Source organism: Danio rerio, chromosome 23 (assembly GCF_052040795.2).
Source record: "Danio rerio strain M-AB ecotype USA chromosome 23, GRCz13ab, whole genome shotgun sequence".
Taxonomy (NCBI): domain Eukaryota; kingdom Metazoa; phylum Chordata; class Actinopteri; order Cypriniformes; family Danionidae; genus Danio; species Danio rerio.
This window is the reverse complement of record NC_141043.1, coordinates 19,115,769-19,187,857: the sequence shown is the minus strand read 5'-3', so window position 1 is coordinate 19,187,857 and position 72,089 is coordinate 19,115,769. Positions and strand designations below refer to the sequence as shown.

The 72,089-nt window shown below is 42.7% G+C and overlaps 1 long non-coding RNA gene across 6 annotated transcripts; it reads left to right on the top strand.

Annotated features, from left to right (window-relative positions):
* The first annotated feature begins 16,110 nt into the window (after nucleotides 1-16,110).
* LOC137489108 (uncharacterized) lies at nucleotides 16,111-70,974 on the top strand. 6 transcript variants are annotated; one of them, XR_015523384.1, is made up of 8 exons: nucleotides 16,111-16,514; nucleotides 25,708-25,732; nucleotides 27,063-27,199; nucleotides 28,431-29,406; nucleotides 29,598-29,758; nucleotides 29,895-29,987; nucleotides 67,072-67,246; nucleotides 70,390-70,974. It is a non-coding gene; the product is annotated as an uncharacterized LOC137489108 (long non-coding RNA). The 6 variants fall into 6 exon arrangements; XR_015523382.1 differs by lacking the exon at nucleotides 67,072-67,246; XR_015523383.1 differs by lacking the exon at nucleotides 70,390-70,974 and having other exon boundaries at nucleotides 67,072-67,296.
* The last annotated feature ends 1,115 nt before the right edge of the window (nucleotides 70,975-72,089 follow it).

The following is a 72,089-nucleotide window of genomic DNA, read 5'->3' as shown; positions in this document are numbered from 1 at the left end:
TTATCCCCCAGCTCCGCGGCCGGATCGACTAGATGGGTGCTACGTAGAGGACCAGAAGGCGAAGCCTTCGAAGCCTCTCGTCCCCTTCTTCCCGGAAGTGCACAGTAGGCTCAAGCAGTCTTGGAGGGCACCTTTCTCTGCCCGTGCTGCGAGTGCCTCCGCCCTCACCGCCCTTGACGGCGGAGCTGCCAGGGGGTATGAGGCGATCCCGTCAGTGGAGCGCGCTATCGCGGTCAATCTTTGTCCGCGCTGCGCCTCTACGTGGCGGGGTTTGCCCCGCCTCCCGTCCAAAGCCTGTAGGTTGTCTGCCTCCCTCGGAGCCAGAGCTTATAAGGCTGCGGGCCAGGCTGCTTCTGCTTTGCACGCGATGGCCACCTACCAGCGCTACCAAGCGCAGGCGCTGGCCGAGCTGCACGAGGGCGGGTCCAACCCAAGCTTATTACATGAGCTGCGCACCGTGACCGACTATGCTCTTCGGACTACTAAGTCCGCCGCGTGTGCGCTGGGGAGGACGATGTCCACACTTGTGGTTCAGGAACACCACCTCTGGCTAAACCTGGCCGATATGCGCGACGTTGACAAAGTTCGCTTTCTTGACTCGCCCATATCCCAGGCTGGCCTGTTCGGCGACACCGTCGGTGAATTCACCCAGGAATTCAAGGCGGTGAAAGAGCAGTCGGATGCGATGGGCAATGTCATCTATCGGCGTGGCCGTAAGCCCGCTCCGCCCGCCGAGCCATCCACCTCCGCTGTTCCTCGCCGAGGGCGCCCGCCAACGAGTGCTGCCCCGCCCCCGCCTGCACCTCCGGCCAAGCGGGCGCGGCGTTCACCTCGAAAGCAGGCAGCCCCTCCTGCCCAGGGCGCCGTTAAGTCCGGTAAACGGACCGCGAAGCGTCCCTGAGACAGGCCATCCGGAGAAGAGGAAACTTGCTCTTTCCCCGCTGGAGGGCGGGGCCCCGATAACAACGGTACTTTTCAGTGCCACCAAAACATCAGTAAAAGAGCACTTTTTCCCTTCCCCGGATGTGACTGCACGAGTTCTGCCAGTCCGGGACGCGCTGCCTTCCGGCTCGCAGACTCTACGTGCTTCGCCAGTGGCTCACGAGCGCTGGGGGGACGGTCTCCCTTCCCTCAGCCCTCCAGCCCCCTCTCCAGAGTCAGGGTGCGGAGCCAGAGCGAATCGCTCTCCTCCAGCTCTTCCGCGGGACCCTCGTGCTTCCCGGATCAGCACACCCACTCCGCGCTGCCCCACCGCTGGTACGTCAGCGATTGTAGCGATGACTCCATTAGCGAGGGCTCTGCCTGCCTGGTTAGCGCGGGCCAGCCCCTCGCGGTGGCTCATACGCACAATCAGACTCGGTTACGCGATTCAGTTCGCGAAACGGCCCCCCAAGTTTACGGGCGTGTATTTCTCCAGGGTCAACCCCCTGTCCGCCCCTGTCTTGCGAGAGGAGATTGCTGCCCTCCTGGCGAAGGGTGCAATCGAGCCGGTTCCTCCAGCCGAGATGGAGAGTGGGTTTTACAGCCCATACTTCATCGTACCCAAAAAGAGCGGTGGGTCACGGCCAATCCTAGATCTGCGCGTTTTGAACCGCTGTCTGCACAGGCTGCCGTTCAGAATGCTCACGCAGAGGCGCATTCTCCAATGCGTTCGTCCTCGGGATTGGTTTGCAGCCATAGACCTGAAGGACGCGTATTTCCATGTCTCCATTCTTCCACGCCACCGCCAATTTCTGCGGTTTGCGTTCGAGGGTCGAGCGCGGCAGTACAAGGTCCTCCCCTTCGGGCTCTCTCTGTCTCCGCGGGTCTTCACCAAACTCGCGGAGGGTGCCCTAGCGCCCCTTCGGCTCGCGGGCATTCGCATACTCAATTATCTCGACGACTGGCTGATTTTAGCCCACTCGCGGGAGCAATTGATTGTGCACAGGGACAAGGTGCTTCGGCATCTCCGCCTACTGGGGCTTCAGGTCAACCGAGAAAAGAGCAAACTCGCCCCCGTGCAGAGGATTTCTTTTCTCGGGATGGAGCTGGACTCGATCACCATGGTAGCGCACCTCTCCGAGGAACGCGCTCGCCTGTTGCTGAACTGTCTGAGGGAGCTCAACAGCAAACTAGTGGTCCCACTGAAGTTCTTTCAGAGGCTCCTGGGGCATATGGCATCCGCAGCTGCCGTCACGCCGCTCGGGTTGCTCCATATGAGACCACTTCAGCACTGGCTTCACGATCGGGTCCCCAGACGCGCATGGCACGCGGGCACACACTGGGTCTCGGTTACTGCGCTGTGTCGCCGCGCCCTCAGCCCTTGGAACGACCCCTCGTTCCTACAGGCCGGTGTGCCTCTAGGACAGGCGTCCGGCCATGTTGTTGTTTCAACAGATGCTTCCAACACGGGTTGGGGGGCCGTGTGTCGCGGGCATGCAGCTGCGGGCCTCTGGAAGGGTGCCCAGCTGCATTGGCATATCAATCGCCTAGAGCTGTTGGCAGTGTTTCTCGCTCTCCACCGCTTTTTACCGGTGCTGGAGCGGCAACACGTGCTGGTCAGGACGGACAGTATGGCGGCGGCGGCGTATATCAACCGCATGGGGGGTATGCGCTCTCGCCGCATGTCTCAGCTCGCCCGCCGTCTGCTCCTCTGGAGTCACCCGCGGCTGAAATCGCTGCGCGCCATTCACGTCCCAGGCACGCTCAATCGTGCAGCCGATGCGCTCTCACGACAGCTGTTACGTCCTGGAGAATGGAGACTCCACCCCGAGTCTGTTCAGCTGATATGGGCGCGATTCGGGGAGGCCCAGATCAATCTGTTTGCTTCCCCCGAGAACGCTCACTGCCAGTTGTTTTTTTCCCTGACCGAGGGCTCTCTCGGCACGGATGCACTGGCCCACAGCTGGCCTCGGGGCATGCGCAAGTATGCGTTTCCCCCAGTGAGCCTGCTCGCGCAGTTTCTGTGCAAGGTCAGGGAGGACGAGGAACAGGTTCTGCTAGTTGCGCCCCTTTGGCCCAACCGGACCTGGATATCAAAGCTCTTACTCCTCGCGACGGCCCTCCCCTGGCGGATCCCTTTGAGAGAGGACCTACTCTCTCAGGGACAGGGCACCATCTGGCACCCTCGCCCCGATCTTTGGAACCTCCACGTGTGGTCCCTAGACGCGAGGAAGACTTAGGTAACCTACCGACTGCGGTGGTTAATACCATCACTCAGGCTAGAGCCCCCTCCACGAGGCGCGCCTACGCCCTGAAGTGGAGTCTATTCACTGAATGGTGCGTCTCTCGCAGAGAAGACCCCCGAAATTGCCAGATTAGTGTTGTGCTCTCTTTCCTTCAAGAGAAGTTGGACAGCAGGCTGTCGCCCTCCACTCTCAAGGTTTACGTGGCCACCATCTCCACTTATCATAGCGCGGTTGCTGGCGGCACCGTGGGAAAGCATAACCTGGTCATCCAGTTCCTTAGGGGTGCTAGGCGAATTAATCCATCTCGCCCCCCTCTCATGCCCTCTTGGGATCTCGCCCTCGTTCTCACGAGTCTGCGATCCGATCCCTTTGAGCCACTCGAATCAGTATCTCTAAGATTTCTGTCCCTGAAGACAGCTCTGCTGGTTGCGTTGGCCTCCATCAAGAGGGTCGGGGACCTGGAGGCATTTTCGGTCAGTGACTCGTGCCTGGAATTCGGGCCGGATTACTCTCACGTCATCCTGAGACCCCGCCCCGGTTATGTGCCCAAGGTTCCTACCACCCCCTTTAGAGATCAGGTAGTGAACCTGCAAGCGCTGCCCCCGGAGGAGGCAGACCCAGCCCTTTCTTTACTTTGTCCAGTTCGCGCTCTGCGCATTTATGTGGACCGTACTCAGAATTTTATATCATCTGAGCAGCTCTTTGTCTGTTATGGCGGTCGGCAGCAGGGAAGTGCCGTATCAAAACAAAGATTATCCCACTGGATTGTGGATGCCATTTCACTCGCTTATTCGAGTCGAGGTCAGCCGTGTCCCCCGGGAGTTCGTGCACACTCCACTCGGAGCGTTGCATCCTCTTGGGCGCGTGCACGCGGCGCCTCTCTAACAGACATCTGTAGAGCTGTGGGCTGGGCGACATCCAACACATTTGCAAGGTTTTACAATCTGCGAGTGGAGCCGGTTTCCTCAAGGGTATTAGGTAACCCTTTGGTGATTGAGGAGACAACTCGGTAGGGTGTTGAAACACGCTTGCTGCGCCATTCTCCCTAACACGGAGGTACGTGCGCCTTTTTTATCTGTCAGTAAAGTTCCCCGTCAGGTGAGCCCTGCAGATTCCTCCGTGGCCCCCAGCACTGACTCAGCGGAGGAGTCACTTGCTGGCCCACTACGTTGTAGGTCTGCCCGCTGGTCAGCCCGTGTTTTGGGTATAGGTGCTTGCTATGCGTGATCCCCACTAGGCGATCCCATATGCTTATTCCGCCACGGTTAAGTCCCCCCCCTGGGCGGACCCGTGTCTTCCCTCTCCGCTAACCACTCTTTTGCTATGCGTACTCCCCCTTTTTAGGGCTAGTCCATATGTAAATTCTGCCATGTATCCCCCCCTTGGGTAACGGATGGCCTCCTCAGCGTCCTCCCTATCGGGATTGCACGCTTCCCAACGTACTGTCGTATTTCCTAGAATTATCTAGATGCTCACGACTTCCCAAAAAATATATCTAAATCCGTAAAACTTCTGTTGAAGTAGGATAAATTAGGGCCAGGGACACGTTGGAGGACCGCGCCCCCCATGATGTGGGTGCGTCACGCTTGCTTGACTATCTCCTCATCGGGGGTGTTGGTAAGGTGCAGTCATTATGGCGCTTTCAATGGGCTCCCAATGCGTGGATTTTACAAATCAAATCCACTTATAGTGCTGAAGTTCCCCCCGAAGGGGAACGTTCGAGGTTACTAAAGTAACCCTTCGTTCCCCGAGGAGGGGAACGGAAGCACTATACTCCGTCGCCATAATGACTGTCCCTTAGCTGTTTGAAAGTCTCTTCAGCTTAAAAGGATGGCGTCTGCTGGCTTCAGGTGTGCTTATATGCTGAGAAAATTGCAGATGTCGCACACCTGCGCAAGCTTACGCTGCCAATTAATTTCATTCATTGGCCCGTTCAATACTCTCCAGACAAGCGGCTTCTGATCCGAATCCTCCCAATGCGTGGATTTTACAAATCAAATCCACTTATAGTGCTTCCGTTCCCCTCCTCGGGGAACGAAGGGTTACTTTAGTAACCTCGAACGTTCTGTTTGTTGAAAATAAGAAATACCATTTGCATATGCATGGGTTTATATTCAGCTGTTCCATCTTTTCCATTAACAAATGTGGTTGGATCGTATTGAAAGCGGAACTAAAATCCATAAAAAGTAGTCGAACATAAGCTTTAGGATTGTCTAAGTGCTTAAGAATCAAGTGCAAAATACTATTAACTGCATCTTCAGTACCTCTACCTTGCCTGTAGGCAAACTGTAAAGGATCTAAACTACTAGCAACTTCTGATTTTAACATGGACACAACACATTTCTCAAAAAATGTCATGATAACAGATGTTAATGCCACCGGTCTAAAATCATTGTACTCAGAGGGCCTCGCCAACTTAGGAACAGGAACAAGTATTGATTTTTTCCACAAACTAGGAACAATACCCGAGTCTAAGGATTTTTTAAATATGGGAACCCAAACTGGAGTCAGTTCATCAGCACAGCATTTAATAGTATATGGCAAAATACCATTCGGACCTGCAGATTTATTTGAGCCAATATGTTTAAAATAAAAATTTATTTATGCTTAGGATCAATCAGTGGCCTATCATAAGTAACACCTGTTTTCTGGGGTGTATTCACAATTCTGAAATCTTAAGAAAAAGTCATTCAACTCATTCACCTTCTGTGAGTCATCAAAAATAGAAATGGGGGGGGGGGGGGGGGTAAAAGACTGCATATTGGACATAGACTTCATAGAGTCCCACAGTTGTTTAGAATTAGATATGTGTAGCCTATTCTCCAGGCATTGTTTATGTTTTATCCTAGCGTCTCTTAATAATTTAACTCCTTCTGAGTAACTCTTAATCCTTGATGATCATGATTATGAAAGGCCAACTTCTTCCTCTTAATACAGTCTTTAATGTCCTTTGTAATATATGGTTTATTGTTGGCATAGATGACTATTTCCTTTTTTAGTATCACATTCTCAGTACAGAAATAATATAATCTGTTATTACCGTGGCAATTTCATCAATATCCTCGCTATAAAAAATATCCCAGTCAGTACAGCAAAAACAGCCTTTTAAGGCTTCAACGCTGTCCTCTGACCAAACGTTCACGTTCTTCACCACGGGTTCATGTCTCTTTAAAAGAGTCTTATACGTAGGAATTAAAAACACAGTATTGTGATCAGAGTTTGAAAGGGTGTGGTGGTTTTCTTGGTTTTTCTCTTACTAAATCAAACTCAGTCTGGAGGTTATGAATATCAGAAGAATATACTTTATTGTCGACAACAAAGGAGAACTTTCAGGAGACCCCCAGTAGCATCTCTGTCTGAAAAATTCTGCCTTCCTAATGTGCTGGCCTCTTTAAATACACTTTGACAACAACTATTTTCCTTTGTTCTCCATATATTACACAAGATCCCTCCTAGTTTAACCCCTAACCCCAAATTCCACCTCTGACATCTGTTTCCTGAGACACCTCAGGCTCTTTTACCACTCTCTTTTCATCCCTTCTTTTATGACCCCTAGTTGTTTCCTCAAGCCATTTCCCCTTTCCAATTGTTTTAATGGTATGCAAGTCTACAAGCAGATTATACACATATAACCTGAATATATAGATTAACTTCACACTCCAAAGAGCACAAAATCCACCTCAAGGGGAGGTCTTACCCTGGACGTGTATGCCTCTTTGATGTTCCCATAGCATTTGTCTAAAACATTTTTGTCTCTTGTATTGTCTTTAACATATTGATGAATATTCAATCATAATCTAAAGAACAGTCTCCAATTTACAATGTATAAAATCACCAAGCTCTAGCTTTGATGCGCAGTATATCTATCTTCTGATGCAATGATCTGAGGTTACTTAGAATGATTGTAGGTAACGGGGGGTCTGCTTCCATGTCGGCGAAAACGCAGACGGACACTGCCTCTGTGACCTCTTTACCGACGACATGTACTCGCAGTCACTCTGGTTCTCAAACAGTTGGGAAGGTTTGGTGGTGCATCATAGTCGGCTGACCGAAGCTGAAGCAAGTCCTCTCTTGTGTATACCATGATCAGGTCGCTATTCGCTGTTGTGTGCGTGTAGCCGGCAGAAAACACGTGCCCGATTATTAGCAGGCCAATAAAGAGTTTCACGAAAGTTGTCATACTGTTATTGCACCCAAAACTACTAAAGTACCAGTGTACCGCCAAAAAGTTTTGATTAAAATATACCAGTAAGTTTAAAAAGTAATTTCACAAAAACGTTAGCAGCAACAAGTGCCCCTGTCGCCAGCAGTGCAACATCACCGGAATTTACTAGATTTTAAACAATTTGTCAATTCACTGGCACTTATTTTGTTCCTTTATTTTTATAAGGCATTTGACACAACTGAGCACCAGTTTCTGTTACAGAGCTTACAGATGTTTGGTTTTGGAAATAAGTTTATTCAGACTGTTAAAATGTTCTGGTTGCCCAATTTCTCCATTTTTGTTCTCGACTGTCATGGAATTATTAGCAACTATTATAATTAAAAAATCCAAATTTAAATGGCATAACTATTTGATAAATAAAAATATCACAATTGGCGGATGATACAACTCTATTTTTGAAAGATATGTGTCAAATTAAAACAGCAATTGAACTTCATTTAAATCTTAAAAAATGTGGGATTCTTCCGGTGCATGATTCTGGTGAGCAAGTGTTGTTTAACATTGCAGTTAAAGATTGTGTTAAATATTTAGGGATTTTTATATCCAAAAACTTATTAGTGAGGCAGTAACTTAATTTTAAGAACAAAATTAGGTAGAATTTTATTAACAAAAGTAGAAGGCTTGTCCAGATTTATTTTCCCAGAACTATCTTTATTTATTCCTGTTTCGGTTGATAAAAAAAATAATAAATTATTAGTAATTTTTTTTGTTGGAAAAACAAACATCACCAGCTTAAAAATTCAGTATTGGCTGAGAAGAAATGCAATAGAGGTTTTGAGGTATTAGATTATATAGTTATGAACAATACATTCAAAATTAATTGGATGAAAAAATGTGCAGTTGACCCGGATTCATTATGTTTTTTTATACCACACAGTATCTTTAAGAAGGTGATGATCTCAATTTTCTTTTGACTTGCAATTTTTCACTATCAAAATTACCAGTAAATATATCTAAATTTCATGAGCAAGCACTTTTGGCTTGGAGACTTTGCTTTGTGCATAATTTTTCTCCTCACAGAATGAAAATTTGGAATAATGAATTGATTACTGTTAAAGGAAAGAGTTTATATTTGGAGAAATGGTTGGAACATGGGTTAGTTTATGTAAGGCAAGGCAAGGCAAGTTTATTTATAGCACATTTCATACACATAGGCAATTCAAAGTGCTTTACATAAACAAGAATAAAAGAAACAAGTATAAGAAAATAAAAACAAATAATAAAAATGATTAAAAAAACAACATAAAAACAGGTAAAATGTGATATAAAAGAATGAAAAAGAGAAAAACCTAATAGTGCGATCTGTCGGACGTAGCACAATGCTCATTCAGTAAAGGCACATATGAACAGATATGTTTTCAGTCTTGATTTGAATGTGCCTACTGTTGGAGCACATCTGACCATTTCTGGAAGCTGATTTCAGCAGCGAGGGGCAAAGTAGCTAAAGGCAGATTCCCCCTGCTTTGACTGAACTCTTGGAATTTCTTGTTTATATGATCCTAAAGATCCCATTTAGTAATTTATAGACAAGTAATAATACTTTAAAGTCTATTCTGAATGTAACTGGGAGCCAGTGTAAAGACCTGAGGACAGGTGTGATGTGCTCTGATTTTCTGGTTCTGGTCAAAATCCTGGCCGCAGCGTTCTGGATGAGCTGTAACTGTCTGCACTGTAAACCCGGATTTTGTGCTAATAAAACATTTTAAGTGATCTTTACTAATTCTTTATTGTTCTTTAAGAAATTGTGTCATTACTAAATCAAATGAGCTATTTGCACTAATTAGAAGAAAAAAATTGTGTACTAGACATGATAAGAAAAATAAATTCGTTTTTGTTTGAGGTGGAGGGGCCTTGATTGATTTAGGTGCTGACGTGACCAATACACTCAGTAAGTGCATTTTGAAGGCTGCGTTACCGCGGATTTTTTGAAAGCGACATGAAACGGTAAGTGTGCAAAAAAGCTTGTAATTAGTTCATATTCTGACAAAACTGATCATCGAAAATCCGGACCAGTGCTGAATTAAAAAAGTTAAAGATTATTGTGTCGGTTAGCTCTATTTTCCTTGTCAGTTCACAGAGTATTTTATCATATAGGCATATACATTTGCCTTTCTGTCTTATTTAGTCGCCATTTATAACGTTATCTAGTGTTTCTTCGTATGTTCGCTGTTAAAAGAATATTTTATGTAAAATATGTGTTATTTCACGATGTGTCGAGTCATATTAGCAAAATATAAAGACTAATCTGTTGGGTTGCGCTATTTTCCTCGTCAGTTTACAGTGCATATTATAATATAGGCTTACATTTGCCTTTCTGTCTAACGTTAGTCGCCGTTTATAACGTTATCTAGTGTTTCTCCATATGTTCGCTGTTTAAAGCATATTTTCTGTAAAACGTGTGTATTACATGATGTGTTGCGTCATATTAGCAAAATATAAAGATTAATCTGTCGATTCACGCTTTTTTCCCTGTCAGTTCAGTGCAATCATCTATATATAACGTTAGGCTTACATTTGCCTGTTTCTCTGTATGTTCGCTGTTTAAAGCATATTTCCTGTAAACTATGATGTGTCGAGTCATATTAGCAAAATAAAAAGACTAATCAGTCGGTTAGCTCTACTTTCCCCGCAGTTAACAGAGTATTTTACCATATAGGCTTACATTTGCCTAATTGTCTTATTTAGTCGCCGTTTATAACGTTATCTGGTGTTTCTCTGTATGTTCGTTGTTTAAAACATATTCCCTGTAAAACGTATGTTATTACACAATATATTGGGTCATATTAGCAAAATATAAAGATTAATCTGTCGATTCGCGCTTTTTTTTCCCCCTGTCAGTTCACTGTGCATATTGTCATATAACGTTAGGCTTACGTTTGCCTGTAGTATGTTCGCTGTTTAAAACATAATGTTATTCTCTGTAAAACGTATGATATTGTTACATGATGAGTCGGGTCATAATAGCAAAATATTAAGATAAATTTGTCGGTTAGCTTTAATTTCCCTGTCAGTTGACTAAGTATTTTATCATATAGGCTTACATTTGCCTTTCTGTCTAACTTTAGTCGCCGTTTATAACGTTCTCTAGTGTTTTTCTGTATGTTCGCCGTTTCACGAGTTCACACTTGCATTCGTTTAAGTATAAAGCATATTTGGCGTGCTGTCCGGGGGAAGGGCTCTGAGCTCGAGGAGACACCCCAACTCAAGTTATTCCCCTTATAAGGAAACAAAGAGGAGTTGGGATTCGAGCGAAGTATCTAGCCCGGCCCCAGAGCGCTCCCCAAAAAACGCTATTTGTTACAGGACAGCAGCCAGACAATGTGCAAGCCCCCCAAAATTTGCTGATCTTAAAAATTTGGAGGGGTGCTGTTGAGTTATAAGGTATGTGTTTCGGGAGGAAGCAGTTGCTTCCAGTTGCAGTTGTCTTCCGTGGGAGTGGTCAATGCATTAGCAATGTTGTGTGTTAAAGTATGCATCCCCGTAATAGCTGTCACTGTGCTGACAGTGGTGTATAATGAGGTATGAGTCTCTCATAGGCGTGGTCACTGCGCTTGCAGTGGTGCATAAGGTGTACGTCTCCCGTAGGAGCAGTCACTGCGCTTGCAGTGGTGAATAATTATAAGGTGTACGTCTCCTGTAGGAGCGGTCACTGCACTTGCAGTGGTGCATAATTATAAGGTGTACGTCTCCGTAGGAGCAGTCACTGCACTTGCATTGGTGCATCGTTATGAGGTGTACGTCTCCCGTAGGAGCGGTCACTGCGCTTGCAGTGGTGCATAATTATAAGGTGTACGTCTCCCGTAGGAGCAGTCACTGCACTTGCAGTGGTGCATAGTTATGAGGTGTACGTCTCCCGTAGGAGCGGTCACTGCGCTTGCAGTGGTGCATAATTATAAGGTGTACGTCTCCCGTAGGAGCAGTCACTGCACTTGCAGTGGTGCATAGTTATGAGGTGTACGTCTCCCGTAGGAGCGGTCACTGCGCTTGCAGTGGTGCATAATTATAAGGTGTACGTCTCCCGTAGGAGCGGTCACTGTACTAACAGTGGTGCATAATAGTAAGGTGTGTGTCTCCTGTATGAGGTATGAGTGGTCACTGCCCTAGAGGCAGTGTGTAATAAGGTGTATGTCTCCCGTAGGAGCAGTCACTGCGCTTGCAGTGGTGCATAATTATAAGATGTGCGTCTCCCGTAGGAGCAGTCACTGCATTTGCAGTGGTGCATAATTATGAGGTGTACGTCTCCCGTAGGAGCGGTCACTGTACTAACAGTGGTGCATGATAATAAGGTGTGTGTCTCCTGTATAGGGTATGAGTGGTCACTGCCCTAGAGGCAGTGTGTAATAAGGTGTACGTCTCCTGTAGGAGCAGTCACTGCGCTTGCGGTGGTGCATAATTATAAGGTGTACGTCTCCCGTAGGAGCAGTCACTGCACTTGCAGTGGTGCATAGTTATGAGGTGTACGTCTCCCGTAGGAGCGGTCACTGCGCTTGCAGTGGTGCATAATTATAAGGTGTACGTCTCCCGTAGGAGCGGTCACTGCGCTTGCAGTGGTGCATAATTATACGATGTGCGTCTCTCGTAGGAGCAGTCACTGCACTTGCAGTGGTGCATAATTATGAGGTGTACGTCTCCCGTAGGAGCGGTCACTGTACTAACAGTGGTGCATGATAATAAGGTGTGTGTCTCCTGTATGGGGTATGAGTGGTCACTGCCCTAGCGGCAGTGTGTAATAAGGTGTACGTCTCCCATAGGAGCAGTCACTGCGCTTGCAGTGGTGCATAATTATAAGGTGTGCGTCTCCCGTAGGAGTAGTCACTGCACTTGCACGTCTCCCATAGGAGCGGTCACTGCACTTGCGGTGATGCATAATTATAAGGTGTACGTCTCCCATAGGAGCGGTCACTGCATTAGCGGTGGTGCATAATAAGATATGCGTCTCCCGTAGGAGTGGTCACTGCACTAGCAGTAGTGTGTAATCAAGTGTGTGTCTCCCGTAGGAGCGATCACTGCACTTGCAGTGGTGCATAATAAAGTGTACGTCTCCAGTGGGAGCGGTCACTACACTTGTAGTGGTGCATAATAATAAGGTGGGCTTCCCCCGTGGGAGCGGTCGCTGGACTAGCAGTGATGCTTGATGAGGTGTACGTCTCTAGTGGGAGCTGTCACTGCACTTGCGGTGGCACATAATAGTAAGGTGTGCTTCTCCCATAGGAGCAATCACTGTGCTTGCAGTTTTTTCATAATAATAGGGTGTGTGTCTCCCGTATGAGAAATTACTGCCCTAGCAGCAGTGTGTAATCAGGTGTGCGTCTCTTGTAGGAGCGGTCACTGCACTTGCAGTGGTGCGTAATATTAATGTGTGCGTTCCCCTTAGGAGCGGTCACTGCGCTAGCAGTGGTGCATGATAAAAAGGTGTGTGTCTCCTGTATGAGAGGTCACTGCACTAGCAGTAGTATGTAATAAGGTGTGCGTCCCCAATGAGAGCGGTCGCTGTGCAGCAGCAACCTTATAATAGAACTCCTTGAACGGATTAATGACCAGGGTTAGGAAAGGTTTAGGGATTGAAATGGTAAAAAGGGGGCAACGATAGCACATTTCCACTGACTTCTCGGTTTAATTTCTGTGGAAAACTTAATTGATAGGATTAAAGGAACTTAAGGTAGTGCGAGGAGCATTGAGCAGTACCCGAAGTTTTGAATGGCGTTCCATGGTTTATACTGAGTGCAATTGCGACTTGAATCGCTGTGAAAATAGATGGGGTAAGCTAGTCATTGGATTCTGGATGATTTCTGAGCTGAAGTTGCTTATCAGCTTGGTGTTATTATTACTTCATAATTACTTATCAAATTTATTTAATTAAGCAATTTATTTTATAGACGCGTGTTGTCTATGTAAATGTTAATAACGTACTTAAGTTTATACATGTTAAGTACCTAGACGATGAATCTAAGGAATATAGTCTATACGTGGCCCAGGATCACAGGTGAGAGAAAAAGAGAAGAGGGGCTGCCGGCGTTAGTGACGTCAGCGGAGGCAGCCTCACGCTGGCACTTACGTCGGGGTCTGACAGAAAGTTGGGGATTAGAGCCGTTTGCGGAGGCGTGCTCACGCTACTGATGACCCTAGAATCACAGGTGGGAGGGAAAGAGAAGAGGGACTACCGGCGTAAGTGACGTCAGCGGAGGCAGCCTCACGCTGGCACTTACGTCGGGGCCCGACAGAAAGTTGGGGATTAGAGCCGTTTGCGGAGGCGTGCTCACGCTACTGATGACCCTAGAATCACAGGTGGGAGGAAAAGAGAAGAGGGGCTGCCGGCGTAAGTGACGTCAGCAGAGGCAGCCTCACGCTGGCACTTACGTCGGGGTCTGACAGAAAATTAGGGACTAGAGCCATTCGCGGAGGGGTGCTCACGCTACTGATGACCCTAGAATCACAGGTGGGAGGGAAAGAGAAGAGGGACTGCCGGCGTAAGCGACGTCATCGGAGGCAGCCTCACGCTGGCACTTACGTCGGGGCCCGACAGAAAGTTGGGGATTAGAGCCATTAGCGGAGGCGTGCTCACGCAACTGATGACCCTAGAATCACAGGTGGGAGGAAAAGAGAAGAGGGGCTGCCGGCGTAAGTGACGTCAGCGGAGGCGGCCTCGCGCTGGCACTTACGTCGGGGTCTGACAGAAAGTTGGGGATTAGAGCCGTTTGCGGAGGCGTGCTCACGCTACTGATGACCCTAGAATCACAGGTGGGAGGGAAAGAGAAGAGGGACTACCGGCGTAAGTGACGTCAGCGGAGGCAGCCTCACGCTGGCACTTACGTCGGGGCCCGACAGAAAGTTGGGGATTAGAGCCGTTTGCGGAGGCGTGCTCACGCTACTGATGACCCTAGAATCACAGGTGGGAGGAAAAGAGAAGAGGGGCTGCCGGCGTAAGTGACGTCAGCAGAGGCAGCCTCACGCTGGCACTTACGTCGGGGTCTGACAGAAAATTAGGGACTAGAGCCATTCGCGGAGGGGTGCTCACGCTACTGATGACCCTAGAATCACAGGTGGGAGGGAAAGAGAAGAGGGACTGCCGGCGTAAGCGACGTCATCGGAGGCAGCCTCACGCTGGCACTTACGTCGGGGCCCGACAGAAAGTTGGGGATTAGAGCCATTTGCGGAGGCGTGCTCACGCAACTGATGACCCTAGAATCACAGGTGGGAGGAAAAGAGAAGAGGGGCTGCCGGCGTAAGTGACGTCAGCGGAGGCGGCCTTGCGCTGGCACTTACGTCGGGGCCTGACAGAAAGTTGGGGACTAGGGCCGTTTGCGGAGGCATGCTCGCGCTACTGATGACCCTAGGATCACGGGTGGAAGGAAAAGAGAAGAGAGGAGAGCTACCAGCGCTAGTGACATCAGCGGAGGCGACCTCACGCTGGAACTTACGTCGGGGCCTGACAGAAAGTTGGGGACTAGGGCCGTTTGCGGAGGCATGCTCGCGCTACTGATGACCCTAGGATCACGGGTGGAAGGAAAAGAGAAGAGAGAAGGGGCTGCCGGCGTTGGTGACATCAGCGGAGGCAGCCTCACGCTGGAACTTGCATCAGGGCCTGAACAAACCTGGTTAATCTGCAAGCGGCATGAAGGAAGACTCCGCTTGTTAAGTGGTGACCTGTTGGTGACGTAAGTAATACTGTTTCCGGGTCCAAGCCGCCACTCATTTGAGTTGAGAAATTTATTCGTTTATGATCACTTTAAATTCTTATCACACAATAAAGTTAATTTTATACAATAAAGTTAATTTTATACAAAATCAGTGTACACAAGCATTGCTTGCTGCATAACAATTACCAAAACACAATAAGCAATTTATAAAAATTAATCACTTTCTGCCCGTCAGATATAAGGTGTGGACGTATGTATAGGGTATATGCTGAGCTACTGCTGTTCCCATGCTGATACACTTCCAGTGACCTGTTATTGTGAACTTTTTCCGTTTGTACGGTTCCTTATACAGCATCGATGTTGTAATGCCATTAAAATACATTCAGTTAAATAAACTTTAGCATTTATTTGGTTGCTCAAGCGTAAAATGAGACAGAAGCTGTTTACTCGCACGCGGTCGTCAGAATCGGCAGGCTAACGCATAAGCTCTATTAAACATACTGGGGAAAAATAAATGCTCATATTATAAAGATATGGCGATATCACTCAGCTAGTGGAGAGCGCTCATTTTTAAAGAAAATAGACCTTAAACGCACTGGCTTTGCATTGGCATTCAATTCGCCGGAAGTGCTTAGCCCAGGTTACTGGCAAATTAAGAGTCCTATTAGCATGCTTCGGCATATACCCCATTGTGATAGTGATTTCGAAAGTAATAAATTGCTTTGTAAACATTATAATTAACATTTCATGAGTCTCCCCATGCAGTAAGTTGAGAAATTATTTGTTTATGATCAATTTTAAACATATTACACGGTAAGTTAGTTTTATACAGAGTCATGTTGTACACAACCATTTTTGGGCTTGCTGCATAACAAATACCAAACATTTTTAACAATTTATAAAATTAACCACTTGTATGAGGCATAGACATATATATTGTGATCATGATTTTCAAAAGTAATAAATCGCTTTGTAAACGTTATAATTACCATTTCATGGGTTTCCCCATGCAGTTGAATAGAGCGCTTGGACCCGGAAGCCGCTTCGCGTGACGTCACACTCACGAGCGGACTGGCTTGTTATTCCTAAATTTGGCGCGCCGAGAGCAGGGATTGCGGGCGCTACTAAGTGGAAATGTTCCGTGCATGGGGGGTAGATGAGACCGTAGCGGAGACGTGCTCACGCTGTCATGGCGAATTGGCCGATGGTGGCGCTTCGCCTGTAGAACGGTGGCCTGACTCGCTTGATCTGGGCCGGTGGTTTCCAACTGGGGAGCGGCTCAGGTTTGTTGCCGGCGTCTGAAAGAGCGGCGGCATGGCGGGCCTAAGTTAAGACTGCTGACTCTGTTGATATGCTTGAGTGCTGATGCGCTGGACGTCAGCTTGGAGTTTGCAAGAGGAGCCGTGTCATCCTCATGGAAATTTGCTGTTTGGACGAGGCTACAGCGATTGGATGTGCCAATGCTAAAGTCGTGAGATGCTGCAGGTAAGACAGCTTTGGTATATATAGGCGTTGCTCAGAAACTGATTTGATGATGGGATAATTGTCAATGACGTATTCGATACTGAAACTTCTGCGCATGCTCCTCCCTAAATTTGTTTACAAACATCACTTAAAACATATTCCCTGTAAAATATGTGTTATTACACGATGTGTCGAGTCATATTAGCAAAATATTAAGACTAATCTGTCGGTTAGCGCTATTTTCTCGGTCAGTTCATTGTGTATGTTATCATATAGGCTTGCATTTGTCTTTTCTGTCAAATTTAAGGTCGTTTTTTAAAGCATGTTCCCTGTTAAACGTTTTATTACATGTGTCTGTTCATATTAGCATGTGTCCTCTGCATGCTCACGTGGTTGCGGGTAATGCTATTGTGGCGCGAAGGGGGGGATAAGGCTTTTTGTTGGTAGCCAGACCAATACAATAACTGACACACTGCGGCCGAATTAACACAACCTATTGCAATTAGAGCTCCACTACGCCACCCAGTACATTACCTGGGACACAAAACACAGGTTCGTATCTCTGACAATAAGGGAATGAGACGTGGATGTAGAAAAATAGAGTTCCTTTTATTACAATGCACTTCTCATTGGACTACAAATATTAAAATGACAGGCACATGTGCTTTAAAAAGGCACTAGAAGGCGGTTACAAAATACAAAAAAAAAAACAAATCCTCATCCAACCGCAGGAGCTGGGGCTTACTAAAGTTGGGCAGGCTAGGCACTGGGCCCGAGAATGACCCACAAATTCACACGTGCACACTCTTAGATTCCAAAAACACCACACAGTGAACTTCAATGCACACAAGTGAGCAAAAGACTAATTCATCAAAAGAGCCACGCCACACAGCAGCCTGACTGCCCGTACTAGACACCCCCAGCTCCTAGGGAGAGAAGAAAACCAAAATTAGGAAGGAAATAAAACATTTAAGGAAACACAATATTAAATGGGCTCACAGGGGTATCAAAAACAGACTACTTGAGCAGCTACCAGCCGCCCAGGGGCACGGAGGTGAAAGGCCCCCGCTAAAAAGAATCCCAAATAGTATGTAGTAAAAGTTAGAGCACAAGGTCACAATATTGGAACAGGACAACGCACCAGAATGCAGGTATAAAAGCAAAGCCAAGCAGTCAGTTAGACAACACTTGTTTTAGGTGTTCCCATTTTTGTAAATGTAGAAAAAAACAAACATTAAAACATATGCAAAACAACAAAAAAACACTGATACAAAAGCACCTAAAATAAATAAACGACAAAAAAAAGCAAAAAAAAAAAAAACAATTAACAGAAACAAAAGAAACAAAACAGAATCAAAACTGAATTAACAGAAACAAAACAGCAGCATCCAGCAGGTGTCAAGGGCAGGTGAAGACGCTCAATCCACAGTGCAATCGCTACACGAGATGCCAGTCATCCCTCCGGCAAAGCCAGGCGTCCGTACTAATAACTAACTAGAAAATATAACAGAAATCAGTTTCTACTCCTAGTAGTTTGATATGCACAGAATGTACGAGCGGTAGCGCCCTACTTACCGATTGGGAAGACAGCAGTCACGGGAACGTGCATAAGTGTCAACAGAATCACGAGGGAGAGTTCAGCTCTAGGAAACACGACTTCTCAAAGCTCACAACGCCCCACCGTAGCCACTCTATGGTGCAACAGCAACCGAACAGACACCAGCCTTCCAGAGCAAGAAAAACTGAATCAAACCCAACACAATTTAAAACGAAAGCAAAAATAAGGCTTAAACAGCCACTACATACCAAACGCACGGCAGTGACACACCCACCACAGGGAGTCAGCTGGACGATGACGCAACTTCCACTATTCTCCGACAGGCTTTTATACACCTCTTAACAACCCGCAGTTAGTAATGGGCGTACACCAAGGCTTCATGCAAAACATCTGCTACAATCTACCCCCCACTTTTGAATCACCGACCCGGTGATTACACCAGAAAAAGAGGAAACATGCCGAAGTCACTTCCAGGGCCTAAAGATAGCAGTAATGCAGTTGGACACTGAATTAGACGGCAGGGAAGCTCCTGCCGGGCGAGGAAGGCGGTGAAGATTGGAATGGCAACCAGTAGTGGTTCTACCAGTCCGGCGTGGCATCACCTCGGACACTTTTCCCGGCTCTATTGAAGAACCCAGTCCAGTTTCAAGGCACAGCTCACTACCTTCGGCCCCCACTGCAACCAAATGTGAGGACTCCCCAGAAAGGTTAGGAGTACCTCGTGTCAAGGTAGCCGAGGATCCCTGGTCAACACTTAATCTCTCTGCACCTTGTGCCTGCACCACCCTAACCAAATCAAGCTCTTCCTCTTCAACATCCCCAGGCGACAGTGGTAGTTCCACAACTGCATCAGTTGACACACCAGAAAAGTCTTTCTGTATTCGATTTTTAAGCAATGACCGATGAACCGTAATCGCCTTACTCAGGTCCTCCACTGGTGCAATAGTATACACTGCACCACCATCTCTTGGGGCTCGCACCACTTGATAAACTACCGGACTCCACATGTCCTGGATCTTATGGCGACCTTTATAACTACAGTGACGAAGGAATACCAGCTGGCCCTCTATGAGTGGGGCATCACGAACTTGCCTGTCATGGGTTAATTTCCGCCTATCAGCAGCCGCTTGTAACCGTTCACGTGCCCCCTGAAAAGCTACACTTAAACGGCTCTGATGCTCCTCGACCCAGTTATGAACACTGCCTGCCACGGGTTCCTGGACTCTCCCCAACATGAAATCCACTGGTAGCTGTGGTTTCTGCCCAAACATCAAAAAGTAGGGTGACTCCCCAGTCGCTTGATACGGGGTTGTGTTATAGCAAAAGACAACCTGCGGTAAACACGCTACCCAGTCCCTTTTCTTGGAAACTGGCAAGGCCCGTAACAGATTGTGCAATGTACGGTTGAAACGCTCACACTGGCCGTTTCCAGCTGGATGATATGGTGCTGTGCGAGACTTCTTCACACCGTACAGATCACAAAGCTGCCGGATCAACAGAGATTCAAAATTACGGCCCTGGTCCGAATGCAAGCGGCTTGGAATGCCAAACTTGAAGAACCATTCGTTGACCAGGGCCTGAGCTACAGTTTCCGCCTTTTGGTCTCTAGTGGGGATAGCCAAGGTATATTTGCTAAATACATCAGTTACCACAAGAACATTCTCAATGCCTGATCTTGACGGCTCCAATACAGTAAAATCCATTGCCACGATTTCATTTGGACGAGAGGCCAGAAGATGTCCCATAAAACTTTGAGCTAATGGCCTAGTGTCCTTAGCAGCCTGGCATCTCTCACACTCCAAGCACCAGCGAGACACATCAGCCGAAAGACCTGGCCAATAGCACCATTGTTGGACAAGCTCAGTTGTCCGTTCTATGCCCTGATGGCCATGTTGCTGGTGTAACTGCATGACCACTTCAGACTTCAAAACAGCTGGAAGAATTAACTGTAGGGTCTCTTCCCCCCCATCCGGACAATGCACCCGCCGATAGAGAACCCCATCCTTCTCCACCAAGCGGTCCCATTGACGGAGCAATGTCAAAGCTAGAGATGACATTTGTTGGCGCTCATCTCGCCCTGGGCGGATCTTCCGCCTCCAAAATGGCAGTACTTCCGCAATCACAGGATCCACTGCCTGGAGTGATCCCAAATCTGACAAAGAATAACCTGGCATAGTAGATATCATAGACTGTTGTACCTCAACTATTGGCGCCCCCTCCAAGGCTTGTCTTAAAGGTGCGGGCACTACCGTTCCTGGTACCAGGCCTCCCATCACTGGACTCTCAGAAGAATTCTGACGAGAAAGAGCATCTGCATTCAAGTTACTTTTTTCAGAGCGATAACGAATCTCAAAGTTGAATGCAGCTAACTGTGCAGCCCACCGCTGCTCAGCCGCCCCGAGTTTCGCACTCAACAGGTGACTAAGTGGATTGTTATCCGTAAAGACGACACACCGACTGCCCAACAAATACTCCCTAAACTTCTCCGTCATGGCCCACTTGAGCGCAACAAACTCCAACTTCATAGAACTGTAGTTAGACATATTGCGCTCCGTGGGCCTCAGACTACGACTCGCATACGCAATAGGGCGAACTCCCCCCTCCTGCTCTTGAGAGAGGTCTGCCCCCAAGCCCCCTGGCTGGCATCCACCTCCAGAATAAATGGCTTTGAAAAATCTGCATATGCGAGTACAGGGGCAGTGGTGAGTCGTACCTTTAACTCAGCAAAACTATTCTCACACTGATCACTCCAGGCATCCCCAAACCCTGCCCCAGAATGTTTTGACTTGCGCTTATCAGAAAACTCAGCTGTCAGTCGGTGCAGGGGGGCTGCAATCTTTGCAAACCCCTCTACGAACCGACGATAATAACTGGCAAAGCCGAGAAAAGAACGCAGGCCAGTGGCACTAGACGGACGAGGCCACTGAGCAACTGCCTGGGTCTTGTTCGGGTCGGTGGAGACACCCTTTGCTGAGATGACATGGCCTAGATAACCAACCTCTGGCCTCAAAAACGCACACTTGTCCAGTCTAGCCTTCAGCCCCTCCCTTTTTAGACGACCTAGAACAACCTCCAACCGCTCTAGATGCTGCTCTACAGAGGAAGAGAACACAATTATGTCATCTAAATATAGCAATAAGGACTGACATTGATCCCCGAACAAAGGTTGCATTAGCCGCTGGAACGTACTAGGAGCATTGCACAGTCCAAAGGGCATACGATTCCATTCAAATAACCCAAATGGAGTGCAAAAAGCAGTCTTATACCTGTCCTCTTCGGTGACCGGGACTTGGTTGTATCCACTGGCTAAATGCATTGTGGAAAACCAGCGGGCCCCCGACAGGAGATCCAATGACTCCTCAATACGGGGCAGGAGAAACGCATCCTTCCTCGTTTTGGCATTTAATTGACGGTAGTCTACACACAGGCGTAGACTGCCATCCTTTTTCTTCACCAGAACTATAGGAGAGGCATAGGGACTGCAACTCTCACGAATCACCTGTGTCTCTAGCAATTGGTTTATACGAGTTCGCACCACATCATATTCAGTGGGAGGTATGCGTCTGTACCGCTGCCGGACAGGGATGTCATCTAGTAGCGGGATATCATGTGAGATCATGTCAGTGCACCCTAAATCACTTTCGCATACAGCAAAGACAGTCTGATACTTCCCCAGCAAAGCCCTCACCTTATCCTGCTCTTCCCTGGAGAGAAATGATAAATCAACCGCATCTATCCCTTCGGGCACCCGAGGAGAATCTGCTTTGGCACTAATGGCACACGTGGTGCCAGTTAAGGGCCCAGTCCCCGCTAGAGACCTAGTTTCAATGACTCCTGGGGAGGGAGAAACAATGTACACACTAGTTAATGTACCAATCACCCTGCGAGGGAATAACAAGCCATCGGAGGTCTCAACATTTACAATAGGGACATGTACAGTACCTCTGATAACTTGAACCAGGGCAGGAGAAGCTAGTAGCCCTTCTGGAAGTCCAGTCTCCAACGGCTCAAACAGGGCCACACCGCTAGAAAATTTCTCAGAACAAGTAGCCACTACCATCTTAATCGTACCCCCTGGAACACGACTTACTTGAGGCCCACGCACCCGTACCTTTCCTATCCCCTCTGTCGGCATCTGTAATCTTGCCTGATGACAGTGTTGTAAAGCCTGGAACACCTTCCTTGAAGCACTTGACACTGGGGGAGAATCAAAAAGAGAAGATCCATATTGTCCAAAGAGCTCCTGGTAGCACCGGCCCAAAATGTTCATACCCACCACACCAGGGGCTTGGGCACTGATGCCACCAGGAGGATCCCGGACAACCAACACACCACATTTTGGAACTGCCTCACCACACAGTTCTACATCTAGTTCGATGTACCCTATATAAGGAATAGACAACCTATTAGCAGCCCTAAGCTGCAACCACTGACAGGATTTAAGCCATTCCTGGTCCCATGGCTCAAAACATTCACGGAAACAAGTTTCCGTGATGGTAGACACCATTGAGCCAGTGTCCACCAGGCACGGCACAGACACCCCACCCATAACTACCACCAAATGGGGACAAGACAGCATTAAGTTTGGTATAGAACCATCCCTACACAACACCGAGTCTACATCTCCCCCACCTGTGCTGCGACTCAACAACACGGCGGGAGCAAGTTTTCCGACACCTGACGTGGGTTTAACTGCCTATTCTCTGGAACTCTGGTGTCCGTTCGGTCTGGTGGAGGAGGGCGCGAAGGAACACGCTCCCCCTCACACTCCCTTGCAAAGTGACCACGTTTTTGACATCTCCTACATATTACAGAATCATTACGACCCAACCGAGGACCACGAGGGGGTTCATGCAGCAGAGCGAAACTCCTAGTAAGCTGGTTCAGCTGCTCTTGCTGCGATTTTAAAATCTCCCTCAAATCACTTATTTCAGTCTGTTGGGCATTGCCAGGTGAATGAGTACCACCCCTAACTCCATATTGGAACCCATAGGCTAATGGAACAGAATGACTGCGGCCCCTAACACCCCCAGGCATACCCTCCCTCTCCCACCTGATAGCCTCTTTACACACATCGAGCAGAGTACTAGAGGGTAGGCGACGCACAAGCTGCATTAACTATCAAGCACATGTTCAACAAATTGGTCTCGCAAAAGAACTTCAGCATTTGTCATTACGTGTGGTGACTGCTGTTTCACCTTCTCCAGAAGACTCAAGAGGGCCAGTGAAAACTCCAACAGGGACTCACCCTCCTGTTGTCTTCTGGAGAAGAAAGCCTCCTGTAACACAATATAAGATTGAGAACAACCATACAATTCTTTTAAAGCAGCGATAATTTGTTTTGGATCTTCACGTACCTGAGCCGACCGATAGCGTATTTCTTCCCGGGCTTCACCCTCCAAATGATCAAATATAAAGAAAGACTGATCAGCCACAGATAGGTGGCGAGCCCGCATACAAGCCTGGATTTCCTCTACCCACTCATTTATGCCAATCCCTGACTTACCATTAAATTTGGCACATTTTCTATCTCTTGGGACAAAAACAAATCGCTCTGCTGATGCAGCATCAGCATTACCAAGTTCAAATGGGGGCGCTGAGGGAACAGACACATTGGAGGGATCAACACTAGGGCCTGGGGAGCTAGCTTGGGGCTGTTCCTGCTGCAATCGTAAATTATCAGCTTTCAGCTGAGCTACTAGATCTCGCAACTCTTGTAGTTCATCTTCCATGATGAGAGAAAGATAAACTTTAAAGATGGAGAAAAAAATATATATAAAGACCCTTACCTATTGGGTTCAGCAACCACGCTTGAATACTGCTGTTTTACTTCTAAAACACAGACAAAAACACTGTACGAACACAAAAATCCACGTCTCACAGCCCAAAAAATGTCAGAAAATACCCTGCCGACTACGCCAAGTGTGGCGCGAAGGGGGGGATAAGGCATTTTGTTGGTAGCCAGACCAATACAATAATTGGCACACTGCGGCCGAGTTAACACAACCTATTGCAATTAGAGCTCGACTACGCCACCCAGTACATTACCTGGGACACAAAAAACAGGTTCGTATCTCTGACAATAAGGGAATGAGACGTGGATGTAGAAAAATAGAGTTCCTTTTATTACAATGCACTTCTCATTGGACTACAAATATTAAAATGACAGGCACATGTGCTTTAAAAAGGCACTAGAAGGCGGTTACAAAATACAAAAAAAAAAAAAAAATCCTCATCCAACCGCAGGAGCTGGGGCTTACTAAAGTCGGGCAGGCTAGGCACTGGGCCCAAGAATGACCCACAAATTCACACGTGCACACTCTTAGATTCCAAAAACACCACACAGTGAACTTCAATGCACACAAGTGAGCAAAAGACTAATTCATCAAAAGAGCCACGCCACACAGCAGCCTGACTGCCCGTACTAGACACCCCCAGCTCCTAGGGAGAGAAGAAAACCACAATTAGGAAGGAAATAAAACATTTAAGGAAACACAATATTAAATGGGCTCACAGGGGTATCAAAAACAGACTACTTGAGCAGCTATCAGCCGCCCAGGGGCACGGAGGTGAAAGGCCCCCGCTAAAAAGAATCCCAAATAGTATGTAGTAAAAGTTAGAGCACAAGGTCACAATATTGGAACAGGACAACGCACCAGAATGCAGGTATAGAAGCAAAGCCAAGCAGTCAGTTAGACAACACTTGTTTTAGGTGTTCCCATTTTTGTAAATGTAGAAAAAAACAAACATCAAAACATATGCAAAACAACAAAAAAAAACACTGATACAAAAGCACCGAAAATAAATAAACGACAAAACAAAAAGCAAAACAAAAAAAAAAAAACAATTAACAGAAACAAAAGAAACAAAACAGAATCAAAACTGAATTAACAGAAACAAAACAGCAGCATCCAGCAGGTGTCAAGGGCAGGTGAAGACGCTCAATCCACAGTGCAATCGCTACACGAGATGCCAGTCATCCCTCCGGCAAAGCCATGCGTCCGTACTAATAACTAACTCGAAAATATAACAGAAATCAGTTTCTACTCCTAGTAGTTTGATATGCACAGAATGTACGAGCGGTAGCGCCCTACTTACCGATTGGGAAGACAGCAGTCACGGGAACGCGCATAAGTGTCAACAGAATCACGAGGGAGAGTTCAGCTCTAGGAAATGCGACTTCTCAAAGCTCACAACGCCCCACAGTAGCCACTCTATGGTGCAACAGCAACCGAACAGACACCAGCCTTCCAGAGCAAGAAAAACTGAATCAAACCCAACACAATTTAAAACGAAAGCGAAAATAAGGCTTAAACAGCCACTACATACCAAACGCACGGCAGTGACACACCCACCACAGGGAGTCAGCTGGACGATGACGCAACTTCCACTATTCTCCGACAGGCTTTTATACACCTCTTAACAACCCGCAGTTAGTAATGGGCGTACACCAAGGCTTCATGCAAAACATCTGCTACACTATGATAACATTAAAAGTTTTACAGGAGTGAATTAGATTTTTTTGTGAGGGGCTAGTTTACATAAGTAACTTATACTGTTTTTAAGTCAATTTCACTGGCAAAATTTAATAACTTTCACAGTATACTTATAAGTGCAGTTTTTCTAAACTTTTTTCTTATTTGCTCTGTTTCACAGGTTCTTGTGAAGATGCAATAGAAATGTAAGTTTTGTGAATTTACATGTGACAAACGAGGTGCTATTAAAACATTATAGGTTAAAACAGAACTGTTCCATTCCCTGCACATTTCACTCTATTAATGCACTTAAAGTACATCTGTTAACATTCACTCAAAGTCCCATCGTACTCAACTGTGTGAAACTGCCCAGGTAACTTATCACTGCAAGTGATGTGATTTTTCTGTGCCCTGTACAGAAGGGGATTTGTTCACTCACTTGCGCAATGCACATTTAAAAGTGAACCACAAAGTGAAGTCCAGTGTCCATATAAAGATTGTGACTTTAATACTAATGTGTAAAACCACATTCAATGGACACAGAAGTAGAAACCACAGAACAGACAATTGGAGTATGTTCAGAACAGAATTACTCTATAGTGAAGTAAATAATTCTGGTAATGAAATTGACCTTGAACAAACGCCACCAAATAACCCCTCTGATTTAGAGGGCAGTGAGGATTCCACCTGTGAAGAGGTGTATGATTTGGAGACACAGTTGGAGCACAACCTTGCTGGTCTTTTTTTAAAGATGCAAACTGTGCTTCACATTCCAGAGCGTTCAATTCAAGAGACCATACAACAGCTTGTACAGATATGTGAACTGTCCCAGCCACTGCTCCATAATTCAGTAAAAGAAATTCTACACCAATACACAGATATTGATGATTCAACTGTTAGACAGTTAGTCAAGGCTGCTTTAGACAGCAATGTCTTAACAAGATTTTGTGGAAAGAATGGCACCTTATCAACCACTAAAAAGAGAGAAGCATATTCGGGCAAGAATATTACAGTGATTAGGCCAGTGGAGTATATTATTAATAAAGGGAAAAAAAATCTAACCGTGTATATGTTCCGATAAATGAAATGCTCCAGAAAATGTTGAACAGAGCAGACATTTTAGTCAAAGCTCTACCACTACAGAATCATGTGCCACATGAGTACAACTCATACATTGATGGTTCAATCTGTAAAGAAAACAACCTGCTTAAAGGATATAGTTCAAAATTGCTGTTGGACTCTATACAGATGATTTTAAAGTGTCCAATCCTTTGGGAACATCAAAAAAGAAACACAAAATGAGTGCAGTTTATTGGGTGCTTGCTAATCTGCCATCAAAATATAGATCCACTCTTCATTCTATTCAGCTTGCTCTCTTATATAAAGTTTCCTATGTACAGGAATATGGGTTTGCTCAAATTTTCCATCCTCTCCTCAAAGATTTGGTTTATTTAGAGCAATATGGGATCTATGTTAAGAAGCTGGGGGCTTGCATTAAAGGCACAGTGTCATACTTGGCTGCTCATTCTTTGGCAGGATTCTTTGAAAGCTTTACAGTGGACAAATTCTGCAGGTTCTGCTTAGCAGCGAGGAGTGACATCCAAGACAGTGAAGTTTCCTCAGGCACCTTTCAATTCAGGACTAAAGAAAGTAACAATCAGCACATAAAAGAGGTACTACAATATCCAAATTTAGGTAAACAGTACGGTGTGAAAGGTGAATGCGTCTTGACAAGCAGTCTAGAGTACTTTCATGTTGTTAACGGGTAGCCCCCCGACATTCTGCATGACCTTTTGGAAGGTATTGTTCCGGTGGAGTTATCACTTTGCATTTCACACCTGATTTCTAAGAAATATTTCAGCTTGGAAACACTAAACCGTGCTATAAAGACATTTCCATATGCCTTTAATGATGCTGCAGACCAGCCTCAGCCTATTGTCCATGGCTTCACTACCAAAGGGACCATAGGGGGAAATGGGCTCTAATCTGACTCCTCCCAATTCTCATTGGACACAAAATACCTGAAGGAGACAATGCACGGAACATTCTGTTGCTCCTCAAAGACATTGTTGAACTGGTGGTAGCAACAAAACACACTAAAGAGTCAATCCATTTTCTTGATTGCAAACTCTCAGAACACAGGAAACTACTGCAAAGTACATTTCCTGATTTTCGATTACGCCCAAAACACCACTTTGTTGAGCATTACCCTGAGATGATAAGGGCATTTGGTCCTCTCTCAGATGTCTGGACAATGCTCTTTGAGGGAAAGCATACATTTTTTAAACAAGTGTTTCGGAATGCGCACAATTTTAAAAATGTAGCACTTACACTGGCTGTTAAGCGTTAAAAAATGATGGCTTACTTTCTAAACTCTAGCTCATTTTTCAAGCCAGCAGTTGAAATGGACAGAGTTACTTCATCATTGATTACATCTTACCTGCCAAATATCCAACAAAATTTCTGCCATAGAGTTCCTCAGCTCAAGTCAGTTCTTGTTGCATCTTCAGTCTCTTTAGATGAAATAAGATATTGTACTGATATGATGGTCACTGTTGGCTTATGTTCAGGCCTCCCAAAATTCAAGCAGATCAAAAAAATTGTGGCAATCAACTCTAAGATCCTCTTTATTTGTAAAGAGATGACTGCATGAGCTCTGTAACAGCACTAACCCCTCTCTGTCTGTTATGCAACCAAATGAGCTTAATGATGTTTTCCCTCTTCCAGCATACAGATTTGGAGACAATACTGACACTTAGGCGCTATATGCATTTGCAGTATTTTTTTGCCTAAATGGTCACATTACACCTGTTTTTATTTAAATATTTTTTTACAATACATTTTGCTAATTTATTTAAGTGTGGAAAGTGTACATTTGAACATGTTTTTTTTTTTGTGATGCAGATGGCAGATCAGAAGATGAGATTGAGGGTCATTTTTACTGAAGCCGATATAAGAAAGGTCACTCTGAACACAAGGCCTGCCACAGTGGAGGAACTGACAAGCAAAGAATAGCTGGAAATAGAGTATAGATTCAGTCTCCAGTACAAAGATCCAGAATTTGATAATGAACTATGCAATCTGTCCGATATTGCAGATCTTCCAGGAAAAACCAACAGTCAAAGTCATCCCTGTACTCAAGCTTGTTCCTGCCTCAGCATATTCAGAGAGCTTAGATGAAAATCTCAGTTCAGCAGATACAGAGATCCTCTCACAATCTTCTCAAGAGCGACAAGAACAGTGGCCAGAGCCATTTGATCTTCCTAATTGTTCTGTTGACGTGTGACGTATAGGCTCAGGCAAGCTAATCTGCTGTATCTTTGTGATGGAACCCTACTTAAAGTAACTAAAGATCTTAAATATGCAATTCTTGAAAAACTGGCAGAGTGCATGTATGGCTTTACAGCATATCCAAACAATGGGCAATTTGAAAGTGTTGCAGTTGCACTGATCAACAAGCACCCCTGCCTCCAAGAAAAAGGCTTAACCAGTCGCTGTAGTGGCTGGAAGAACAGCTTAAAATACAAAAAGTCTAACTACAGATCAAAGCGCAGACAATCAAGATGTTCTGATGTTGCTGTAAATTCTGGTAAGCGTGGAGGGTATTCAACCCCCGGAGAACCTGCTAACAAGAACATCAAGAAAGCCAAGGAAGGTGAACTCAACTACTTACCCAACTTCCCAGATGGATTTGATCACATAGGTCTTGAGAATGCATGGGAGGTCTTGGTCGATAAAATGCGTAAAAGAACACCCAATCTACGACTTGTGAAAGAGAAGATGGACCTTACGTTTGCACTCAGAAGAAAAGAAGTGGTGGAGTCTGAGCCTGCCATAAGCCTGATGCTAGAGCTGGCCTGCGCTTTTCACAGAAGATCAGGTACGTTTAAGAATGTAATAAATTATTTTTCTACTATTATTTTATCTCATGTGTCACTTTAATTATTGTATATATGTCTGGTATAGCAAAGCTGTGCAAAACATGAACTATTTTTAATTTTGTGTGAAGTATCTATTTTTTGTCATTTAATGATTTAGTTTAGAAATATTCATATTCTGTATTTCCTCTAGTTTTGCAGGTGTTTCTGGAGTTCAGCAGAATAGTGGGGAAGAACCTCAAGCAGGAGTTTTATGAAAGCATTAATCGACACAGTCTGCGTTTAATTAAGATCTTTTGATCAAAGAGGGGGAATGTCGGAGAATTGTTCTCAGCGCTTTTACAGCAAACCAAGGTTGGTATATATCCATTATACACCATGCACTATTTTTAACAGTTAAATTATAGAATTTTTTTTTTTTACAAAGGTTACTTTATTGGTTGTCTAATACAATTATCTAACATAATTGTTTTACAATTACATTTTTTAGACTCAAGAGCCTACAGATATTAGGACCTTGGTCCTCAAAGGGCTACCGATTCTCCTGGGGGACAAGCCAGCTGACTTCTTTAAACCATGCTTTGTAAGTAACTTATTTTTTCCTAGGTTATTTTAAAGGGGAAATGAAGCACTTAGTCAAGTTTACATTATTTTGTACATTGGATTCCACTTTATGAAAAATATATTAAACAAACTCGATTAATGAAACTATTTAAAAGAAAAATGCATTTTTTTCTATAGCTTTTAGACCAAGCCTTTTTGCTGCCATTTTGAAATGTTGCTGTGTCTGACATCACAGGGTTGATTAATTTCCCTTAGCTGAATAGATACAGTGAAGTAAAGGAGTAAATACAAAGACTGTAAAGCCTCATTTAACCCAATGAGTTAAGTTTTGGACGTGGAGCTGCTGCACATACAAGCATCAGATGTCTAATAGAGCTGGATACCAGAACGATCATGGGATTTCACGCCATCTTCATCAGCTATTCTATCTCGGTGATCTTATACACTGTGTTCATTACCTTAAATCGTTACGTGTATACGTAGTATGCATGAGGTCCAACTCTTTTTTTCATTAACGATATATGAAGTCACTGAATCATGATATGAAAGTTAATGTTTGAAAGAGCACATATCTAACGTTATGGCCTTTAATCATTTCATTATAAGTAATTTCTAGCTAGAATCCACAATATATAAACAAGTCTTATGCTATACCATAAAGCTAGAGCCGCGATGCAGACGCGGACAATTCGGTATCGGTTCAGCTTTTCATCATAACCGATCATTATGTCGCGGTAGGATACTATGGTGAGGAAGATGACCGGTGTTCCGGAGAATTCAGTTCCCCCTTCACAGCACATGCGTAACTTTTCAGTAATGACGTCATGCTTTCGCTTCGCTAGTAAATCAAAAAGTGTTGCTTTTGCTGTATTACCAAGCCCAATGTTGGTTGCATTAAACAATTTTTTATTATACTTTGTAATTGTAATTTTTGCATGCACTCAATATTTGTTTTGTTGTTAATGTGTGCAAGATGTGTGTTTTTTCGTGTTTCAAATAAGCCTTGTTGAAAAAATAGCACTGCAAAATTAGCGTCTCTTGTTTTAGGTAAGTCACAATGATACTTGTCATGTTTAAAATTGCATAGGCTGTTAATGTAAACACGTTTCACGTATCTGCATTTGAAAACACATGGGAACATATTTTCTGTAAGCAAGGGAAGTTTCCTGGATTAAAAAACAAAACAACAATACAATGACGTCTTTTTAATGTCATAATTGTATCCAACAGTTTTCATCCGAGAAAGGGCATTTATACAAAAATTATGGATACAGCACATAATGCAATTAAAAGATAGACTCTAATATTTTTATTAACTTTTAAAAACTTCTTTACTATGTATAAAGGGGTGTTAACATTGAAAAAAACATGGGAATTTTTTTTTTTTACGTGGCCCAAAGAAGTGTTAACTCCTATATATTACCTTTTGTGGATATAAAGGACACTACTGTGATGCTGGTGACATTTTTAATGGTATAATTATGTCTCTAGTATTTTCAGAAAAGTGTATTCACAGTGATTTATGTTATTTTTGTGGAAAACGCAATGACCATATGCATTCACCTGCTTGGGTAAATGGGTACTTTTTTATTATTAAACATTTTTTGTACCTTTGGTTCTTGTTAAATTGAAAAAAGCTGTTAAGTGAAGTTTCATAAACTAATTTCGAGAGGAGCACGTGATATGATTGTGCACCGCTGGCCACTCATCCGTAATCAGTAATAATCCAATCAGAATGATCCTAGCTTAGTATAAATGGATCACATTCTCCCCATCCTTTCTGCTCCATCTTCATTTTGGAAGAATCCCCCCTTCCACCCCATCTCCTCCTTTTTCTCCCCTTCTAAAGGGGGAGCGATCGAGACCTACCTGATCTCGGTTCTCCTGATATGCTTCTAGAAGGGCTCAAATATCTCCGAGCTCAGGGTTCTCTCCCGGGACAGCATGCCAAACCTGCTATAAGTGCTAAGCATATCTAAGTGGGAACTCTTGAAACATTATTTTAATGTCGAGGCATTTGTGGGTAAATACCCTACATGATCTTTCAGATTGCCTGTGATTGATGTGGTTATCACCAGTCATGTGTTGGCAGAATAAAGTAGGGCTGTGTGATATTGAAAAAACTAAACAAAACTAATATTGCAATATTTTGTTGTTCTGCCTTTAATATTGTGGAATAAATACAATATAACCAGATAGGTTGAATAGCTCTGTTAGGAAATAATCAATTAATTAACATTGATTTGCTTGATTTTGTAGGGGACTGATTGAATAAAGCATAAAACAATTTACACGCATAGATAGAGTAGGGCAAAGACAAAACTGCTGAGATAAACAGTGTTTTATGTTTTTTTGTTTGTTTGTTTTTGTGGAGCATTGAGACTGTTCTACTGATAGCGCTGATAATCAAAAATTGGAAGTAACAGAGGTAAATTCCTATGCTCGCTGTAGTAGCCCAGAGCTATCTCCGGTACCAGGTTCAGAGCCATGCACGCCAGATCCTAAGAAAAGTAAATTGGAGCCAACTCTTTATGAGGTACAGAAAAACATTGTGCAAATATTGGCTGAGAAAATGAATCAAAATACTGAAACTATACACCAGCAAATCAAACAAAACCGAGAATGCAGAAACTCCTTAAAAGAAGCCACTGAATTTTTCTTCAAAGAGATGCAGGATGTTAAAAAAGACATTGTGATGCTAAATGAAGGTAACGAAGGACACCAGAAGAGAATTTCAGAGCTGGAAGAAAGAGTAAATAAAGCTGAAAGGTACCAACGAAGATGGAATTTAAGGCTTTACGGTTTAGCAGAGCAAGAAGGAGAGAATGTCAAAAAACAAGTGATTGACATTTGCTGTGCCGTGGTCCCGGGGGCTACAAATGACTTCCCTCATCACATTGATCTCGTTCATTGTGTCGAAAGGAAAAACACTGAGAAAGTTAGACCGATCATTTTGAGATTTACAGCGAGATCAGCCAGGGAGCTTATTTGGAAGAACTTGAAGGGATCAGAATACCTTCAGTCCAGAAAGTTAAGGTTTGGAGAAGATTTAACAATGAAAGACAAAGACACAACCAACAGACTTTGGCATCAAATTGAAGCTGCACGCAAACAAGGAAAAAAATCATTTTTTGTTGGTGCCAAAGCTATAATTGACAGGAAAGAAATCTGTGATTAGTCTTATGCTGATTCTGATGTTCCCCTTCGGTTGGGGAACTTCAGTGCTATAAAGTGGATTTGATCTTGGAAAATCCACGTATTGGAGGATTCGGTTCAGAAGCCGCTTGTCTAAAAGAGTATTGAACGGGCCAATGAATGCAATGAATTGGCAGCGTAAGCTTGCGCGGGTGTGCTTCATTGCCAATTATCCCAGCATATAAGCACACCTGGAGCGAGCAAACGCCATCCTTTTTCGCTTCAGAGACTTTCTGATCGAGTCGATGAGGGTTCCTCCTGCTGTGATCCAGCGATTCCAAGCGAATGAGAGCATTTTCCCAGTCCAGAGTGTGTACACGCAGCGGCAGACGGTCGAGCTGGGTTTGTCCCTTGCCTGGCATTCTTTGGGTCCGGTCCTCCAGAGCGGTGCGTATAAAGTTGCAACTTCACAAAGAGAGCAACACAGTCGTGCAGCACGTCCTTTTCAGGACGGCGCACCGACTGTTCGTTTCTGGATGCAGTGGTTTCCTGTCCTCGGATGATGGACACGGGCACTGCGTTGCATGTCTGGGGGGTCCAGCATGTTAATGCGCTGCTCGCGGGCAGTTCATGTCGTCATTGTGATGCCATGACTGTTGCGCAGTAAAAATCGCGGCTAGCCTTTGCAAAAGTGCAAACCACCCAAGTTGTCCCCTGCTCTGCAGCGGGCACTCAGGCAGATCTGATGGTTTCAGTGAAAGATAATCCGTCGCCCACGGGCCCGTGGACCTCCCGCTCCTCTAAGCGCTCCATCCAAGCTTCGGGAGGGGGAAGCGATCCGTCTAACAGATGGTAGCCCTTACGCTCGATGACACCGGAGACCAGACGTCCACCGCGGCATCGGAGGGTGGGCTTTCATTGTCCGATGATGATCCAGACCCGCTCGCCCCCACCGGGCAGGTGAGTGCTGTCAAAACGGATCCTGAAACGGACATGTTAGCCGTGCTTTCCCGGGCTGCTTCCGTGGGTTGGAGATAGTTTATCCCCCAGCTCCACGGCCGGACCGACTAGAGGGGTGTCCCCTTCTTCGCGGAGGTGCACAGTAGGCTCACGCGGTCTTGAAGGGCACTTTTTTTCTGCTCGTGCTGCATGTCCCTCCACCCTCACCACTCTTGATGGTGGAACGGTCAGGGGGTATGTGGCGATTCCTCAGGTTGAGTGCGCGATGGCGGTTAATCCGCGCGGCGCCTCTTCTTGGCGGGGTCCGCTTCATCTTCCATCCAAAGCCTGTAAGTTATCTGCCTCCCTCTGAGCTAGAGCTTACAAGGCTGCGGGCCAGGCTGCTTCCGCCTTGAATGTGATAGCCACCTACCAGCGCTACCAAGCGCAGGCCCTGGCCGAGCTGCATGAGGGTGGGTCCAACCCAGGCTTATGAGCTTCACACCGCCGCCAACTAAGCTCTTTGGACTACTAAGTCCGCTGCGTGTGCGTTGGGGAGGACGATGTCCACACTAGTGATCCAGGAGCGCCACCCCCAGCTGATATAGGCAAAGTCAACAAAGTCCGCTTTCTTGACTTCCCCATATTCAAAGCTGGCATGTTCGGCGACACCGTCTGTGAATTCACCCAGGAGTTCGAGGCGGTGAGAGAGCAGTCTGATGGGTGATGTCTTATCAGCGGGTGCCATCCATACCTGCTCCTCGCCGAAGGCGCCCGCCTACGAGAGCTGCATTGCCCCGGCACACGCCTCTGGCGAAGCCAGCGCATCGAGCACCTCGGAAGCAGGCAGCCCCCCCTGCCCAGAGCGCCGCTAAGTACGACAACGGACTGCGAAGCGTCCCTGGGACAGGTCAGCTGGAGAAGAGGGAACTTGCTCTTTCCCCGCTGGAGGGCGGGGCCCCATTTCCAACGGCACTTTTTACTGCCATAAAAACATCATGAAAGAGCCCTTTTCCACTTCCCCGGATGTGACAGCCCGAAATCTGCCAGTCTGGGACGCTATGCTTTCTAGCTTGCAGATTCGGTGCGTTTCGCCAGTGGCTCACGAGCGCTGGGAGGACGGTCTCCTTTCTTCCACCCCTCGAGCCTCCCCTCCGGAGCTCGGGTGCAGAGTGAGAGCAAATCTCTCACCTTCAGCTCTTCTGTGGTACCAGCGTGCTTCCCGGATCAGCACACCCACTCTGGTACGTCAGCGATTGTAGCGATGAGTCCATTAGCAAGAGCTCTGCCTGCCTGGTTAGCGTGGGCCAGCTCTTCGCGGTGGCTCATAAGCACAATCAGACTCAGCTTTGCGATTCAGTTCACGAAATGGCCCCCCAAGTCACGGGTGTGTATTCACCAGGGTCAGCCCCCTGTCTGCCCATGTCTTGCGAGGGGAGATTACTGTCCTCCTGGTGAAGAATGCGATCGAGCCGCTCCCTCCAGCCGAGATGAAGAGCGGGTTGTACAGCCCACACTTCATCGTGCCCAAAAGAGCGGTGGTTCACGGCCAATCCTAGATCTGCACGTTTTGAACTGCTGTCTCCACAAGCTGCCATTCAGAATGCTCACGCAGAAGCGCATCCTGCGGTGCGTTCATCCTCTGGGTTGGTCTGCAGCATTAGACCTGATGGACGCGCATTTCCATGTCTCCACTCTTCCTCGACACCGTCAGTTTCTGCGGTTTGCGTTTGAAGGTCAAGCTTGGCAATACAAAGCCCTCCCCTTCGGGCTCTCTGTCTCCGCGGGTCCTCACCAAGCCCGCGGAGGTTGCCTTAGCGCCCCTTCGGCTAGCAGGCATCCGCATACTCAATTTTCTTGACGACTGGCTGATTTTTGCCCACTCTCGGAGCTATTGATTATGCACAGAGACAAAGTGCTCAGGCACTTCCACCTGTTGGGGTTTCAGGTCAACCGAGAAAAGAGCAAACTCGCTCCCGTGCAGAGGATCTCTTCTCTCGGGCTGGAGCTGGACTCGGTCACCATGGCAGCGTGCCTCTCTGGAGAGCACGCTCAGCTGATGCTGTACTGTCTAAGAAAGCTTGACAGTAAAATAGTGGTCCCACTGAAACTATTTCAGAGGCTCCTGGGGCATATGGCATCTGCAACCGCTTCACGCCGCTCGGATTACTCTATATGAGACCTCATCAGCACTGGCTTCACGATCGAGTCCCCAGACGCGCATGGCACACGCGCGCACACCGAGTCTCTGTTACTGCGCTGTCGCCGCGCCCTCAGCCTTTGGAGCGACCCCTCGTTCCTACAGGCCTAAGTGCCTCTAGGACAGGCGTCCAGTCTTGTTGTCATTTCAACAGACGCTTCCAACAGGGGCTGGGGGGCTGTGCGTTGCGGGCATGCGGCTGCGGACCTGGAAAGGTACCCAGTTGCATTGGCATATCGCCTGGAGCTGTTGGCAATGTTCCTCGCTCTTCACCTTTTTTTTCCGGTGCTAGAGCGGCAACACGTGCTGGTCAGGACGGACAGTACGGCGGTGGCGTATATCAACCGTATGGGGGGTAAGCGCTCTCGCCGCATGTCTCAGCTTGCTCCCTGTCTGCTCCTCAGGAGTCATCCGCGGCTGAAATCGCTGCACGCCATTCATATTCAGGCAAGCTCAACCATGCAGCCAATGCGCTCTCACAGCAGCCTTACCTCCTGGAGAATGGAGACTCCACCCCGAGTCTGTTCAGCTGATATGGGCGCGATTCGGGGAAGCCCAGATCAATCTGTTGCTTCCCCCGAGATCGCTCATTGCCAGTTGTTCTTTTCCCTGACCGAGTGCTCTCGGCACGTATGCACTGGCTTACAGCTGGCCTCGGGGCATGCGCAAATACGCGTTTCCCCCAGTGAGCCTGCTCGCGCAGTTACTGTGCAAGGTCAGGGAGGACGAGGAACAGGTTGCTAGTTGCGCCCCTCTGGCTCAACCACACCTGGATGTCAGAGCTCTCCCTCCTCGCGATAGCCCTTCCCTGGCAGTTCCCTTTGAGAGAGCACCTACTCTCTCAGCGACAGGGCACCTCCATTGAAGGACCTCCAAAGATCGGTGAGGGTGCCAGATCCCTCACCGATCTTAGGAGGTCCTTCGATGCGAGGAAGACTTAGGTAACCTCCGACTGCGGTAGCTATTACCGTCACTCGGGCTAGAGCCCCCTCCCCGAGCGCGCCTATGCCCTGAAGGGGAGTCTATTTAAATATTAATTCACCCCGCCCCCTCTCATGCCCTCTTAGGATCTCGCCCTCGTTACACGAGCCGCGTCAGATCTCTTTGATCCTCGACTCAGTATCTTTCTGTCCTTAAAGACAGCTCTGCTGGTTGCGTTGATATCGATTAGAGGGTCGGGGACCCGGAGGCATTTTTTCGGTCAGTGAATCGTGCCTGTAATTGGGCTGGCTTTGTCTCACGTCCTGAGACCCCGCCCGCGATATGTGCCCAAGGTTCCTACCACTCCGTTTTAATACCAGGTAGTGAGCCTGCAAGCGCTGCCCCCGGAGGAGGCAGACCCAGCCCTTTATTTATTGTCCAGTTCACGTCTTGCGTAATATCCGGACCGCACTCAGAGTTTAGATCATCTGAGCAGCTCTTCGTCTGTTATGGCGGTCGGCAGCAGGGAAGTGGCGTATCGAAATTAAGTTTTCCCACTGAATTGTGGATGCCATTCTCTCGCTTATCAGAGCCGAGATGAGCCGCGTCCCAGTGAGCACTCCACTCGGAGCTTCGCGGCACCTCTCTAACAGACATCTGTAGAGCTGCGGGCTGGGCGACACCCAACACATTTGCCAGTTTTTACAATCTGCGAGTGGAGCCAGTTTCCTCAAGTGTATTAGGTAACCCTTTGGTGATTGTGGAAACAATTCGGTAGGGTGTTGAAACACGCTTGCTGCGCCATTCTCCCTAACACGGAGATATGTGTGCCTTTTTATCTGTCAGTAAATTTCCCCGTCAGGTGAGCCCTGCAGATTCCTCCATGGCCCCCAGCACTGACTAAGCGGAGGAGACACTTGCTGGCCCATTACGTTGTTGGTCTGCCCGCTGGTCAGCCCGCGCCTTGGGTATAGGTGCCTGCTATGCGTGATCCCCTCTGGGCGATCCCATATGCTTATTCCGCCACAGTTAAGTCCCCCCCTGAGTGGACCCGTGTCTTCCCTCTCCGCTAACCACTTTTTTCTATGTGTACTCCCCCTTCTTAGGGCTAGTCCATATGTAAATTCTGCCATCTATTCCCCCCTTGAGTAGCGGATGGCCTCCGCAGCATCCTCCCTATCGGGATTGCACGCTTCCCAACGTACTGTCGTATTTCCTAGAATTATCTAGACGCTCACGACTTCCCAAAAAATATATCTAAATCCGTAAAACTTCTGTTGAAGTTGGATAAGTTAGGGCCAGGGACACGTTGGAGGACCGCGCCTCCCATAATGGGGGTGCGTCACGCTTGCTTGACTATCCCCTCATCGGGGGCGTTGGTAAGGTGCAGTCATTATGGCGTTTTCCATAGATCTCCTATATGTGGATTTTCCAAGATCAAATCCACTTTATAGCACTGAAGTTCCCCAACCGAAGGGGAATGTTTAAGGTTACAGAAGTAACCCTTCATTCCCCGAGGAGGGAAACGGAAGTGCTATACTCCGTCGCCATAATGACTGTCCCTTAGCTGTTAGAAAGTCTCTTCAGCTTAAAAGGATGGCGTTTGCTCACCCCAGGTGTGCTTATATGCTGGGATAATTGGCAATGAAGCACACCTGTGCAAGCTTACGCTGCCAATTCATTGCATTCATTGGCCCGTTCAATACTCTTTCAGACAAGCAGCTTCTGAACCGAATCATCCCATACGTGGATTTTCCAAGATCAAATCCACTTTATAGCACTTCCGTTCCCCTCCTCGGGTAACGAAGGGTTACTTCTGTAACCTCAAATGTTTTAGTTACCTGTAACTAAATAACAAGGATAAGATCATAATGATAATCTTTTCTAATTGGGCTGAAAGTAAATTGTAACAGCCTACACTTGTTTTATAGGAGTTTTAGTAGGCTATAACCTAAACCTTATTTTGAGTTTAATTTAAAAAAATATATATTATTTCATAGAATAATAATAGTTATATAAATGTTCTTGGGTGAGTGGAAAACATTTTTCTTTAGTATTTTATAAAGAGTTTATGTATATATTTGTTCAATGTTAAGGGCATTCATGATTTGTTAAAGAGAAAATCCGAACTTTATATACTAATTGCAATAGCTCTGTTAAACTACCTTTCGGCACCACTTCTAGATTTAACATAGGTAGAGGAGTTTAACAAGGAGATCCATTATCTCCATTATTATTTTTATTAATAATGCAATTATTATATCTTCATATTACATTTAATCCATTTCAGGGCATCCAGTTGGCCAGTAATGTAATTAAATGTTCCCAGTTAGCAGAGGATACTGCAGTTTTTCTGAAAGACATTAAAGAATTAAAAGTAGCTTTAGAGTTTAGGATTTTATTTAGCATCAGGATTAGCTATTAATATTTAAAAAATGTGAATTATTTGCTTTAAAAGAAAAACCTAGTAATATGTGTGGAATTTATGGAATTCCAATAAAAGATAATATCACTTATTTAGGAATTAAGATATGCAAGGACCAAAAAGAAAGAATAACACTAAATTATACCCCATTAATTAATAAAATACAAAAGAAATTCAATATTTGTCTAATGAGAGACCTATCTCTGAATGGAAGAGATTTGTTATCAAAGTCTGAAGGTTTATCTAGATTAGTTTACATTGCAATGGCTATAGACATTCCAAAACGTATAATTAACGAAATAAATAAATGTATATATAACTTTATTTGGAAAAATAAAATTCATTACTTAAATAAAAAAAAACATTTTCCACAAACCAATCCATTTAATCAAGGTGAGCTAAACGTACTTGACTTATCGAACTTGTTATCGAACTCTATTTTTAAAATTAATTGGATACAAACCAATATTCGCTCAAAAAGCAAGCTATGGTATTACATCCCTAATATTATTTTTGAAAAAGTAGGTGGCATTGAATTTCTTCTTAACTGCAATTTTAATATAAGTAAGCTTCCCATAAAACTTTCACATTTTCACAAACAGGCATTGTTATCATGGATCATTATATACAAACACAAATTTTCCCCTCACAAATGTTTCATTTGGAACAATAGATATATTACACACTGACAAAAATATCTTTTTTTTTTCTTAATTGGTTTAGAAGTAATATTTTGCTGGTTTCACAACTACTCAATAGTAATGGTCATGTGCTTACTTGAAATTTTCTCTTTATATACATGTTAAAGAGTACATGATGGTAATTAATGGTATTCCCTCTGAGCTTAAGAAATTATTAGTAAATGATATAGTTCAAGACACAAATGTAGATTTTAGTCTTAAATTGGAAGGTATAAATATAAAAGAATAAATTGAATAAATAATAATATTAATTATCTTAGAATGATTTGCCGGATTGTCAATGTTCCTTCAGCTATTGGGTATTGGAGATCACAATTTCAAGATGTTAACTGGAACGAGACTTTTAAGATTTCCAGACGTTTTTGTATAACGAATGAAATTAGAGAAGTGTCATTTAAAATTGTTCATCATATTTACCCTGTGAAAAAGGTAATTGCAAGATTTTGTAAAGATATTGATTTAAAATGTACTTTCTGTAACGATAAAGAAGAGATTATTGTTCATTTTTTTTAAGATTGTATTTATACACAATTGTTTTGGTGTGATCTTTTCTTTTTTGTTAAGCAGAGTACAAATATTGCATTGGACTTTAAAGAAAAAGATGTTTTATTTTTTATGAGAATACAGTTGACTTCAAAATTTGGCATATTGTTAATTTGCTCATTATATATGGAATAATTTTATTTATAAATGTAAATGGGCTGTGAAAAAACCTAATTTTTCTCACTTTAAAATAGAAATAAGTCATAACCTATGCACGATAAAAGAAACAAAAAATACCAAAGCAAAAAGAACTGTTGATTATTTTAAAGCCTTAAATTTAGCTTTTTGAATAGTTGTTATAGTTTTTTCTTATATTATACTTGATTGGATGTTAATATAATGTTGTTATTGCCCTTGTATGTTCTGTGTTGTAAAATTGCAATAAAAAAAGAAGACAAAAAAAAAGAAAAGAAGAAGAGGAATCGATCACGTGACTTGTCCAGCCCAATGACTGATGTCTGGTTTGACAAGAAAACATTTGAGAAACCATTCGACCATTTATTGTTCAAGGGGTGGGAAAACGTTGACCTATCAACACAACTTGAGAAATATGTGTTGTGAAGTGTGGCTGTGTTTATGTGCATAAACTATCACGACTCGTATTTGAAAAAAACAAAACAAAAAAAAAAACAAGCGAACGCGTGCTAAAAACAGGAACAATACAATAGACACGGGTGTCCATGCAAATAATTACAAATAATTTTTTGTTACAAATAATTTTTATAAACTCTGTGATTAAAAAAACACTGGGCTTACGCAAATAAAGCAAAACAACCATGAACTGTTTCAGTTCACGAAGCGAATTCATGACGTCATGATTTGTGTACATGAAATCAGCTGTAAAGTTGCGCATGCGCTGTGAATGTGGGTGTTGTGCCGAAATCTGTGAACCGTGGAAAACTGTGACCAGAGGGCAGGCACTTTTTTCCAGGGGTTTCAGTACAGCGTAACCGCTACTGCGTCATCGGGTGGGCGTGGCCTATCTGTGAATTTGCATAGGTCACGGATCATGCGCAGATTGTGAAAACAGCCGTTTGATTCAGATACCTGTACGTATTGCAGGGGTTTCGTGTCAAATGCCTTTTATATGCAGTACTAAATAGCTGTCCTGATCGCAGGTGTTTCATGTGAAGTCAGTGAATGTTATATTAAACAAATTAACTTAAGATACCTCTCAGATTACATTAATACTGTTATAACTTAAGATACCTGTCCCGATCCCACGGCTTTTGTGCCAAAAACTTTATATATCATATACAGTAGCATCAGATACCTGTCCTGATCCCAGGTGTTTCATGTATGATCACTTTTATATACATTAACATCAGATACCTGTCCTGATCCCAGGGGTTTCATGTATGATCACTTTTATATATATTAACATCAAATACCTGTCCTGATCCCAGGGGTTTCATGTATGATCACTTTTATATTATATACATTAACATCAGATACCTGTCCTGATCCCAGGGGTTTCATGTATGATCACTTTTATATATATTAACATCAGATACCTGTCCTGATCCCAGGGGTTTCATGTATGATCACTTTTATATTATATACATTAACATCAGATACCTGTCCTGATCCCAGGGGTTTCATGTATGATCACTTTTATATTATATACATTAACATCAGATACCTGTCCTGATCCCAGGGGTTTCATGTATGATCACATTTATATTATATACATTAACATCAGATACCTGTCCTGATCCCGGGGGTTTCATGTATGATCACTTTTATATATATTAACATCAGATACCTGTCCTGATCCCAGGGGTTTCATGTATGATCACTTTTATATTATATACAGTAACATCAAATACCTGTCCTGATCCCAGGTGTTTCATGTATGATCACTTTTATATTATATACAGTAACATCAAATACCTGTCCTGATCCCAGGTGTTTCATGTATGATCACTTTTATATATATTAACATCAGATACCTGTCCTGATCCCAGGGGTTTCATGTATGATCACTTTTATATATATTAACATCAAATACCTGTCCTGATCCCAGGTGTTTCATGTATGATCACTTTTATATTATATACAGTAACATCAGATACCTGTCCTGATCCCAGGGGTTTTATGTATGATCACTTTTATATTAGTTAACATCAGATACCTGTCCTGATCCCAGGGGTTTTATGTATGATCACTTTTATATTAGTTAACATCAGATACCTGTCCTGATCCCAGGGGTTTTATGTATGATCACTTTTATATTAGTTAACATCAGATACCTGTCCTGATCCCAGTTGTTTTGTGTATGATGACTTTAAATAAAAATAGAAAATAAATATGAGTTATGTTAATTAACTAAGATCGAGAAAGAAAAATTAACCACGATTTATTACAGAAAATGTGGTATTTATTTGTTTAAACATGACTGAATACCATATTTTAAACTACAAAAACACGGTTAATCTTACCACAACCATTATTTGGTTTAAAATGGAAGTACAAAAGCCCAGAGACAGTAAAACGGAGTAAAACGAGGTCAGCCGTTTTTGCTAATGAAATCTTTAAAATATAACATTATAAATCCAAAAAAATAACCTGTATGTTTGTTTTTTCCCTCGTTATCCACCGCGGTAGGTTCTTTATCCATTATCATCCTGTTTGAAATGACCGCGCTAAAAAAGAACCTGTACTGCGCATGATCGGTGACCTCTCAGTATTGTTTTTTTTTTAAGGGGGCGTTTCCCAAACACCGACCGAGCCACGCCCATTTTACGTCATGGTAATGAAACCCCTGGAATTTAGTGCATGCCGTGACCAGAGGGCGCTGTTCAGTAAAAATTTCACTCGGGACATGCTTGTCGCTCATGCACACGACCGTGAAAGCGCAGACACTGAATTCAAGCAATCAGCATCGAGCAGTGCTGTAAAGGGTGTTTTAAATGCTGCGATTCAGAATACAGGTTCATGGAAGAACTTTAACATAGTCCTGATATTTTGACCATCCAAATTCTTGTAAAGAAGAAATTTAAAAAATGTTTTTTGTCGCTGTTGTTGTCTCCTGATAGACTCGTATTTGTAGGTTTCGTTATGACAGGGGCGTAGACGTGTCCCCACCAATATCCACAAACTACTGAAATGTCCCCACAAATAATTTAATTCACTTAAAAACATTGCGCTGTCAGTATAAACCTAGACATGCCGAAAGGGTTAAATCACGTTCTCTCCTCGAGTCGCACCGCCCCCAAACACATATGAACATTGTGATTGGCTGTGCCTTTCCCTGCCGTCATGTGAGTGGCTGCTTTCAGGGGCCTGTTTCAGTAAGGAGGTTCAAACAACTCAGAGTTTAAACTTGAACTCTAAGTTGATTTACCGAGAGATTAAAAACTCTGAGTTTTCGGTTTCAGAATAGCTGATCTGAGTTGGGTCAATCAACTTCGAGTAGACCAACTCAGAGTTAAGCGCGCACACCGTGACTTTAAAAAGGCATTATCAATGGAGCGCAGACATTACGAGTGACTATGGCAATATCTTATAAAAGAGATCACCATTTCTTTCTCCAGCTGAACTTGATGTTCTCATGCAAAGTTATAGCAAATATGAGCGTATATATTTGAAAAGAAGCAACCATCAGTGAAGAAGAGACAGTTAGCGTGGGAAAACAGCTGCTCAAGTTAATGCCTAATTTCACTTTTTAAGTATTTAAATATTTAAGTATAATAAAATAAGTAATGTAATTTGTGGCGTTTATATTTTTTTTTCTAAACTTTTTTTATACATTTATTAGTTTTAAATGATTTAACAGTGCACTTGTGTGTCTGCCTTTTTTATTGATCAAGTGATAGAGGTTAATATAACATTTAGAAGGTAAGCAGTACTAAAAATAATTTTTAGAAAGAATAATAATCCCATTAATCTAGTTACAGTGCATGTCGAAGGTGAATTTAATTTAATTATTTATTAAAAAAGGATAAGCCATTCTCGTACAGTTCTTCTGTGTGTGACTATAGGCAATAGCAATGTTTCCAACCAAATATATTACATAAATGTATGTGCAAAACTGGAATATTGCATAAAAGATGCAAATAAAATTCCATCCAACGAGTCAAAGAGAAAGAAAATCGTCACTTTCTGATTAAACTGGCACCAAATATCAACAGTAAAAACAGAATTTACTGTGGTAGAAGAAGCTGCGTCAATTAATTCTTTATTTAGCCTAATTAATGTACTTGCACCTCGATGTCAGAAGACAATGCTGAAACACAATGAACACGTGGGGGCGTCTGAAGCCATGAGACGCGGAGACTCTTGACACGCACCAGACGTTCGGAGGTAATTAATAATATACAATAATACTGAAACAGTTAAGGCATTTTAGAATGACTAAAACAATATTTAAGACGTGTTACAGTGTGCTCAGCCTGCTGGTTTGTTAATTTACACACATTTTCATGATCATGATCATGATCTTTTTTTAATGTACATACTGTAATTTGTTCAGTAAAAGTGTTTCCATCTTAGTTTATGCGCACATTTTCTATCGAATAAAAGTTTATCCTACTCAGTTATGCACGTTTTTTATGCATATTTTAAAAAGTTATGTGCATCATGACGTTTCCATCAATCGTTTTTATGCACGTATCCAAAATAAGCATTAAAATAGGTGGGTGGAAACGTAAGGCTAAGGCCAGAAATACCGCTTCATCTTTAAAAAAGGGGAGGAGACAGACAGAAACTCTGAGTTTAGAGAATAAAACCTGCTTCTGACCAGGTTAGATTCACAGAGTAAGTTACCACAGTAACTGACTCTGAGTTAAAGTTACCTCTCTTTCAGAAACAGGCTTGACTTACCCTGCTTTCTCGAGTTTAACAAACCTGCCATTTTGAAACGGAAAACCCAGAGTTTCTCTCATTTCAGGGTTAAAATACTCTGAGTTTTCAGTTAACCTCCTTTCTGAAACAGGCCCCAGATCATAGTTTCAGATACAAACAGCGCCAAAACAACTGCGCGGGGGGAATTTCCCGATGTGTGTAAGGTGTATGACAGACACTTACTAGGATGGAGGTAGCAAAAAAAGGTGGACATAAAGAGCTTTTTTTCAACGAAAAGTGTAAGTCACATAAACTCAAGTTTGCTACTGAATGAGTCCATCATGGTAATCCTGCTATTGCTGGGGCCTGTTTCAGTAAGGAGGTTCAAACAACTCAGAGTTTAAATTTGAACTCTGAGTTGATTTACCGAGAGATTAAAAACTCAGAGTTTTCGGTTTCAGAACAGCTGATCTGAGTTGGGTCAATCAACTTCGAGTAGACCAACTCAGAGTTAAGCGCGCACACCGTGACTTTAAAAAGGCATTATCAATGGAGCGTAGACATTACGAGTGACTATGGCAATATCTTATAAAAGAGATCACCATTTCTTTCTCCAGCTGAACTTGATGTTCTCATGCAAAGTTATAGCAAATATGAGTGTGTGTGTATATATTTGAAAAGAAACAACCATCAGTGAAGAAGAGACAGTTAGCGTGGGAAAACAGCTGCTCAAGTTAATGCCTAATTTCACTTTTTAAGTATTTAAATATTTAAGTATAATAAAATAAGTAATGTAATTTGTGACGTTTATATTTTTTTTCTAAACTTTTTTATACATTTATTAGTTTTAAATGATTTAACAGTGCACTTGTGTGTCTGCCTTTTTTATTGATCAATTGATAGAGGTTAATATAACATTTAGAAGGTAAGCAGTACTAAAAATATTTTTTAGAAAGAATAATAATCCCATTAATCTAGTTACAGTGCATGTCGAAGGTGAATTTAATTTAATTATTTATTAAAAAAGGATAAGCCATTCTAGTACAGTTCTTCTGTGTGTGACTAAAATGTAGGCAATAGCTATGTTTCCATCCAAATATATTACATAAATTTATGTGCAAAACTGGCATATTGCATAAAAGATGCGAATAAAATTCCATCCAACGAGTCAAAGAGAAAAAAATCGTCACTTACTGATTAAACTGGCACCAAATATCAACAGTAAAAACAGAATTTACTGTGGTAGAAGAAGCTGCGTCAATTAATTCTTTATTTAGCCTAATTAATGTACTTGCGCCTTGATGTCAGAAGACAATGCTGAAACACAATGAACACGTGGGGGCGTCTGAAGCCATGAGACGCGGAGACTCTTGACACGCACCAGACGTTCGGAGGTAATAATAATATACACTAATACTGAAACAGTTAAGGCATTTTAGAATGACTAAAACAATATTTAAGACATGTTACAGTGTGCTCAGCTTGCTGGTTTGTCCATTTACACACATTTTCATTATCATATGATCATGATCTTTTTTTTAATGTACATACTGTAATTTGTTTAGTAAAAGTGTTTCCATCGTAGTTTATGCGCACATTTTCTATCGAATAAAAGTTTATCCTACTCAGTTATGCGCGTTTTTTTATGCATATTTTAAAAAGTTATGTGCATCATGACATTTCTATCAATCGTTTTTATGCACGTATCCAAAATGAGCATAAAAATAGGTGTGTGGAAATGTAAGGCTAAGGCGAGAAATGCCGCTTCATCTTTAAAAAAGGGGAGGAGACAGACAGAAACTCTGAGTTTAGAGAATAAAACCTGCTTCTGACCAGGTTAGATTCACAGAGTAAGTTACCACAGTAACTGACTCTGAGTTAAAGTTACCTTTCTTTCAGAAACAGGCTTGACTTACCCTGCTTTCTCGAGTTTAACAAACCTGCCATTTTGAAACGGAAAACCCAGAGTTTCTCTCATTTCAGGGTTAAAATACTCTGAGTTTTCAGTTAACCTCCTTTCTGAAACAGGCCCCTGGTGTTTTCACCGCTTTACAACAAACAATATTCCCTGAAAACTAACTGCAGAATAAACACCTACATGTAAACGTATATGACCCTGCCAGTTCTCCTAATCTCTTAGAGTAACATCTCCAAGTTCAGGTGAAACAATTTGTCAAAAAAAACTACAGCCTGTGCTCCATCTTTTAATAATACTGTGAGACATGTTTAATTTGTATGAAAAATGAACGAAAGTCTTTATTAAACTCTCTCTTTATCAGTTAATAAACATTATTTTAACAGGACACTTTCAGGCCTGTAGCCAGCTTATTGAAAGGAGGGTTATTTGTTTTCTGAAAAACTGAACCTTTTTGGAGTTATTCACCTGAGGTATAAATAATACATTTTAGTGACATATAAGGAGCTAATTTTTGCTGGATAATTTTGTTGGATAGTTATTATAACTACACTTTTTGATGTACCAAAACTATTTCCTACGGTTTTGTCAAATTGCTTTATTCACACATTTAAACTGTAAGTTTTATTAAAGTTTTATAAATAATAAAAATACTTTGAACTAGAAATTAGGACTTTAAATTCTTAGAATAAAGAAATGAAGAGTACAGATGCCAAAACCTCTAAATACCATGTAAAGTGAGCATTTCTCAGCCTTGTATATTTATGTTCAGTTATTGCACTATAAAGGCAATGAAAATAACATATTTGTCACTATAAAAGGTAAATCACTGAGTCCACACACAGGAGTTGGAGAAAAATGCTCATTTTAGAAGAAAATATTAAATGGCATTCAGAGGTTTTTGCATCTAAAATCTTCAAATATGTAAATATACTGATTTTTAAAATACTGTTTTATAATTATAATTTTCTTTGGGACATCTGTTAACTTGATTTAAATTAAAAACTGCCTATAGGCAAATAACAAACTGGCCAACGCATTCAACCTTCCTCAGTGAGAATTTAGCTATTTGAATAATCAAATAAATTCAAACATAATAATAATAATCCAACTTTTGGTCTTTCAAACCACCTGACCCCCCTTGGCTACACGCATGACTATTTAATTTAACTTAATAAATTGTAAGAAAATAGGATTACTTAATAATACATTTTAATAGCAGTTAAATAATAAATAGCAATATATATATATATATATATATATATATATATATATATATATATATATATATATATATATATATATATATATATATATATAAACAATATTCATTCTTGGCGGGGGTGACTCGTCCCCAATCCCCACCAATGTCAAGCGCAAACCTACGCCCTTGCGTTATGATATAGTTTATGCATTTCAAAGTACTGACACATGACTGTAGATCGGCTTCACAGAATCTGAGGTAACATTCCGTCTAAATATTCAACTGTATATGCCAGATTAACGTTTAATAATAATGTTTAATTAAGTAAGACAATCTTCTTTCTATTTGTATAACATTTTGACCAGATATTAGACTAATATATATTTTATTTATTGTGTCTGGAATCTGAAATTTAGCTATTGGAATGCCATCCCCCTTTTATTTGTGTGAATAATAAAATAAATATTTTTTTAAGTATACAAATAAAACATTTCAATAAATTAGAATGTCATCGAAAAGTTGATTAACTTTACTATTTCATATATTAAATAAACACTTGAAATATATCAATATGTGTGTAATAAATCTATTTGATATACCAGTTTCACATTTTGAATTTAATTAGTAAAATGAATCACCTGACATTCTAATTTAATGACATTCACCTGTATAAAGATATCTGGTCATCAATATTTAATAAACAGAAATAGGTCACGCACAAAACGATTTTTATTATGAATTAAATGAAATTTATTAAACATTATAATTAGGTTCAGAAAGGGATAACATACTTCTAAGGCTATGAATCTTACCTGTATCACATGTAACTTGAACTCAGTAATTAGCATTTGTAATGAACAAATCTCAATCTCATAACTAAATATTTAGTTTTACCAGTCTACCAGGAGACAACAACAACAAAATATTATGACTCCATTAAAGTTTTTCCATGAACCTACTAAGAAATGAGATTTAATATTTATTAGGAAATTTAAAAAATCATACTTTAATAATGATATTAATAATGTTAATGATGACGACGATTATTTATTATTATTATTATTATTTAGTAAGATAGTTTATTTTATTTTATTTTTTGAAAAGTGTATAAATATAGCCTGCTGATCAATTGAAATAAAAGTCATAGCCAATTAAATATGTTAGGCTACCCCATATGTTGACTGATTATAATATTTTTTAAATATTTCCCAAATGATGTGTAACAAAGCAAGGACATTTTCACAGTATGTTTGATAATATTTGTTCTTCTGGAGAAAGTCTTATTTGTTTTATTTCGGCTAGAATAAAAGCAGTTTTGAATTTTTTATGAACCATTTTAGGGACAAAATTATTAGCCCTTTTAAGCTATGTTTTTTCTCGATAATCTACAGAACAAACCACTGTTATACAATAACTTGCCAAATTCCCCTAACCTGCCTAGTTAACTTAATTAACCAAGTTAAGACTTTAAATGTCACTTTAAGCTGTATAGAAGTGTCTTGCAAGATATTTAGTAAAATATTATTTACAGTCATTATGGTAAAGATAAAATAAATCAGTTATTAAAAATGAGATATAAAAACTGTTATGTTTAGAAATGTGTTGAAAAAAATCTTCTCTTCGTTAAACAGAAATTGGGGAAAAATAAACAAGCGCTCTAATAATTTAGGGGGGCTAATAATTCTGACTTCAACTGTATACATATATATACACATACACATACACGTGTATATATATATATATATATATATATATATATAAAAGGCTGTAACGATACACGATATGAAATCGAAATCGCGACACTCAGATCTACGATCCTGTGTCGCGGTGTAATAAGAGAAAATCGCGACACACCCCGTGACTACCTTTCCAATAACGTCACTCGTGCCCGCAAAAGTTGAGCTAGTTGAAGAATGTGAGGAAACACTTTTTTTTTTTTTTTTTCGCTCGACATTACGAGCACTGCTCCGTTTAAGCCCTCGCAATATGCGTTTAGCGTCTGTTTAGTTTTACCTCAGTGTGAAACAGTAACTGTTAGCCAAAAGGTAAGTGAATTATAACAGCGCAAAATTTTCTGTAACCGTGCTGTGTGCTTTCTGTTTAACCTTGGGAGTTAACGTTACGTGCTGACTGACAGGTGCGCGATGCGTGAGGCCAGGAAACAAGACGAAGCTTTCAGTTAAGATGAACACAGTTTCTATAGTTATACTTTATTTATAGATAAAGGTACACGGCTCTGCATAAAATCACTCCATCTTGCTGGAGTTTCTAGCCGTTTCGATTTACTTCAGGACGCACTAATGCCGCTCTGAAGGTCTAATCGCTGTTTTAAGTTATCCAGAGCTGTATGAATTTACAAATCTTGAATATCACAATATTATTAAATATTACAATTGTAACAACACAGACAGCAAACCTTTTGCATAATCGATACCCAGCTGATTCAGTTGTTTCATAAGAGGACCGCGCTTCTTCTCTTCTTTTTTCCTCGTCAACATATAAGCTGTAAGGTGCGCCTTGTTTTCGGCCCCTTGTTCAACTGCAAGGCATACTTAATTTGCGGGACGATAACGTATAACCCGTGCCTACAGACACATTTGCCAAAGAAGCAAAATGGAAGAAGAATATTGCTGTTTGATACAGACGTGTTGATGCTAAACCAGCGCAAATGTTGACCTGGATGTGCGTCATAAACACAACAAATAGGCTTTACTTTTTATTTTACAGCTTTTAAAGCATGCATGCACATTGATGTAATATCATATTTAAACAACAAAGCTGTTTACAAAAAGTCTACTTATGCACGCGTTGTTGTTGTCTTTTCCTCACGCAGCGCGCACTTTTACCGCTAGGGAGAGAGAGGAAACCATATAGCAAGACATAATCCTTAAAATAATGATTACTATTAAAAATATAAAAGGTTTTGTGATTATAATAATAACAGCGGGGAATTAAATAAATGCATATTTTTCATGGAGCGGGCAATTTGATGAAGTATGCAATTTTTATTTGACGGAAGAAAAAAACATAGGCTATGATTGGAAAAAAAACAGCCTATGCCGGTTATTAAAAAGAATCAGTCAGTATTTTCGTTTTGTAATATAAATTAATTATTTAAGTGAAAATAATTTAGGGCAGTCCTATTTATTTTATTCATTTTATTTAGATTATTCTGCTCTTCTGTGCTAAACACTGCAGGTGCGTGTAGATGCTATGTTGTTCTTTTCTGTTATTAATATACTAGCATTTAAAAATAAATCAGTACTTTAAAATGCAATATTTAATGTGTCAGACACAAAATAGACACGTCAATTTGTTAAATTTAAAATTAAAAGTAATCTGACCAGTTAACCGCTAATAACCGATCAATGAGTGGCGGTTGTCGGTTAGCAAAATTAACGAAATGAGCATCCCTAGTAGCCATTTCATTTACTTTTTCTATGTAAGAGAACTTGATTGAAAACAAATTTTCAACATGCTTGATACATCTACACAATGGAGTTTAGTTCCCCTTCGTTTGGGGAACTTCAGTGCTATACAGTGGATTTGATCTTGGAAAATCCACGTATGGGAGGATTCGGTTCAGAAGCCACTTGTTTGAAAGAGTATTGAACGGGCCAATGAAGCAATGAATTGGCAGCGTAAGCTTGCGCGGGTGTGCCTCACTGCCAATTATCCCAGCATTTAAGCACACCTGGAGCGAGCAAACGCCATCCTTTTCGCTTCAGAGACTTTCTGATCGAGTCGATGAGGGTTCCCCTCCTGCTGTGATCCAGCGATTCCGAGCGAACGAGAGCATTCTCCTGGTCCAGAGTGTGTACACGCAGCGGCAGATGGTCGAGCTGGGTTTCTCCCTTGCCTGGTGTTCTTTGGGTCCGTTCCTCCAGAGCGGTGCGTATAAAGTTGCAACTTCACAAAGAGAGCAACACAGTCGTGCAGCACGTCCTTTTCAGGAGGTGCGTTTCTGGATGCGGTGGTTTCCTGTCCTCGGATGATGGGCATGGGCACTGCGTTGCATGCCTGGGGGGTCCAGCATGTTAATGCGCTGCTCGCAGGCAGTTCATGTCATTATTGCGATGCCATGACTGTTGCGCAGTAAAGATCGTGGCTAGCCTTTACAAAAGAGCAAACCACCCCAGTTGTCCCTTGCTCTGCAGCGGGCACTCGGGCAGATCTGAGGGTTCAGCGAGAGATAATCCGTCGCCCACGGGCCCGCAGACCTCCCGCTCCTCCAAACGCTCCATCCAAGCTTCGGGCGGGGGAAGCGATCCGTCTAACAGATGGTAGCCCTTACGCTCGATGACACCGGAGACCAGACGTCCACCGCCGCATCGGAAGGTGGGCTTTCATTGTCCGATGATGATCCAGACCCGCTCGTCCCCACCGGGCAAAACGGATCCTGAAACGGACATGTTAGCCATGCTTTCCTGGGTTACTTCGGACCAACTTAGGGGGCGTCCCCTTCTTCCCGGTGGTGCACAGTAGGCTCACGCGGTCTTGAAGGGCACTTTTTTCTGCTCGTGCTGCGTGTCCCTCCACCCTCACCACTCTTGACGGTGGAACGGCCAGGGGGTATGTGGCGATTCCTCAGGTTGAGTGCGCGATGGCGGTCAATCCGCGCGGTGCCTCTTCTTGGCGGGGTCCACCTCGTCTCCCATTCAAAGCCTGTAAGTTATCTGCCTCCCTCGGAGCTAGAGCTTACAAGGCTGCAGGCCAGGCTGCTTCCGCCTTGCATGCGATAGCCACCTACCAGCGCTACCAAGCGCAGGCGCTGGCCGAGCTGCATGAGGGTGGGTCCAACCCAGGCTTATGAGCTTCGCACCGCAGCCGACTAAGCTCTTCTACTACTAAGTCCGCTGCGTGTGCGTTTGGGAGGACAATGTCCAAACTAGTGTTCCAGGAGCGCCACTCCTGGCTGATATGCGCGAAGTCGACAAAGTCCGCTTTCTTGACTTCCCCATATCCCAAGCTGGCATGTTCGGCGACACCATCTGTGAATTCACCCAGGAATTCGAGGTGGTAAGAGAGCAGTCTGATGGGTGATGTCTTATTGGCGGGTCCGTAAGCCCGCTCTGCCCGCCGTGCCATCCATACATGCTCCTCGCCGAAGGCGCCCGCCTACGAGAGCTGCACCGCCCCCGCACATGCCTCTGGTGAAGCGAGCGCGTCGAGCACCTCAGAAGCAGGCAGCCCCCCTGCCCAGAATGCCGCGAAGTCCGGCAATGGACCGCGAAGCGCGCCTGGAACAGGCCATCTGGAGAAGAAACAGCCATAAAACTGCCATAAAAACATCTTGAAAGAGCACTTTTCCACTTCCCCGGATGTGACAGCCCGAAATCTGCCAGTCTGGGACGATATGCTTTCTAGCTTGCAGGTTCGGGGCGTTTCGCCAGTGGTTTACGAGCGCTGGGAGGAAGGTCTCCTTTCTCCCACCCACTCTGCGCTGCCCTACTGCTGGTACGTCAGCGATTGTAGCAATGAGTCCATTAGCGAGAGCTCTGCCTGCCTGGTTAGCGCGGGCCAGCTCTTCGCGGTGGCTCATATCAAATCAGACTCGGCTATGCGATTCAGTTCGCGAAACGGCCCCCCAAGTCACAGGTGTGTTTTCACCAGGGTCAGCCCCCTGTCCGTCCCTGTCTTGCGAGAGGAGATTGCTGTCCTCTTGGCGAAGGATGCAATCGAGCCGCTCCCTCAAGCCGAGAAGAAGAGCGGGTTTTACAGCCCACACTTCATTGTGCCCAAAAGAGCGGTGGTTCACGGCCAATCATAGATCTGCGCGTTTTGAACCGCTGTCTGCACAAGCTGCCGTTCAGAATGCTCACGCTGAAGCGCATCCTCCGGTGCGTTCATCCTCTGGGTTGGTCTGCAGCATTAGACCTGATGGATGCGTATTTCCATGTCTCCACTCTTCCTCGCCACCGTCAGTTTCTGCGGTTTGCGTTTGAAGGTCAAGCTTGGCAATACAAAGTCCTCCCCTTCGGGCTCTCTCTGTCTTCGCGGGTCCTCACCAAGCCCGCGGAGGGTGCCTTAGCGCCCCTTCGACTCGCGGGCATCCGCATACTCAATTTTCTTGACGACTGGCTGATTTTTTGCCCACTCTCGGAGCAATTGATTATGCACAGAGACAAAGTGCTCAGGCACCTCCACCTGTTGGGGTTTTAGGTCAACCGAGAAAAGAGCAAACTCACCCCCGTGCAGAGGATCTCTTCTCTCGGGCTGGAGCTGGACTCGGTCACCATGGCAGCGTGCCTCTCCGGAGAGCGCGCTCAGCTGATGCTGTACTGTCTGAGAGAGCTCGACAGTAAAATAGTGGTCCCACTGAAACCTCCTGGGGCATATGGCATCCGCAGCTGCTTCACGCCGCTCGGATTACTCTATATGAGACCACTTCAGCACTGGCTTCACGATCGAGTCCCCAGACGTGCATGGCACGTGCACGCACACCAAGTCTCTGTTACTGCGTTGTGTCGCCGCGCCCTCAGGCCTTGGAGCGACCCCTCGTTCCTACAGGCCTGAGTGCCTCTAGGACAGGCGTCCAGTCTTGTTGTTGTTTCAACAGATGCTTCCAACACGGGCTGGGGGGCTGTGCGTTGTGGGCATGCGGCTGCGGACCAGTGGAAAGGTACCCAGTTGCATTGGCATATCGCCTGGAGCTGTTAGCAGTGTTCCTCGCTCTCCATCTTTTTTTTTCGGTGCTGGAGCGGCAACACGTGCTGGTCAGGACAAACAGTACGGCGGCGGCGACGTATATCAACCGTATGGAGGTATACGCTCTCGCCGCATGTCTCAGCTCGCCCGCCGTCTGCTCCTTTGGAGTCATTTGCGGCTGAAATCGCTGCACGCCATTTATATTCAGGCAAGCTAAACCGTGCAAAATGCGCTCTCACGACAGCTTTAAGTCCTGGAGAATGGAGACTCCACCCCAAGTCAGTTGCTTCCCCCGAGATCGCTCAATGCCAGTTGTTCTTTTCCCTGACCGAGTGCTCTCGGCACGGATGCACTGGCTTACAGCTGGCCTCGGGGCATGCGCAAATATGCGTTTACCCCACTGAGCCTGCTCGCGCAGTTACTGTGCAAGGTCAGGGAGGACGAGGAACAGGTTGCTGGTTGCGCCCCTCTGGCTCAACCAGACCTGGATGTCAGAGCTCTCCCTCCTCGCGATGGCCCTACCCTGGCAGGTTCCTTTGAGAGAGCACCTATTCTCTCAGGGACAGGGCACCATCTGGTACCCTCGCCGATCTTAGGAGGTCCTTAGACGCGAGGAAGACTTAGGTAACCTCGATTGCGGTGGCTAATACCGTCACTCGGGCTAAAGCCCCCTCCCCAAGCGCCTATGACCTGAAGTGGAGTCTATTTACTGAATGGTGCGTCTCACACAGAGAAGACCCCCGTAATTTGCCAGATCAGCATTGTGCTTTCTTTACGCCGAGAGAAGCTGGAGAGCAGGCTGTTGCCCTCCACACTCAAGGTTACGTGGCTGCCATCTCCACTCTCATGACGCGGTGGCTGGCAGCACCGTGGGAACGCATAACCTCATCATCCGGTTCCTCAGGTGCGCTAGGCGAATTAATCCACCCCGCCCCCTCTCATGCCCTCTTAGGATCTCGCCCTCGTTACACAAGCCGCATTAGATCCCTTCGATCCTCAACTCAGTATCTTTCTGTCCCTGAAGACAGCTCTGCTGGTCGCGTTGATATCGATTAGAGGCTTCTCTCACGTCCTGAGACCCCGCCCGCGATATGTGCCCAAGGTTACTACCACTCAGTTTTAATACCAGGTAGTGAGCCTGCAAGCGCTGCCCCCGGAGGAGGCAGACCCAGCCCTTTATTTATTGTCCAGTTTGTGCCTTGCGTATTATCCGGACCGTACTCAGAGTTTAGCAGCTCTTCGTCTGTTATGACGGTCGGCAGCAGGGAAGTGCCGTATCGAAATTAAGTTTCCCACTGGATTGTGGATGCCATTCTCTCGCTTATCAGAGCCGAGGTGAGCCGCGTCTCCCGAGAGTGCGTGCGCACTCCACTCGGAGCTTTGCATCCTCTTGGGCACGCGCACGCGGCGCCTCTCTAACAGACATCTGTAGAGCTGCGGGCTGGGCGACATCTCAATTGGTGATTGAGGAAACAATTTAGTAGGGTCTTGAAACACGCTTGCTGCGCCATTCTCCCTAACAAGGAGATACGTGCGTCTTTTTATCTGTCAGTAAAGTTCCCCGTCAGGTACGTTTTGATCAATTATGGCTTTTTGTTTTCATGTAGACTGAGAATCACAATGAAAGTCTATGAAACGCAGGCCTGGATAGAGAATTCAGAGGCCCCTGGGCACAATGTCTTGTAGGCCATCTACCTGGCCACACCCCTATAGTGAATTAAAAAATAAGATTAATAAAATATTTTTTTTATATAATTATTCTATAATGTATTGCCCGCAGAAGTTATACACTAAAAATGTATATTTAAGGGTATTTTTAATGTATAACTTCTACAAACTTATAATGCATATGATTTGGATATAACACCTCTCCAACCCAGATATGAATCTGAGTCTTCCATAATACACACACTTATTAATGATTCCTACTGGTCTTCCTCGTGATGAAGAGTGCAAAATCTGATATGGGAAAAAGAAGAAGAACGTGTTTATCAGATGATAGATTCGAACCGGGTTCATAATCCATCGCATCAAAACATGATGCTGTGCGCTTAACAAGCTGCCCCACTCACCCCGCCATTTTATAGGTGCATTCCTCAATACCTGTTGTACAACGCACGAACAGCGCATGAGCTGCGCCTATTGTAACACTGGCATGCATGTTCACACACCCGGGATTCATACCTGGAGCGGCAACACGAGCAGCGCATCAGCGTCAAGCAGGGGCGGTGCGAGAGGTGCACAGGTATGTTTTCTCCGTGTCATTTTGTTTTTGATTACATTGCTTTCACAAGCGTTGGATCGGTTGCACATAGACAGAATGACATCTTTATAAAAAGCTAAAAGTCTTTAACACCATCTTTATTATAAAGGGAAAAAATATTCACGGGGATGATATTTCTGCGTGAGAAAATGGATGTGATATGGATGTCACGCCGAATGCGTGGGAGTTGGCAACCCTATATATATATATATATATATATATATATATATATATATATATATATATATATATATATATATATATATATATATATATATTTACTTATTTATATATATATTAAAGGATTTTGTAAACCTTGACATCCATAGTAAAATCCCCACTCTACAATTTTATTTTATTTTTTATTTTTTTTTGTAAAAGAATGATTTGTGCCTGACTCCAATTTTCAAACACTTGAAAAGTGTACACAAAGTGTTTTTTCAATGTGATTTTTTATTAACTTTATATTCTTTGTTTTCAACTTTAATAAAGACAGTTGAACTTTACCTTTTCATAATAAATTTCTAACCTGTGACATTTTTTTTATGTCGAGAAAAACTTAAAACCATCTGAGGGAATATCAGTGTCATTTAATTGTTACTTATACCAGTTGCTGACGTGTAAACAATAATGCAAATTGTAGGGTGCAGGATTTCTGTATTGTCTACTCGCTAATTTTTTTTTCTTTTTGTGCCTTATTAACTTTATTTCCAATATTTTTATTGCATTTTTTCCAGATATTATACAAACTTACAAATATATATGAAAAATAGAAGTCCTATCAGCAAAGAGATGACATGAAATACATAGCAATAAAAACAAGATATCTTTAGAACTCTTAAAACAACCTTACACATTTCTACCCCCTTCTATGCACCATCCCTCCCATCTCCCACCCCTCCCTATTTCCTGAGGCCTTCAATAAGCATGTAACGGTGAATCAAGACACTGATAAATAAATAAGACATTTGAAAAAAAAATTATAAATAAAATAAATATATGGGTAAATACAGAGGATAAAAATGTAAACTAAAAACTAGAAGTCTCTCTTTCTCCCTTTCGAAATTCTAGTAAGGAGTTCCTTAAATGTTAAGGTTCTCAATGACTGACAGTATGAGACATTATGTTTTGTTAAAGGAGTTCAGTGATCCTTTAAAACAATGTCTCAGTTTCTCAAGATAGATGCAATAAAGAACCTCTTTAATCCAGTTTTTGTGATGATGAAGGGTACACATGTTTCCATTTGAGGAGAATTGCGTGCCTGGCAAGCAAGGTGGTAAAGGCAATGACACAGCGTGATGTTTGTGTATTTGGGGTTGGAAGATAACCAAAAAGGCCAGTCAGAGGGTCAGGAGTGATGATTATATTAAGAGCTTGAGAAAGAATTTTAAAAATATTAGACCAATAAGTTATCTTTGAACATGACCAAAACATGTGAAGGTAGCCGGCCGGTAACTGCTTACATCTGTTACAGGCATCACTTCTGTCTGGAAATATTCTAGAAAATTTGGCATTAGTGAAATGCGTCCCATGAAGTACTTTACATTGTAGTAGGTCGTGTCTGGCACAAATAGATGAAGAGTGAACTAAACTAAGAATGTCTTTCCATTGGTCCTCAGAAATCTCGCTACCCAGATCTTGCTCCCATGTTTGTTTAAGTAAACCAGTTGGAGATGGAAGCAAAGTAGTTATTCCAACATAAATTGTAGTTATCAGCTGTCTTTGACTTGGATTGAGGTTAAGAATTAGCGATTAGAAAAATGGGGGAATAGTTTTTGAACAAAATGTCTCACTTGAAAGAAACGGAAAAGATGGTTGTTGGGGAGATCAAATTTAGTTGATAGGAGTGAAAAGGAGGAGAAAACATTGTTATCATACAGATCATTTAAAGTGGCTAGGCCTTTCATTTACCAAGTATTAAAAACACAATCTAATGTAGAGGGAGGGAATAAATGGTTATTAGAGATTGGCATATGAATTGAGGCACTATGAAGACCAAAATGTTTTCTAAACTGCTGCCAAATTTTCAAAATGTTATTAATTATTGGATTGTTTGATGCTTTGTGTATTTCAAGGGGAAGTTGGGAATAGACTCTAGAACGTAGACAATGTAAAGAGGCAGATAACTCTATATGTGTCCAGGGTGGGTCAGGAACACCAGTTTTGTGACCAATCCAATAAAGTATTTTGACAATATTACAAGCCCAAAAGTAATATTGAAAATTTGGGAGCGCAAGACCCCCTTCAGATTTGGGAAGCTGAAGAACTGACTTTCTGATACGAGCTGGTTTGTTACACCAAATGAACCCGCGCAAAAGTTGCTCTAGGTTAGTAAAAAACGATTTATTTATGGAGCCTGTGATATGTTGAAAAAGTATAAAAACTTGGGAAGAATTATCATTTTGATAAGATTTACCCGACCTATTATGGAAAGGGGGAGGGAACTCCAGCAAGCTATATCAGATTTGCATTTATCTAAAAGTGGTATGAAATTAAGAAATAAGTCTTTAAAAGAACTTGAAATAAATATACCAAGATACTTAAACCCTTCTGAAGCTAACTTAAAAGGAAATGAAGAGTAAGGGAGGGCTTAACCAGAAAATAATTCTCTCTTTTGAAAATTAATCTTGTATCCTGAAAGGGCACCAAACCAGTCCAGAATTGAAAGTATGGGTGGAAGAGAGGCTAAGGGGTCTGAAATATATAACAATAAGTCATCTGCGTAAAGAGAGAGTTTATGTACTTGTTCAAAACGAGTAATGCCTTGGAAGGCATTATCGCTACGAAGCCATATGGCTAGTGGTTCAATGGCAATATTAAATAATAGTGGGGAGAGTGGACAGCCCTGACGTGTCCCACGGTGAAGAAAAAAGGTGAGGAGCGGTTGCCGTTGGTGTGTATCGATGCGAAACGGCGAGTATACAAGCGAGTTTAATCCAGGAAATGAAGTTAGGATCGAATCCAAATTTTTCTAACGCAAAAAAGAAGTATGCCCACTCTACGCGGTCGAAAGCTTTCTCCGCATCTAATGATAGTACAATTTCAGGGGTACTGGTTGAGGGGGGAGAAATTATATTAAGTAATCTTCAAGTGTTAAAAAAAAAGAATGTTTTTGTAAGGTAAAGCCTGTTTGGTCTAATTAAATAATTTGAGGCATTATTTCTTAAATGCAAAGGGTGAGAATTTTAGCTAATATCTTACAGTCTACTTTTAGCAAAGAATTTTCACATGCTGTGGGATCTTTATCGTTTTTTAAAAGTAGTGATATAGAAGCCGTATAAAGGGTTTCGGGTAATTGGCCTGTTTGAAAAGAATTTTTGTACATCCTGACTAATACTGGCATTATTAAAGTATTCTTTTTAGAATTCCACTGTAAACCCATCCGGGCCTGCGGACTTCCCATTTTGCATTAACCTAATAGCATCATGGATTTCTTGCGGAGATATGGGGTTGCCAAGCTTTTTAGAGATGTCTATGTCAATTTTGGGATATATCAAGTTATCTAAAGGGTTTGGACTTGATAAAGACGCTCATAAATGTTGAGATGAATAAAGGTTGATATAGAAGTCAACAAACAGACTGTTAGTTTCAGGTGGATCAGTAGTAAAACTGCCATTAGGGGATTTGATTTTATGTATTTGTCTAGTAGTACTGGAAGCACGGGCCTGTTGCGCTAAAAGTCTGCCTGCTTTATCACCATGTTCAAAAAAGCGTTGCTTGGATTGGTGTAATCTTCTCTCAACAAAGTCTCATCATGCAATCGTATTCTGACTGTAATAAAAGACGTTTTTTATAAAGTGCAGGGGAAGGTGAGATAGCATAAACTCTACTCGCTAATTTTGACCTGTTATTTCTCAAAGACATCAAAAATGCATCCTTAGAGAAAAAGAAAAATAGGAATTCTGTAGGCATATATTTTATCAGTCAGAGTCAATGACCTTTCTAAAGATTTCAAAATCAGATCATATGGAGGAGCGTCATGAGTCATTTTAATAAGCATTATTATCATTCATATGAAAATAAGAAGGGCCTATTGCTATTAATTTCAGCATTTGTAAAACAATATCTGGTCAATATGCTTTAGATACACAAGACATTACATAAAGTAATTTTATTAAACATAATCACACAAATAAAAGAGGGATGGCCTTTCTATGGCTGAATTTCCAACACAGTTTTGATATATATTTCAAGTGTTTATTTATTATATGAAATAGTAAAGTTAATCAACTTTTCGATGACATTCTAATTTATTGAGATGTTTTATTTGTATACTTAACAAAAATATTTATTTTATTATTCACACAAATAAAAGAGGGATGGCATTTCAATAGCTGAATTTCAGATTCCAGACACAATATATAAAATATATATTAGTCTAAAATCTGATCAAAATGTTATACAAATAAAAAGAAGATTGCCTGACTTTCTTAAATTTAAACACTGTAATCTGGCATATATTTAGATGGCTATGAATGTTACCTCCGATTCTGTGAAGCCGATCTACAGTCATGTGTCAGTACTTTGAAATGCATAAACTATGTCATAACGAAACCCACAAATTGCCTACGAGTCTATCAGGAGACAACAACAGCGACAACAACGGTCGCGTGCATGAACAACAAGCACGTTCCCGAGTGAAATTTTTACTGAACAGCGCCCTCTGGTCACAGTTTTCGATGGGTCACAGATTTCGGTACAACAGGGTAACTGAATTCTCAGGAACACCGGATCGTATCATTAGGGGCCAAAACATATTTTACGAACTCTATATAAAAAAAAAAGTAACTACAGCTTGCATCGATGAATAGCGCAAGCTCTTTGATTGGTCGGCCTGGTAGCGCTGATGAGTTTGGGCGGGACTGAGAGCTGCGCGAGCCTGATGGAGCGATTGTTTTTAAGTGTGGAGTCCCGTGAAGAAGCTCCGAATGGAAGTGTTTTTTTTTTTGTGTGTTTACCTCACGATTGTTGGTAAAGTTGTTGCACGTCCCCCAGTTCCTGCCTAAAAAAAATAATTAAAAATATTTTGAGTTTGAGCCAGTTGTAAATTTTTAGGGAAAAATAAAATACAAAAAAACCTGCGAAGAAACTCGACACAGCGGAACATTAACACCTCACTGCCAACTAGCGTTTTGGAAGTCCAATTGCAGAGCAACAGAATTCACTCGATAAAGCGAACAGGACAATCACCTTCGTTTATTTGCTATTAACGCTCATGTTGTTATATGTACATGCTCGAGTTTTTTAGAGTACAGTTCTGACTGTTTGTATTAAATGACAACTTGTATTACGAATAATACATGTAAATATGAATCTATTTATACTTTTCCTTGTGCTATAAAGTAAAATATAATCGTGTATGGAAAGCATCATCAATGCACCCTGACGTACCATAATATCGGGTTGAACCAAATAGATGGCATAATCGTAACCGAACCGTGAGACCAGTGCAAGTTCTCTCCTTGAGCAAATATGCTGTTTCAATGAACCAAGCTAACAGGTACATAGTCGGCCTAGCATGTGAGTCCAATGCATACATTCTTAGTTTCAAACATTTCCTTTCAAGTAACAATCATCCTGTGTTGTCTTTGCAGCTACTGGTGGTGGTCCAGTTGGATTTTATGGCACTTCGTGTTACATGACATTTCGGCTTACCAGTTTTTATGGTTCACCGGTTTCTTCCATATAGCTAGGTCTATTGTGGCCTCTTTAATCATAACATATCATTGCTTTTCACCTGCACTTAATTTGACCCTTTATAGTAGCACTTTTTCATGGACATAACTGTTCAATATTGCAACTCTGGTATCATCACAATTTAACCTTACCTTACATAAACAGTTAAATTCACTTAAGTATCATCGTATATAATGTGATTAAGCGCTTTATCACTGTAATTGATCTTGATCTGTGTATGCATGCACCTAAGCTCTTTAATCCTCATTTAACAAGAATGAAGGTAGGCTACAGGTGCCATACTTGCTATATGCTTTCAAGAAGTTTGCTGTTCTTGTGGTCACATACATACCTTCACATACAGCAGGGCACGAAATTGCGACCACACAAAATTGTTGTGTGTGAGGTTTACTGCAAAATGTTCAGCACATGCGTGGATTCGAGAGACATTCACGCAGAATGCATCTCTAAGGTCTTTGCACATGAAACGCAAAACGCAGCGCTCAGGAATGGTTTAAAACAGTTGTCATGTCAACTTGCTGCTGTAAACAAAGCCAAGAGCGTAATGCTTGCCCCGTCTTCGCGCTCTTCTTATTGGCCCACCACTGCTCTAGCACTGAACGCGAATGATTGGTTAATATCAGCTGTCAATCACTCAGCGCCTTCTGGCTTCCGATGACTGAGATCTACTACCGCAAAAAATTGTAAAGCGCTGAAGATGAGAATGAAGATAAACATGACATATTTAGTTTTAGAAACCATCTAGTTACAAATAATGACACATCTTACTAGTGATCATGTGCTGAATGTTGTTAATCCACCATCTACACTTTTCCAAGAGTAGAAGTCTTCCATTGGTTTCAAGTCCGCTATGTAAAGTCTGTGGGATGGAGTTTTCAGGTAACTGTTTGCCACATCTACAACGAGAGCTTCTGTTTAATGCTTCATTTAATCGCCAGATGCTGTCCGCCGTGCAAGGGGCAGCTATATGTCAAATTTAACACCACGTACACCATCACAAAAGGGCTTGCGCTTAGTAAACTAACATTGCTACTTCTAAAAAAAAAAAAAAAAAAAAAAAGAAGACCTGTATTGCTATTAACATGTATGCATATAATAAGGTACAGTATGTGTAAAAAACATCAGTGCAATATCAGACAGCACTTGTGAGAACAGCACAGTTACTGTATACCGTTAACAGATTCATGTCAAGCAGTGTGTGCAGGGCCGGTGAGCGCTCTGTGTATGCTTTTGTCACTCAGTTATGTTATAAAAATATATTTTCTTGTGATAACTGGATTGCATTGAGACATATTTTCCTCACGCTTGCATATACATATTACTTTTTTTTACTGCTTGTTAGTTTGATTAGTGTTGATTTGAAATACAATAAATATGTTTGTATAAAACTTGAAGTAACAGTGCTTATAATTGGTGGGTGCGACAAAATTTTGGCTGATGCGCCTACATTTTTAAAGTTAGGAGCACCGGTGCTACCAAGCAAAAAGGTTAATTTCGAGCCCTGTACAGATAAATCTTGAGATCTCATAATGAATTAATTTATTTTCATGCAAAACTCTGTGTACGCTGTGAAAGAAAAAAACTTGTCGCAATCATAACTCTAAAATGCGATATGTTTATTTAAATGATGTTCAAGCTATCGGTTTCATTTTCACTGCAAAATGCTGTTCATACGTCGCGAGCGGCTCTCAAACAATCACTCTGTGCCACAAACTGAATATTATTTACAACTTTATTACCTGTTACTTACAGCATATGCAGGTTCTGTTCACTAAAGTAGACAAACACACGTCTATCATTAAGTAGGGCGTGCACCCGGAGTCAGCAGCTCACGTCAAGTGTGATTTCCTGGCCGCGAATACATTATATGAAGAAAAAAAATTTTTTTTGGGTGAATTATACCCTTATAAATGCAGTATGTGACTCCTTTAACATAATTTGGAGGTGTCCATGTCACTGAGCAACGTGTGTGAAACAATGAAAAGACTCATGAAAATATGATTGGCGGAATCGTAGATATGCTGGATTAAGAGTTTTGGTGGTCGAATCGAGATCGCCATCTTTTTTTTTTATTTATTATGCAGCTCTAAATTATACCATACTAAAACTTTCATAACCTGAACCCCCAAGTTCTGTTTAGCTTAACGCACTGCTGTCTCTGCTCTCTCATGTACGAGAGTAGCGTGTAGAAAGTGACTGCAGAGCAAGCTAACTGATATTGCTATCACATTTTTAGGAGAATGAAAGCAATGAAAGCAACCATATAAAAACATCAACAGGACAGGCCTGCACTACAACTTATCGACTATATAAAAATCCCAACAAGGAAAATCCTAACTGTTGGGTATTTTATTTTTGGGGATAGTCATTGCCTACTGTTATCCTCAGACAGGACCCAATCATAATTCAGGGGATTCAATGTTAACTCCGATTTTCTAAACAGCTAGACATCAATTGTCGTAAATCACAACAGATTGTCAATTTCATGGGTTTCATACAATGTAACCCTGATCAAGCCCAACAGCACTCTGTCAGCCCAAGGGGGCTCAGTCTCACACAGCAAGCCCAAGGGGGCTCCGTCTCGCACAGCAAGTCCAACGGGGCTCCTTCTCGCAATCTCTTTAGCTTGTCGTGGCACACTCTCGATGTCTTTGGCCCGTCGTGGCACACTCTTAATCTTTTCTACACATCGGGGCATGCTCTTAATCTCTTTGGCCCATCGGGGCACGCTCTCAATCTCTTCGGCCCGTCGGGGCACACTCTCTCTCCTCTGATCTTCGGGGCACGCTCTCTCTTCTCTGCCGGTCGGGGCACTCTGTCTGTCCTCTGCTCATCGGGGCACTCTCTTCTCTGCCTGTTGGATCACTCTCTCTCTCCTCTGCCCGTCGGGGCACTCTCTCTCTTTCCTCTGCCCGTCGGGACACTCTCTCTTTCTCCTCTACCCGTCGGGGCTTTCTCTCATTCTATCTCCTCTGCCCGTCGGGGCACTCTCTCCTTTGCTTGTTGGGGCATGCTCTTTTCCCACCGTTGGGGCACTCTCTATCTCTCCTTTGCTCGTCAGGGCACACTCTTTTCCGCCCGTTGGGGCACTCTCTCTCTCTCTCTCCTTTGCTCGTCAGGGCACGCTCTCTCTCTTATGCTTGTCAGGGCACGCTCTCTCTCCTCTATCCATCGGGGCAAGCTCTCTCTTATCTTCATTGAGGCTTCTCGCATATATTAGCCTAATTGTGTGTTTCGTTTATATCTTCATGTTGGATCTCTTATAAACCTCTCTGCCCATCAGGGCATTATTTTATCTTCATTTTTTCCTTATGTGATTTGCATGAATATACAAATGTAAGCTATCTCATCTATTGTCATTCTCTGTTTTAGGATTGCTACAAAACTGAACCCTAAGTTTTGTCTTTTAGGGTTGGCTTCTCCCTGCCTTCATCTTCAGGCAGGATCTGCCAGCTCATCCAGAGTTCTGCACTATAGACAGGGCTTACGCCAAATAACTTTATGAAAGGACTGTAACAACCTTTTATTCATGCAAACAATTCACAATAAATGTTCAAACGTTTGTCTGCCTCCTAAAGTCTTTCTGCTAGAAATGAAAGCTTTAGCGATAGTTCTGCTAGGAAGACTGAGATGTCACGTCATACATAATAATGATCTCGTCAGCCTATAACAACCAAGCAAGCCATGTATATAAGCTCATCTAAACAATCTGTTTCGCTGTATTCAGGTGACGTTGCGGAAGTTTCCCTCCATCCTCCCCATCACCACCACTACCAGGTCGGCCTCGTCTCCACTCAGGGGGTTGCCTTCGCCCTGCCTTCATCTTCAGGCAGGATCTGCTAGCTCATCCAGAATTCTGCACTATAGACGGGGCTTACGCCAAAGAACTTTGTGAAAGGACTGTAATGAACTCTCATTCATGCAAATAATTAACAATAAATGTTCAAACGTTTGTCTGACTCCTAAAGTCTTTCTGGTAGAACTGTTTAAATAAACGGAAAATAACCGTATTTCATGAACTGATACAATGTTCAGATCACAAAAATGTAGCTTAGTGCATAAAAACGTAAAGTCATTCAATGCACTAATGTGTTCATGTGTTTATAATTAGCAAACAGATTTTCAACACTTATCATAAATGAAATAATAACAGATAACAATCTTAAAGCACTCTGTCTCACTGAAACCTGGCTGAAACAAAATGACTATATTAGCTTAAATGAAGCAACTCCTCCAGGATTCTTATATAAACATGAGGCTCGTCAAACTGGTCGTGGTGGTGGAGTTGCATCAATCTTTAGTGATTTTCCTTAATGTTAATCAGAGAAACGGACTTAGCTCCTTTAAAGTATTATCGCTTAATGTCCAGCTTCCAGATACTATGCAAAAACCTATGTTATCTCTCACTTTAATCACTATATACAGACCGCCAGGACCCTATGTCAATTTTCTAAAAGAGTTTTCTGATTTTATTTCTGACTTACTAGTCAAAACTGATAAAATACTAATTGTCGGTGACTTTAACATCCACATAGATGACGCTAACGATACATTAGGGTTCGCATTTATGGATTTACTACACTCGCTTGGGATAAAGCAAAGCAAACCGTTGTGGGCCAACCCATCGCTTAAAGCATACATTAGATCTAATTCTGTCTTATGGAATTGAGGTCATTGATGTAGACATTATACCACAAAGTAATGATATTACAGACCACTACCTCTTACTATATAAGCTGTGTTTACCTGAAATTAGCAAACCTGCTCCAATATTTCGCCCTAGTAGAACTGTAGCTCCGTCAACCAAAGATGAATTTATAAATAACTTGCCTGATCTTTCTCTATTTAGTAATGCACTCGCAAACTCAAATGACCTTGATGTAGTAACCAGCAGTATGGATGCCATCTTTACTAGCACACTAAATACTGTGGCACCCATTAAAATAAAAAAGGCTAGAGAGAATAAAACTACACCATGGTATAATAGTCATACTTGCGCTCTCAAAACAGCAACCCGTGTCCTGGAACGTAAATGGAAAAAAACTAATTTAAAGGTCTGTAGAATTGCGTACAAAGACAGTATGTCCAGCTATAGGAGGGCTCTAAAATCTGCCAGGGCCGAGCACCTGCGCAAACTGATAGAAAATAATCATAACAATCCTAGATTTTTATTTAACACCATTGCTAAATTAGCAAATAATCCTTGGAACAAAATCCACCTCAAATTAGTAGTGATGACTTCATCAATTTTTTCAGTGATAAAATAGAAGACTTTAGACAGTAAATAGGAGATGCTAAACTTTCTGCACCGGCTTATACTCCAAATCCTATAGATATTTCACTGAATCATCATCATCATCATCATCATAATAATAACCTACAGTGCTTCAAAATCATAGAACAGGAAGAGCTAGATAAATTTATAAATAGCTCTAAACCAGCTACGTGTATGCTGGACTCAATTCCAACAAAATTACTGAAAGAATTGCTGCCTGCTATAGGAGAACCTCTTCTTAACATTATCAACTCTTCTTTATCTATAGGCCATGTTTTAAACTCTTACAAGCTAGCTGTTGTTAAGCCTATTATTAAGAAACCGCAACTGGACCCCAACAACTTAGCTAATTATAGGCCTATTTCAAATCTTCCATTTATGTCTAAAATACTAGAAAAAGTTGTTTCTACTCAATTATCCTCCTTTCTGCAGACAAACAATAATTTGAAGTGTTTCAGTCAGGTTTCAGGGCTCATCACAGTACAGAAACCGCATTAGTGAAAATAACCAATGATTTACTTTTAGCTGCTGACCAAGGGTGCATCTCGCTATTAGTTCTACTCGATCTTAGTGTGGCATTTGACACTATTGACTACAATATCCTCATAAATCACTTAAAGTCTACAGGTGTCTAGGGACAAGCTCTACAATGGTTTAAGTCATATTTAACTGACCGTTACCAGTTTGTGAATATTAATGGACAGCCTTCACAAGTCAGCCCAGTAAATTATGGGGTGCCTCAAGCATCAGTTTTAGGCCCTTTGCTGTTTACAATTTACATGCTACCACTGGGAGACATTATTAGAAGACATGGGATCAGCTTTAACTGCTATGCAGATGATACTCAATTATATATTTCGACTAAACCTGATGAGATCTCTGAACTGTCTAAGCTGTCTAACTGAGTGTATCAAAGACATTAAAGACTGGATGACCAACAATTTCCTTCTCTTAAACTTAGACAAAACAGAATTATTACTTATTGGGCCTAAATCCTGTACACAGCAGATCTCGCAACTCAATCTACAATAAGAGGGATACAAAGTTAGCGTTAGCTCTACTATAAAAGATTTGGGTGTCATATTAGACAGCAATCTAACTTTTGAAAATCATATATCCCATGTCACAAAAACTGCCTTCTTTCATCTGAGAAATATTGCTAAATTACGAAGTATGCTATCCATCTCAGATGCAGAAAAGCTAGTCCATGCTTTCATGATTTCTAGGCTGGAATACTGTAATGCTCTATTTGCTGGCTGCCCAGCATCCTCTATTAACAAACTTCAATTAGTACAAAATGCAGCAGCCGGAGTTCTTACCAGGTCTAGAAAATATGATCATATCACCCCAATTTTATCCTCCTTACACTGGCTGCCTGTTAGGTTTCGTATTGAATTTAAAATATTACTTCTCACCTATAAAGCTCTAAATAATCTAGCTCCTGTTTATCTAACCAACTTTCTGTCTCGCTACAATTCAGCTCGCTCTTTAAGATCTCAAAACTCCGGGCTTCTGGTAGTGCCTAGAATAGCAAAGTCGAGTAAGCAACTCCTTTATGGCTCCTAAACTCTGGAATAGCCTTCCTGATAATGTCCGATGCTCTGAAACACTATCTCAGTTCAAAACTAGATTAAAGACCTATCTGTTTAGTAAAGCATACACTCAATGCATCACTTGGTGCAGGTTTCCACACAAGTTTCTACATCTTGATTATATACACTATGAACAGCAGCTACACTAATTATTCTCTTTATTCTCCATTTCCACCAGGGGATACTCATCCCGAGGTCCTCAGATTATGCAGGGTCACTAATTGGACCCAAGACCAGCGACGAGATGATCCCAAGGTGTCCATAACCGGGACCAGGCCGTATACTGAGCTGCTGCTGCGCTGTTGGTCATAGGGGAGTGGAGAGCATGAGGCTGATTCCAGTGACGCTCCAGGGACAGATGAGTCTTTGCTGAGGCCAGCTTCCAGCCCACTGCTGAGACTGCAGCTCTGCACAAGACTTTTAGCCAGCAGAGAAATTAAAATGGTCGTGCCGAACTGAGTCTGGTTCTCTCAAGTTTTTTTTTCTTCACTCTCCTATTGGTAAAGTTTTTTTTTCCCCTCTCCGCTGTCGCCACTGACTTGCATGGTTCAGGATCTGAAAAGCTACTCATCGATAAATTTGCTCTTCAGTGTTTGGAATCTCAGTAATGATTTCAAACCACACTGAACTGAGCTAAACTGAACTGAACTTAAACACTAAAAACTGAACTACCCTGATCCAGTTACTATGACCATTTATGTGAAGCTGCTTTGACACAATCTATATTGTAAAAGCGCTATACAAATAAAGTTGAATTGAATTGTATTAGCAACTACACAGTTACCTTTAAACAAAAGACGATGCAGCACAACATCATATACTCCTAGTTCATCCCGGACTAGCACACAGATGCTACTATCCTCCACAATGGTGACACAAAAAACGTTTTACAGTATTCTGCTGTTTTTTCTTCTTGATTTTACGGTAAAATACCAGCAGCTGTGGTTTCCAGTAATCTACTGTTTTCAAAATTTTACATTCCTAGATTCAGTTTACAGAATATTTCTGTTAAAAATACATTCCACAGTCTGTATTTTTCATCGAACACATTTAACCCCTTAAATCCCAGAGCAAAATTCTCACTAGTGTCCTCACTACAGAGAGTTAAACACTCAGAACACAAATTACAGCCAAAACCAAAAAAAAAAAGACCTGAAAAAAAATCTAAATAAAAATAATAATTCATAAAAGTAAAAAAAACAATACTCATTAAAAATGTATTCTCAAGATATCAGCAGAGATCATTAAACAACTCCACAAACATCAGGAACTTCACTTATTATTGACCTTTGACTTTATTTCTGTCACATGAACAAAAGCTCTTAATGACATTTTCTGTTGTTTATTTGAAGTAACCATGATGGAGGTCAGAGTCTGCTTTAGTTGGAATCTTCAACTATTTGTTGTGACACAAGTTTTTTTTTTTATTTTGGCTACTGTAGGGTCCAGCCAGTTGGTCCAATGATGGCATCCAATGGTGGATGAAGGTTCACTGCATGTTCGGTCTTTCCAGTGCACAATGTTGATTTATATTAAACTTAACTCATATCTGACTCCAATTTTAGTATGAGGTGGTTTAGAATATTAATATATTTATCCTCGTTTTATCTGACTCTAATTATAAAACATTGAGAAGATTATTTTGTTTCCTTTCACATTATTTTAGATTATGAATGAATATTCTTTCGATTTGTTATTATACCTTATTCTCATTTATTCAGATTCCTATAGCATCCAGAGTCTTGCACCGGCCGGGTATACAATCTCTTAATACAGTCTTGTCAGTCTTGGTCATTAAACAGAGTTGTAACCACTCTCCTAAAAAGGCAGAACCCTACTTACTCTATTTAGGAGATTTTTATGTGGTCCCCATAGATC